The 72,089-nt window shown below is 34.5% G+C and overlaps 3 protein-coding genes, 1 non-coding gene and 1 pseudogene across 9 annotated transcripts; 3 read left to right on the top strand and 2 right to left on the bottom strand.

Annotated features, from left to right (window-relative positions):
* The first annotated feature begins 13,924 nt into the window (after window positions 1-13,924).
* On the top strand, window positions 13,925-14,033 carry LOC127903852 (small nucleolar RNA R71). The gene has a single exon (XR_008056736.1). It is a non-coding gene; the product is annotated as a small nucleolar RNA R71 (small nucleolar RNA).
* A 10,940-nt stretch (window positions 14,034-24,973) lies between these two features.
* LOC107177990 (uncharacterized) lies at window positions 24,974-45,204 on the top strand. Of its 6 annotated transcripts, none has more exons than XM_052440352.1 (9): window positions 24,974-25,188; window positions 25,269-25,369; window positions 41,905-42,163; window positions 42,643-42,723; window positions 43,112-43,198; window positions 43,289-44,090; window positions 44,177-44,314; window positions 44,453-44,904; window positions 44,994-45,204. In XM_052440352.1, exons 6-8 carry the CDS (start codon window positions 43,587-43,589, stop codon window positions 44,753-44,755), a joined length of 945 nt encoding a protein of 314 aa, XP_052296312.1. In that variant the 5' UTR covers window positions 24,974-25,188; window positions 25,269-25,369; window positions 41,905-42,163; window positions 42,643-42,723; window positions 43,112-43,198; window positions 43,289-43,586; the 3' UTR covers window positions 44,756-44,904; window positions 44,994-45,204. The 6 variants fall into 6 exon arrangements, 4 of the variants coding, with proteins under 4 accessions (XP_052296312.1, XP_052296300.1, XP_052296301.1 ...); XM_052440340.1 differs by having other exon boundaries at window positions 44,423-44,904; XM_052440341.1 differs by lacking the exon at window positions 41,905-42,163 and having other exon boundaries at window positions 44,423-44,904.
* A 1,714-nt stretch (window positions 45,205-46,918) lies between these two features.
* On the bottom strand, window positions 46,919-48,095 carry LOC107177947 (protein FAR1-RELATED SEQUENCE 5-like). Its single transcript, XM_052443905.1, has 2 exons — window positions 47,152-48,095; window positions 46,919-47,066 (listed from the first exon to the last, which is right to left on the bottom strand). Exons 1-2 carry the CDS (start codon window positions 48,093-48,095, stop codon window positions 46,919-46,921), a joined length of 1,092 nt encoding a protein of 363 aa, XP_052299865.1.
* Window positions 48,096-48,098: 3 nt separating this feature from the next.
* LOC127903632 (protein FAR1-RELATED SEQUENCE 5-like) lies at window positions 48,099-49,172 on the bottom strand. Its single transcript, XM_052443904.1, has one exon. It carries the CDS (start codon window positions 49,170-49,172, stop codon window positions 48,099-48,101), a length of 1,074 nt encoding a protein of 357 aa, XP_052299864.1.
* Window positions 49,173-59,753: 10,581 nt separating this feature from the next.
* Window positions 59,754-64,003, top strand: LOC102612800 (elongator complex protein 4-like; annotated as a pseudogene).
* The last annotated feature ends 8,086 nt before the right edge of the window (window positions 64,004-72,089 follow it).

Below are 72,089 nucleotides of genomic sequence, written 5' to 3'. Positions count from 1 at the left end.
TATCTTAGAGAGCAGCAGACATATCTGATAGTAATTTTTTTCCCAACTCACGCATGATCAAGAAGGTAAGTTTCTATCTATACTAAAAATGTATAAAACTGCATTTGGTTGGTCCTTAAAAGACATAAAAGGGATTAATCCTTTAATCTACACACACCGAATACACTTAAAGGAAAATGTCAAAACAAACCGTCAATCACAAAGAAGACTAAACCCTCGTATGAAAGAAGTGGTAAAGAATGAGGTCCTTAAACTACTAAATATAGGAATTATCTATCCTATCTCTAATAGTAAATGGGTAAGTCCAACACAAGTAGTACCAAAGAAGTCGAGAATAACCGTTGTAAAAAATGTGAACAAATCCTAACACGAATTTCATCTAGTTGGCACATGTGCATTGATTACAGAAAATTAAATGATGCCACTAAAAAATATCATTTTCCCTTCCATTTCTAGACCAAAATCTCGAAAAAGTAACTGGACATCCCTACTACTTCTTTCTTGATGGCTACTCTGGCTATTATCAAATCCCTATAGCCTTAGTATACCCGGAAAAGACCACATTCACATATCCATTTGGAACATTTGTATTTAGGAGAATGCCTTTTGGACTTTGTAATGCTCCTGCAACATTTTAAAGGTGCATGTTAAGTATTTTTAGTGACATGGTCGAAAATTATCTAGAGATTTTTATGGATGATTTAACTGTATTTGGTAATTCTTTTGATATATGTCTTGATAATTTAAAGAGAGTTTTGGAAAGGTGTAAAGAAAAAGGACTAGTTTTAAATTGGGAAAAATGCCATTTCATGACCACTTCTAGAATTGTCTTGGGCCATGTCGTGTCGTAAAAAGGAATCGAAGTTGACAAAGCCAAAGTTGAAGTCATCTCAAAATTACCCCCACCAAAGACAATCAGAGAAGTCCGTTCTTTTTTTGGACATGCTGGGTTTTATAGGAGGTTTGTAAAAGACTTTAGTGTCTTATCTAGACCACTTTATAACCTCATAATAAAAGACACACAATTTGAATGGACTAAAAATTGTCAACAAGCTTTTAAAAAGATAATTAGTCTTTTGACATCAGTCCCAATAATGCAACCTACTGATTAGTCTTTGCCTTTTGAGCTAATGTGTGACGCTAGTGATAATGTTGTTGTTACGGGCCAAAGAAAGAAAGGTAAGCCCTTTGTCATCTATTATGCAAGTAGAACTTTACATAATGCTCAAATGAATTATACTACAACTGAAAAAAACTACTTACTGTAATATTTGCGTTGGATAAATTTCGTTCATATTTAATTAGTTCATCTACTATTGTTTATTCTGATCATGCTGCTGTAAGATATTTAATGTCGAAACAGGATGCCAAACCAAGGTTGATACGATGGATTTTGCTACTTCAAGAATTTAACTTGACAATCAAGGACAAAAAGGGCGCCGAAAATGTTGTTGCAGATCATCTTTCAAGACTTATAAATGAGTCTTCAATTGAAACAACACCTATTAATGATTTTTTCCTTGATGAATTTTTGTTTTCTATAAACAAAATGCCTTGGTATGGTAATGTTGTTAATTATCTTGCAAAAAGTGAAATGCCATGTGACTGAAGTTCCCAAGACAAGAGGAAATTCTTAATAGAAGTAAAAAGCTTTTACTGGGATAATCCATACTTGTTCAAGTACTGTTCTGATCAAATTTTTTAAAGATGTATACCAGACGACGATGGAGGTTAAAGTCAAAGTGGAATGATCCATTTGTTGTAAAAAATGTGTATCTATATGGAGCTGTAGAAATTAAGAATCCAAAGGATGGTGTCACATTTAAAGTTAATGGTTAAAGATTGAAACAATATCTGGAATACCAACCACATGAAGCAGACACCGAAATCAATTTGAGTGACCTACCAAATCTTGATTAAGCATTTTCTTTTAACTTTTTGTGAATTTATTTTACTGTTACTTCATCGTTTGAATTGTTTGATTTTTTTTCTTTTTCCTATGTCTTGAATGAAGTGCATTACATTATTTCTTGTTTAAGTGTGTTTTTTTGACAATTGTGCTTTGGCTCACCATTTTTTATACAAGTCATGGTACCTCCATGAAAAAAATCATTTTCAAGCATTTTATAGGACTTTTACATGTAAAATTTCAATTAAGGAACTTGCTCCGATTTTGTAAATCACATCCTATTTTGGATCTACAATCACCAGAGTTGGTATCCCACGTTAAAGATCTAGAAATACAACTCAAAGAAATAGAGGATGATATTTATGAACTGCAATTGGAACTTGAGGTAAATTCAATAAAAGGACGAAGGTGAGTTATATTCATTGTGTGTTTTTATTTTGTTCTTTTTCTTCACTTTTGATTTGATTTTGCAGATTTGATTCGTTTCTTTGATTTGTTTTGATTCACTCCCCCATATAAATGGCGGATAACAGTACTCCATGACTTTTTAAGTCGATATTTTTCAATTTCCCACAATAACTGAACCCAAAAATCAAGCATGGAAGAAATACAACATAAACTGCATAAGCATTTTCCTTCTCTCCCTCAAAATCTCTCAAGAAGATTTACAAAACTCATTGTGAACGACTGCGTTTGTTAATGATCAATGGGATTCCTACTGACATTCGTTGGTTAATGAAGTAAAGGTCCGACTGGTAGGTGAGTTTTCTGATCCATTTGTTTCCTGCATACCTAGTTTTGGTAAAAGTACATTTACTAAAAAAAGAAGAGCTAAGCGGCTTGGCTCTAAATGTCCTAACTGTGTAAGACTTGCTTGCAAAAAACCACGTTATAACTTTAGGAATGGTTTCTATAAATCGCAAACATAAAATCAAATTCGTTGAATATGACACGAGTAAAGAATCGTTGGATGATATCTTACAAACTCTTGAGACGCATCCGAGCGGATTTGTTCAACGTGAAATTTATAATTTATGGAAGTTATTCCAAAAGGAAAGTGAACAGTTTAGTCTTAGGAGTTTGACTCTAAAAGACCCTTTTTGCCAGTTTATAAGAAAACTGGATGAGAAACCTATCATCGACCCATATAGGGCATTCAAACCGTTACTGGATGTAAAACCAGAGGAAAATGTGAGGCATAATCATAACCACCAGTACCTTCATGTGTTTTTTTTTTTTTATGTCTAATCACTGTTTGCTTTTTTTTTTTAGTTTACTTTTAAATTATTGAGCTAAAAGCTTCAAGCGTCATTTGACAAACACACCACCACATTTACAAATGTGTATCAGTGTGTCCATCACCAAGATCCTTAAATATGAGCTCTTTTTCAAGCACTTACAAATTGTTTCTTTTTAGAATTGTTTTAATGGCAGCAACTTCAACAGACAACTTAAGAACATTTGTGTGCTTTCTGGATTTCGCTATAGAAAGTATAAGGAGTTCATTCAAGCAGCCATAGATCTTGGTCGTGCTGTAGCAGAGAGATAACCACATCTTGTATCTAGAGGAAGTGACTAACGGTTATCAAAGCTTGAAGTTGCTTTCGTTTGTGGAAGCCAAGTGTTAGGCATTATTCCAAAAGCCGTAAAACCTTTAGGATGTCTACTAAACCCACCAACTGGAGAAAAGTTAGTTGTCTCAGGGATGCAAGAAAGAATATCTGAAATGTTAAATCATGATGACACTTTCATTTTCTTTCCATGAGATCTTGCAACTTTAGAGGCGTTAATTACATTTGTTTCTTGAGCTCATTTGAATATCCATAAAAAACTCATCGGTTTGTTAAATGTTAATAACTTTGATGATGGCTTAATAAAATTTCTTAATTATTTAATTAAAAATTATTTCATTCCATCCTCAGCCAAAAAAACTCTTTATTTATGCTCCTATTGTTAACGAGTTACTTGATCTTTTGCAAGCTTACAAACTAGAGCCATATCTCATGACTTTGGCATTAGATTGGACAACTGATGACGATGGCACTAACTCTCGTAAAAAGTGTAAAATAGATTCAACTCTCTGTTTGTAAATATTTTCCAGCAGTGGCCAGGTGATGTTTTCTAAACTCTACTAATTTCTTTTAAGACATTGAGGACAATGTCTCCCTCAGGTCGGGGGGAGAGAATAATTGACAATTGTGGAATGTCTCAGTCCTGATGATGTTTTTACTAATTTTTGTTGTAAAGACTAATTTTGGATAAAATTTGAGTCGAAAATGGCAGAATATAGAATGTAGTGTCTCTAGAAACGCATCTTCTTAATTTTAGAGTTTTGTTTCTTCAAAAAAGAAAAATTGTTTTCCAACTTTTTTTTCTCTTTTTCTGTTAATTATCTCCCTTAAGTTTTTGCAATCAGTCCCAATTTTTTTTTTTGTGTTTTCTTTAACTTAAAAAACAAGATTTTTTGTTTGTGTGATCTTTTAACATTAGATAACATGATGATTTTAAAATTTTGGTATTTGTATTATCTTTTGCCTTGAGTTATGTTACACTATATTTTCCCCTTTGCATATTGAAACATAAATTGAGAAATTTGATGAGTGAAATTGATTAAGCCATTTGGAGGAATGTACATGTTATGAAAAGTTCAAGCGAGTTTTCGAGCCTATTATCCTTGGAGAATAACCATGCTCACCTATACAATTGATGTTCACTCATTATCCAGAATATCATCAAACATTCTTTTGTGCTCAAGTAATTAACACAATACTTATGGGGCTTTATTAAAAGAAAAACAACATTTTCGTTCTAAAATTCATTAGAAATTCTATCTCTAGGCAGTAGATTATTCATACATATTTTGAAAATATTACATTTTTAACCCATGTAGCGAGCTTTAGGTCAGTGACTCCCAGACCAGTTGGCCTTAGGGCACTAGGTGTTGAAGCACCCCTACGAACTTAATTACTCGAGTTTCTAATAAATAAGCAAATAATATATCTATAACCCATATAGTGAGCTTTAGGCCAGTGACTCCCAGACCAGTTGACCTTAGGGCACTAGGTGTTGAAACACCCCTACGGACTTAATTACTCGAGTTCTAGATATAACATTTATTTTTTTCTTCTTTTTTTTTCATTTTTTTTTTGTTTTTTTTTTCACTTTCTACTACCTTAGATACTATTCCTAATAAATCAAAAGAACTAAATGCTACAAAATTTTAACTTACAACCCACTAGTATGTGTCATAATGTGTGTGTGAAGAATGATTCAATAATACCTGTTAAATGAGTAAACAATTAAATGACTTAATAACCAAATGGAGAGTTTACAAATTCGAGTAATTCAAAGAAAAGTGAACAAAAACAATTTACTATGAATTTTAAAATCAAAATATAATACAACAAGTTTATTAGGATGCGTCTCAAAAGTCGTGACGCTTAACACAGCCATCCTAGACAAAAACAAATTTTTTTTAAACAAAGAAAAGAAAAGAGAAAAGAGAAAAACAAACACACATATTTAAAAAAAATATACGTCAACTATCCCCACCCCCCAACCTAATTTAAACATTATCTTATCATTTTATAATTTTACAAATATGCAAAAAATAATAATAATAAAAGAAGATGATGATGAGATCTTACCTGAACTTGATGCAGAAGCTTAAAAGCGGATAACAAAGAACAAGAAAAAGTCAATTTTTTTTTTAAATAACACTCTTAAGATTAAGAAAATGCATTTCTAGAGGTACTACATTCTCTATATCCTGCCATTTTCAACTCAAATTTATCCTAAGTTAGTCAACCCTAATTTAAGAAGATGCGTTTCTGGAGGTACTGCACTCTCTATATCCAGCCATCTTTGACTCAAATTTAGTCCAAAGTTAGTCTTTACAGAAATTTTTTTTAAAACATCACCAAGACTAAGACATTCCACAATTATCAACTATTCCCTCCCCCCAACCTGAAAAAGACATTGTCCTCAATGTTTTAAAATGAAAGAGAAAGAGTTTAGAAGACAGCACATGAACACTGCAACAGAAAATATTTACAGACGGAGAGTTAAATCTAATTCGCACTTCTTATTACTGCTACTGTTACCATCATTAGTCGACTAATTCAGCGCAAAAGTCTTGGGATCTGGCTCTGGTATATGAGCTTGTAAAAGATCAAGTAATTCATTAGCAGTAGAAGCAGAGATAAAGAGTTTTTTTATAGAGTATGAAACAAAATGATTCTTTATTGCATGATTAATAAAAGTTAGCAAGCCATCATAAAAATTATTAACATTTAACAAATTGATGGGTTTTTTATGAATGTTCAAGTGGCCCAAGATGCAAATGTAATCAGTGCCTCAAAAGTTGCAAGATCTCTTGGCAAGAAAATGAAAGCATCAGGATGATTTAACATTTAAGATATTCTCTTTTGCATACTTGATACCACTAATTCTTCTCCAATTGGTAGGCCAGACATGCATACTAGCGGTTTCATGGCTTTTGGGATAATGCCTAGTACTTGGCTTCCTCTAGTAAAACCAGCTTCTGAGACAAGTCTTGATAACCCTCGTTTACCTCCTCCATATACAAGATGTAGTTTCCTCTCTACTATGACACGACCATGATCTACAGCTGCCTGAACAAACTCTTTGTACTTTCTATAGTGAAACCCCAAAAGCAAACAAATGTTTTTGAATTGTTTACTCGAAGATGCTGCCATTGAACTAATCTTTCAAAAACAAGTTGTGAGTGTTTGAAAAACGAGCTCCTATTTGAAGATCTTGGTGACAGAAATAATAAGAAACAACTGTAAATGGGTTGGCATATTTGTCAAATGACGAGTAAAGCTCGTGGCTCAATAATTCAAAAGTAAACAGTAAAAAAAAGAAAATAGTGATTAGAAAAAGCAAACAGTAAAAGAAAATAAATATTTATTAAATACAAAAGCACACCACTAAATGCAATAATGAAAATAATAAAATAACAGAAAAATAAAGGGATATTTACTGGTAGTTGTGATTGTGGTTCACATCTTCCTCTGGTTTTACGTCCAGTAATGGCTTGAACGCCCTCTATGGGTCGAGGATAGGCATCCCATCCAGTTTTCTTATAAACTGGCAAATAGGGTCTTTTTGAGTCAGATTCCCAAGACTAAATTGTGCACTTTGTGTTTGGAATAGTCTCCATAACTTGTATATCTCATATTGCACATGTCCGCTTCGATGCGTCTCAAGTGATCGTAAGATATCATCCAACGATTCTTTATTCAGGCCATCTTTAACCAATTTAATTTTATCTTCACGAGTATCAGACACCAGTCCTAAAGATTTACAAACTTTTCGTTTGCAACCAAGTCTTACACAGTTATGACATTTTGAGCCAAGTCGTTTAGCTCTCATTTTCTTAGCAAATGTACATTTTCCAAAACCAGGCAGAATTGGACCTTTGCTTCAATTAACCAACGAATGTCAGAAGAAATGCCATTGATCATTAACAAACGCAGTTGTTCACAACGAGATTTGTAAATTTTCCTGAGGGCATTCTGAGGGAGATAGGAAAAATGCTTATGCAGTTTATGTTGTATTTCTTCCATGTTTGATTTTGGGGTTTCAATTATTGTGAGAAACTGGAGATACAGACTTAAGAAGTCACGGAGTACCGTTATTCGCCATTTATACAGGAAAATAAACCAAAATATGCCAAAATCAAATCTGCAAAATCAAATCAAACGTGAAGGCGAACAACAAAAAGAAACACACAATGTAAAAAGGAAAATGAACTTACATTCGTCCTCTTATTGAGTTAACCTCAAGCTTCAATTGAAATTCATATACACCGCGCTCTATTGCTCCGAGTTGTCTTTCTAGATCCTCAACATAGGACATGAATTCTGGTGGTTGCAGATCCCAAAGTGGATGTGATTTACAGCTTTGTATCAATCTTCTCAGATTAAATCTCACTCGTAAAAGTCTTTTATAAGATGTGTGAACAAGATCTTTCTTATTGAAGTACCCATGACGTATAATGAAAATTGATGAGAGAAAGTACAACTATCAAACAAACACGGTTAAACAAGAAAACTAATGTTAAAAAAAATATGTACAGTGCATCAATCAAGAGAGGAAAAAAAATCAAACAATGAAACGGCAAAATAACAGTAAAAAAAAAATCAATCATTAAAGACTTAATCAAGAACTGGTGGGTCACCTAAATTAATTTCGGTGTCCTCGTCACGTGGGTGATCTTCCAGATATGGTTTTAATCTTTTATCATTAACTTTAAATGTAACACCGTTAGTTGAAATCTCAATTTCTATGACGCCATATGAATATACATTTTTTTACAACAAATGGGCCACTCCATTTTGATTTTAACTTCCCTGGAAATAAATGAAGACGAGAATTATAAAGCAACACTTTTTGACCAATCTCAAATGTTTTTCGAAAAATTCTTTTATCATCAAAGAATTCCTTTATCTCTATCACCTCATCAACAGGATTGTTTTAGATCATCCAGTGCTGAAATTCCTTAGGAACACAAATATCCTCATCGCATACCACATAGACTCGCTTTACGGATCCATATCATTCATTACTGAACTTATTTGCCTTGGATAATTCATCAACAAATACCAGTCCAGGCCTCAATAACATCTTTCCTAGCTCCACATCCTTTTAATCAAAATAAACAAATATAATATTACCTTATACAATGTTTGATCGACATTTAATAATTTAACTATGATGCAGTAATTAGCCTGATGAGGGATTTAGATTGAGCTCCATATGGGGCTCAATTCAATGATTCAATCCCTATTTAAAAAAAAAAAGGGCGGATTCGGTGTAAATCCCTCCCTAAATATTAGTGGGAATAAATTTCTAGACTAATATTCATTAAATGTCTTATCTATATTACAATTTATGTATCGAAAATCACAATAAAGAATAATAATATGAATAAGAAGAAGAAGGCTTATACCTCAGGAGGACTAAGCTGATACAGCTTGAGAGTCAATAAGCTGTGACCGAAAAATATTGTCTTGTGAGAAGGATTTGATGAGTCAATCACTGAAAATTGAGTGTCCAACTATTCTCCACTTGGAATCCTTTCAAAACACTTTTCAGTACAAACAAAAAGTTACAAATAAATTAAAATTGTAAGCTCTCTAACTTAGGAAACGAGTTATAAATTAATTCGATAGTAATGAATAAAGGGCAAAATTATCAATTGATCATCTATTTTTCCTCCTATTGATAAAAAATTCAAAAATTCTTAATTTGCTTAATGAACCCATTATCTGCAAAGTGTATCACTTCACGACTTTAACATTGAGAGACTTTAACTTATGATGATATCATAAGGATAATTTAAACAATTAACATATTAACGTCTGTAAAAAGAATCAATTTTCTATCCTTTTGTTAAACTATACTTTAAGAATAAAATAAGTCAGTTTGCTAAGATTCTTTAACAATTTTAACAGAAGGTGGGGAAAGTGATACAACTTTAAAGGTTTTGGTATTTTCTTTTTAGAATTAGAGGAAATAATGGGTGAATAATTCTTGAATTTTCAGATGCATCATTCCTTAATTCCTCAAGTTCATTTAATTGTAATTTTCGCACATTACCAGCATCACCCAAATTTGAATTAAAAACTTTAATAGCCCAAAGGGATTTATGTTCAAGTTCAACAGGTAAATGACAAGGTTTACCATAAACTAACCGATAGGGTGACATTCCTAATGACGTTTTAAATGCAGTACGGTAGGCCCAAAGTGCATCATTAAGTCTAAGAGACCAATCTTTTCGGTTTGGGTTAACCGTTTTTTCCAAAATTTGTTTTATCTCCCTATTTACTAATTCAACTTGACCATTTGTTTGAGGATGATAAGGGGTAACAACTTTATGTGTAATTCCGTATTTCTTCATTAAAGACTCAAATGACTTCTTACAAAAATGCTTACCTCCATCACTGATAATGGCTCGAGGGATTCCAAATCGACTTAAAATGTTTTCTCTTAAAAATTTAACCACCGTTTTTCTATCATTATTTCAACAAGAAATTACTTCAATCCATTTTGAGACATAATCAACTGCAACTAATATATATACAAATCCAAAAGATGATGGAAACGAACCCATGAAATCAATTCCCCAACAATCAAATATTTCAATTTCAAGTATTGGATTTAAGGGCATCATGTTTCTTTTAGTAATTGATCCAAATTTTGACATTTTTCACAAGTTTTACAAAATTCATATGTGTCTTTGAATATGGTAAGCCAATAAAATCCACATTGTAAAATTTTAGCAGTAGTTTTTCTTGAAGAAAAGTTTTCACCACATGCTTCAGAATGACAAAAATTAATAACACTACTTAAGTCCTTATCAAGAATGCATCACCGAAAAATTTGATATGGGCAATATTTGAACAAGTAAGGGTCATCCCAAGAAAATTTCTTTACTTCAACAAAAAAATTCTTCTTCTCTTGAGCATTCCATTGCAAAGGCATTTTACCTGTAACAAGGAAATTAACAATGTTAGAATACCATGGCATTGAAGTAATAGAAAATAAAAATTCATCAGGGAAAAAATCATTGATGGGTGTTATATCAGTGCAGAATTTGGATGTGAGTCTTGATAGATGATCAGTAATGACATTTTCAGCACACTTTTTATCTTTGATGGTAAGGTCAAATCTTGAAGTAACAAAATCCAACGAATTAGTCTCGGTTTGGCATCATGTTTACTCATCAAATATCTCACAACAGCGTGGTTAGTAAACACAACAGATTTAGAGCCAAGCAAATATGAACAAAATTTGTTTAATGCAAATACCACAACAAGTAATTCTTTTTCAGTTGTAGAATAATTCACTTGAGCACTATCCAAAGTCTTACTCGCATAATAAATCACAAAAGGCTGACCATCCATTCTTTGTCCTAAAACAGCACCAACAACAAAATCACTTGCATCGCACATTAATTCAAAGGGCAAAAACCAATCAGGAGATTGCATAATAGGTGCAGATGTTAAAAGATAAATTATTTTCTCAAAAGATTTTTGGCAATCATCATTCCATTCAAACGGTGTATCTTTTAATAAGAGGTTACAAAGTAGTTTAGATATGGTACTAAAGTTTTTTATAAACCTCTTATAAAATCATGCATGTCCTAAAAAGAATCGCACAGCTCTAACTATTTTTTGTTGTGGCAATTTAGATATGACTTCGATTTTTGCTTTGTCAACTTCAATTTCTTTAACAGAAACAACATGACCTAAAACAATTCCAGAAGTAACCATGTAGTGACATTTTTCCCAATTCAACACGAGTTCTTTTTCAACACATCTTTTTAAAACTTTCTCCAAATTATCAAGGCAATCATCAAAAGAATTCCCAAACACAGTCAAATCATCCATAAAGACCTCTAAACAATGTTCAACCATATCACAAAAATTGCTTAGCATACATCTTTGAAATGTTGCAGGAGCATTACAAAGCCCAAATGGCATTCTTTTAAATGCAAATGTCCCAAAATGACATGTAAATGTGGTCTTTTCTTGCTCCTCAAGTGCTATAAGAATTTGATAATAACCTGAATATCCATATAAAAAGCAGTAGTAGGGATGTCCAACTACTCTTTCTAAGATTTGGTCAAGGAATGGTAATGGAAAATGATATTTTCTAGTGGCTTCATTTAACTTTCTATAATCAATGCACATGCGCCAACTAGATGTAATTCGTGTTGGAATTAATTCACCTTTTTCATTTTTAACAACAGTGATTCCAAATTTTTTAGACACTACTTGTATAGAACTTACCCACTTACTATCAGAAACATGGTAGATAATTCTTATATCAAGTAATTTAAGGACTTCTGTTTTGACTACCTCTTTCATGTGTGGGTTTAATCTTCTTTGAGGTTGTTGACATGTTTTAGCATTTTCTTCCAAATTAATTCTATATGTGCATATTAAGGGATTAATGCCTTTAATATCATTTAAAGTCCATCCAATTGCATTTTAATATTTTTTAAGAACAGTTAGTAACTTACATTCTTGGTCGCTTGTTAAAGTAGAAGAAATCATAACAGGATAAGTTTGTTCTTCTCCAAGAAAAGCATACTTCAATCCTTCAGGCAAAGGTTTCAATTCCAATTTAGGTGCTTCTTGTTGTTCTGTCTTTTCAATACTTCCAAACTCCTCAAATTTTGGCTCGTCATCATAATTTTGTGAAGTCTGCACAGAATCAAGTAACGAATTTATATTAGAAATATCAAGTTCAAGTTGCTTATTTGACTCAATTGAATTAACTAAACAAACATCAGAGAGTTCAGAAAAATCCCTTTTTTGAATATTTTCCTCAATTCAAGATTCAAGCAATTCTTTTTGTTCATCAGTATCATCTTCATTCTCATTTGCTTCATTAGGTTGCTTGCACATGTTGAAAACATTCAATTCCAAAGTTATATTTCCAAAGGATAAATTCATTAAACCATTCATATAATTAATCAAAGCATTAGCAGTTGCTAAAAATGGTCGACCTAAAATTACATTAATTGGTTTGTAATTATTCACAATAGGTTCAGTTTCCAAGACAATAAAATCCACAGGGTATATGAATTTATCAACTTATACTAAAACATCTTCCACTACTCTTTTTGGTACTTTAACTGATCTATCGGCAAGTAAAAGTGTAGTTGAAGTTGATTTTAACTCACCAAGATTAAGTTGAAGATAAACTGAATATGGAAGCAAATTAACACTAGCACCAAGATCTAGTAAAGCATGCTCAATTCTGTGATCACCAATAATACAAGAAATGGTAGGACAACCAGGATCTTTATATTTCAACTTATTATTAGTAGACAAAATTGTACTTACCTGCTTGGCCATGAAAGCACTCTTTCTTACCTTCAATTTCCTCTTAACAGTGCATAAGTCCTTTAAAAATTTGGCATATGAAGGTACTTGTTTGATTGCATCTAATAGAGGAATGTTAACTTTCACTTGCTTGAAGATTTCATAAATTTCAGAAGAGTGGTTTGATTTCCTTAGTTTATTCAATGCATGCAAAAATGGTGGTTCAGGTGGAACACTAGTTATTTCTTTACTTGGTGTAAGTTCATTTAGTCCTTCATTACCCTTTAAATTTTCATCATTTTCACAAGGTTCAGGCATAGGTCTATCAACAACCTTACCACTACGAAGAGTTATAACTGACTTGACTTAGTCTGTGGGTGGATTTTGTTGAATCTGAGGATTTGGTTGTGGTTGGGCTGAAAATTTTCCTTTTTCTTGAATTGTGAGTGCAGAAGCAATTTTAGCAAGAGTATATTTCAAATCAAAAAAAGTTTGTGCATTTTGATTGTTAATAACATCTTGCTTTCTGATGAATGAATGAATTGTGTCTTCCAGATTTTTCGATGGTGGTGGAACATATGGTGCATAAGGCTGAGCATTTTGGAAATTTTGTGGAGGTGGTGCTTGTGAAGATTGTGCATTATTATTATTGCTCCAACTGAAATTTGGATGATTTCTCCAATCAGGATTATAAGTCTGTGAATATGGGTTTGGTTTATTGAAAGTGTTAATGGCATTAGCTTGATCATTAAGACATTCTTTAAGTACAGGCAGAGTGGGACAATCCTGAGTGAAATGATCATTCGAACTACATTTGTTACATGCAATTTCTTGAACAGATTTTACTTGATCACTTTTTTTATTCTCCAAAGCTTCAACTTTCCTAACTAGGGATGCAAATTTTGCTTGTAAATCATGATCTTCCCTAAGGTTATGGATTCCTCCACTAGATGGAGATCGTTGTTGCTTATTTGTCCATTCAAAAGTTTCAACAGTATCCCAATGTTGTGCATTTTCAGCTAATTGGTCAAGGTAATCTATTGCATTCTCAGGATTTTTATCCCTAAATTCACCATTACACATCATTTCAACAACCTGTCTACTTTGGGGTATTAAGCCCTCGTAGAAGTAAGTGACCAATCGCCAAGTTTCAAAACCATGATGTGGACATATGCTAAGCAATTCTTTAAACCTATCACAACTTTGGTAGAATGTTTCTCCATTTTTTTGAGTGAAAGAAGTGATTTGCCTTTTAAAAGAATTTGTTCTATGAGGTGGAAGTAATTTTTTCAAAAACTGTTCTTGCATGTTATTCAAAGTTCTTACTGATCCAGATATAAGGTTTTGTAGCCAAGTTTTAGCTTTATCTTTTAATGAAAAAGGAAAAAGCTTTAATCTAATTATGTTCATGCTACAATTTTGGTTTGTGTATGTATTACAAACTTCCTCAAAATCTCTTAGATGCAAGTACGGATTCTCAGATTTTAAAACATGAAATGTTGGTAAAAGTTGGATAATACCTGGTTTGAAGTTGAATTGAGATGCTTCTGGAGGAAATACTATATGCGACGGTGCTCCGGTTCTGGTTGGATTTATGTAGTCTCTCATAGTTCTTGGTTGATTCTAATCGCGTCCATGTTGAGAATGGTCCTCTCCCTGATCAATTTAAGGATTAGGTTCATTCAAAAAGTTGTCATCTTAGTTCTCATCCATGATTGGTGGTGGAGATTGAGATTTACGAATTAACCTACCACTTGAAGTTCAAGGTCAACGTCTCATGCAATCGTTATGACACAAAAATAATATTCAAACAAATTAGTAATACAAAAACTAAATGAAAATTGCACAAAAAAAAGAAAATTAAATATGCAAATAATATAAATGTACAAAAATTAAAAATTAAAATTAAATTACAATTTTGGTGGTTGAACCCACCAATTAACAATAAAATAAAGTAAAAAAAATAAAATAAATGCAAAATAATAAAATAACTAAAATTAAAAAAACTGGTGGTTGAACCCACCAATAAAAAAATAAAGCAAAAATAAATAAATAAATAAATGCGAAATAAAATAAATGTATAAAATTAAATAACTGAAATAAAAAAAATAAATAAAAGTTAGGAGTTAGCAGTTAGTAAGTTAAGAGTTAGTAGTTAGAGTTAGTTTGTTCCAAATTAAGTCCAAATAAGTCCAAGATAAGTCCAAGTCTTGATTATTGTGAGAAACTTCATCTAGGGATCTTATTGTAAATTATTTTTAATTTTATAGCTATACTGTAATTTTTAGAAGTTTAGAATTATCCATGTGGGATGAAAGTGAGAACTTTTGAAAGATGTTGGGGTCAAAAGAGAATTTCAGAAAGGCAAAGGGGTGTAAATGAAACTTTACATAAAGAGAAAAATAAAAAACGGAAAAACAAAGCAAAATAAAAACTTTTCCCCCGCTACGATGCCAAAAGCTTGACACAACTTAAAAGTAATTTTTAACTTCCAAGTATAAGAGTATCTTATTGTATTATAAATCGGTGAGTCCGAGGTCGATTCACAGAGAAAAGATTTAATTTGTTTATTTTATTTTATCTAAAAATTAAAAAAAAACTTAAATATAAACAACTTAATTGAAATAAAACTATGAAATTAAATTAGTTAGGGTTGTGGATCCACTCTTAGAAGTAAATAAAACTTAATAAATTCATTTTGCCATTTTTTTAGATTTATTGCCCAAAAGATTAATTATATAAATTATTATCATTTTCTCTCTAATTTTATGATGGATTAAGTATTTATTGTGCCAAAATTTAATTTGTCTACAATAAGTCAAAATACCATTTTACCATATGTTATATTAAGATATTAAGAATTTATTGTGCCAAACTCCCTTGTTTGTTTACAATAAATCAAAATTTCAAAATATAAAATATGTATAAAATTAAATAGAAAATAATTTAATTTATAAAATAAAAAATAGAATTTGATTAAATCATATTTATTTCTTAAGAGTGTCACCTTACCCTAAATATTATTATTTAGTTAAGCATAATTGAAAAAGAATTATTAAAATTAAATTAAACATAATTAAAAGTAATAAAAACAACTTAAATTGAAAATAAAACTAAATTTATTAGTAAAGTAATTATACAAAATATTAAAAACACACTTGAAAATCAAGATTACAGGGAGACGGAGAGAATTTGAAAAGAAGAGAGATGATTAAAAACATAAAAATGAGGCTCTATTTATAGAAAAATAAGTTCGTAATCCAATGTTTTGCGGTCCATCATAAGCTTCATGCATGTGCTCCTCACAACCTTTAGATCAAGATCCAATGGTTGGTCAAACTTCAAAAGTCAACATCACATGTGGCATCATTTGACTCATCCGATTTGGCCAAAGAACGGTTGAGATTTGGCGGGTTAATGGGTGGATCGGGTCGACCCGAATACAAGGATTCGGATCCTACAACTTGCTTCACCAACCATTGCCACGTGGCATAGTTATGGCCATTGAATCATGAACGGTTGAGATTTAGTCAAAATTGCCAGTTATCCCATGCACTCATATTTATTGTAAGCTCATTTCATCATCTAATCAGTGCTCGGTCAACAGGAAAAGTCAATTCTTTTGACACAAGCCCAATTTTAAGCCGATCTTGACTGATCTTAAGGTTTTCGAACCTCCGGAATCTAAATTTGACATTCGTTTATCTGTTTGGTGCCTCAAATTACGTGAAATTAATATTTTACCTAATAAACACATAAAAATATACAAAATTAAATATATTTAAAACATAATTAATAATTCCTAATATATTACATAAGCACAAATATAATTATAACACAAGCACAAAATAATATTATTATCGCTTGAGAATTAAATAATTTTTAATACTAATCAACAACTTCACAATTTATTATACAATATCTCTATTTTTTTTAAGTAAAAAAAAAGAGATTTGAAGCCACATCTGAAAGTTCATTGAACTAGTGAATATGAAAGATTATTTAGAGTCCTAAACGATGACATAAGGCTAATTTTGATCCGTTTGAGCCTTTCTAGCTAGCCCTATTATAAAGTATCCATAGTTAACCCCTTTGAGCCTATATATATAAAACAAAAACACTTTTTTTTTGGTAATTTATCATCTTGTCCCATTCCAATGTGGAATACCACCTTATGTTTTATGTTTTTCACCACCCAATTATGTTTGAAAATAGGGATGATTATGTATTTCTGATCATGGTGCTATATAAAAAAAAAGATATGTATATATATAAAATGAAAAAAAATAAAAAATAAAAAAAGGAAAGAAAAAAAATTTCCAAGCAAAACAAAAGCACCTTGCATCTCCAAAAAAAAAATCCTCTATTTTTCAAATATATATTTTTATTTTTCCTATTACTCTTTTTTGTTAGCCATGACCCTAGTTTACGTTACGTCATAATAAAAATCCTCAATTTTAGAGAACTATAGTCGGAAGTAAAAACTGGTAATATGGACCAAAAGATGTGGTGATGTATAAAAATAAAAATAAAAATAAATTTGGCTAGTAATTCCTTTGACTTGAGATCATTCAATTTCTAAGTTGTCGGCATTATTCTTAGTGAGAGTGTGTGATATTGTTTTAGTATTCTCTAAATCTACCGCTTTTTAGAGTGACTGTCATTCTGTGGTTTATTTTCTTACAAGAGAGTCACTCTTAATCGTGAGGTTTTGGAGTTTGACGTATCATTTTTAAAAATGACTTGATTAATATAGCACTGATAATTTATCATTTTACATTATTTTACTTAATTGATTTATGTGGGTGTGATTTTCTTTAGGCTGAAGATAATACTTTTACTTTTATTTGATTGTTGTCATTAATTTGAAGAAAGAAGTAAACACAATTTTTCAACAGAAAAATTCAATTTGGGTTTGAACTTTCGCTAAATTTTTATCGCTTAAATTGCTAAGGTCTAGCAATAAGTTGCTTGGGGTGCGTGATTAATACTAAAAAGTGTACATGTAATAAGGATAAAATTATTAATTTTTCACTTGAAATGTTGATTAATGCGCTTATAACTTATAAATTATATGAATACTCCCATAATAAATTTTTATGTTAAATTAATTCGCTATATATTCATTTTTATCTTATAAATATTTTTCGGGAATAAAGATGGAATTGGATTTGAAAGCGGGAACAAAGAAGAACTACTGGAGCAATTTAGAATGCATCACTGAGGAGATGTCATTAATTAATTAATAAATAAATAAAAAGAATAAGTGGGCAATCATATGGCCTCCTGACCATCACACATCTCAATATACATATATATTATAAAATAAAATAAATAAAGAATAATGCATTCCTTTTATAGGCAAGGAGATGCAGGGAGCGGAGAGAAAATCCAGTAGAGTAGAGCGAAGCCGAGAGAGAACGAGAGGGCAAAGCTGAAGAATTATTTCTTTTTCTTCTTTTTCTTCTTTTGTCGTGTAATCAATTTCCTTATAACATATATCAAAAGTTTATCAAATAAAAAGAGTATTTTGTTTTCATTCAATATGAGTGGCTAATTTTACTAAGCTGAGATGAAGGATGAAGCTCAAGGTTTCAAGCTATTAAATTTATTACTTTCTCAAGTGACTTTTTAAGTTTATTTTATTCTTTTTTGGTTATTTTTATGTCATGTTAATTTATAAATTCTCTTGGATCTATTTGGTATTTTGACATAATATCGACACGTTAATACAGTTATGACACATTAGGTACTTTATTCCATATTTATCCACACACATAGTTAGTTAAGAATTAAATGATATAATAATTAACTGGTAAAAGTGAGACAAAATATAAAAATGAGATAGTATTAAAATTATAGTTTGAGTAACTGAGAGTGGATCCCATAACCTTAGCATATTTTTAAATTGATTTCTAGTGATTTCTTTTTTCGTAATTAATTTTCTTTATTTAACAAATTGACAACTAGATTTTAAATTTCTTGTGGTTCGACCCCGGACTCACCGGGTTATATTATAACTAGACGCTCTTATACTTGGGAGTAATACACTTTTGAGTCATGTCAGTGCTGGTGGATTATGCTTTGCTAATTTGTTCTTTGCCATGTATCTGCAAAACAATCCAAATTCTATTCATTATTGACATTTAAAAAGTTATAATAATAATATAAAAATAAAAATATGACAAAATAACTAAATATACAATCTTTATTTCGGTGCAACAAGTCCAAAATATGATTTATAGATGAAGTTACAGTGGCGGACCTAGACAATTAAATTAGGGGCGCTTAGTTCAAAACTTTTATTTAATTTGGGGTGCCTTTTTTTTTAATGTTTACTTGACTACATTTTAAGTCTCATAAACTCAAATTCCATTACTTTCTTTTAAATTCTAAATAATAATAATAATAATAAATTATTTATTTTAAATGCATGGAAGTATTGTTTTTCTAAGTAGTTTCCACAAAATATTTAAAAAACAAAATAATGTGGCTATTGGGATTTAAACCAAGAGTTTAAAACCATCAAATAACGCTCTTACCATTGAACTATAAGTTTTTTGTTATATTAAAAATATGTCAAAATTTTTCTATTTAACTCTTTTCTGAGGGGCTTGAGGTACATTTAAAAGAAAAATTAAAAGCCCAGGAGGGGCTTCATAGCTGGATCCGCCCATGGATGAAAAATTACCTACCTTAGGTTTTTCAAGTGGAGTTCAAATTGATATGGGTTAGATCTCACGGTGCTGTTGGTTTATTACTTTCCTTCTTGTCGCTGACAATTGAAATTTACTGGCTTGGCTGCCAATGATTGGAAGCACATCAAGGAGTAATATCCACAATTTAGGTTTCTATAATTTCAAATGACAAGTATAATTTCGTCCAAATGAATGGTGTTTGGCTATATTTGAAAGAATAAGGTATATGGAGTTATTTTTGTAATTTAATAATTTATTATGATTGGTTTCATAAATTTCCTAAGTTTTAATGTAATGCATTGCTTTTTTTTTTTTTTTTTTTGTGTATGTGATTATCTCATGATATGATTTTTTTTTTTTTTACGTGTAAGTACAATTTTCTATTAGATGAATATAGAGAATACTAAAATAGTTTGAATTAAAAAAGTTCGTAGCCACATAACAGGATTTTCAAACTCTAAAGCTAATTTAGCCAAACAATGGGCAATAGTGTTACAACCTCTTAGAACATGTTGAATTGAAGACTAATTTAGACTCTTCAAACTTGCTTGAATTTCTGATATCGTCCAAAAGCTCTTGATATGATTGATAGAATAATAGGATTATCTTATAGTAACCGTGGAAGAGACATGTGCTCAATTTATAACTAAACTTAAAGAAATGTCTCGCTCTCTAAATTATCTTCGATGGCTGTCTTAACCTTAGTGATCATAGAAGATTTTGTTCGTTTTTTCGTGGTCAACCTATGGGGTATTAGCAATCGTTTCCAATTATTGTTTCCTTCCCAAAGGTAGGTTCTTAGAAATTACTCACTACCATTTTATTTTATTATTTTGAGAATAATAGATCCTATTGTGTGGATCACTAAACACTTATATACAGTGCCTTGAAATTTTTTTTTTTTGAGTTTAGATTTTTATGTTAAACCATTGGTGCATTTATTAAAAAAATGCTACTTAAATTTATTACTTCAATTTTGTAAAGATCTTTCATGATAAATAAAATTTCATCATTGTTAGTTAATAAACGAGGATATAATGTAAAATTAAATTTTGGCCATACATAAATAAAATAATATACGAATTAATAAATCTTTCAAATCTCAGATGTCCTATATGTTTTTATGAGTATACTTTTAAGAAAAAAAATGCTATATAATACAATTGGATACATGTAGAAATTATTTATTGAAAGGGAAATTATCATCCAACTATTTAACCTTTCGATGAGTTCAACCAAAATCTAAAAAAATTTAAAATAACTGTATCTTAATTATTTAAAAAAAGCACGATAATTCATGAATTAAATAATTCTTAATTTTTTTTGTTTTTAACTTTTTATTGAACCTCACCAAGAATTTACCGTGGGAATACCCTGAAACTTGGGTATTAATCTAGTTCTACCTCATACTAAAAAATTATCATAATATGCCTTTTGAGATGAGTAATGTCTAAAAACTGAAACTTGATCTCTAATTACACAAGTGGTTGTCGACCACTCAACGAGTCTTGTTCGTTTTCTTCTAGATTTCTTCTTCCTCCTTTGTCGTTGTATTTTTTCTCTTTTGGCCATAATAGCTTTAGCAAAATTAACCTTAACTATCGTAATAATTTATCTCTTGTTGGTGGTGGCATTCTCAAAGGCAAGGTTCTCGGTGGCAGTGAAAATCATCCTTGACTAATGGCCAAGATTTCATTAAGCAGCTTCAAAATCAGACCTAGGAGGCGGCATTCTCAATGGTTCATTTAATCTCTTCACTTTAAATTTTGGATTGGTACTTTTAAAACACACAAGTTAAACTCAAAAAATCCCATTAGATAATAGAGGTGGTGCCATTAAAGTTATTGGATCATGTAATTAATGGTTTGGTTGGTATTAACTAGTTTTCAATGATAATTTGCTTTATATAACCCATCAAATTGACATGGTAAAATAATCTCACTCAGTGATAATTTAATTGATGGTCTTGATCATGATATTTTTAATGATGATGACATTTGAAGAGACTAATTTTAATGGTGATGGATGTTCTTTTGATTATGAAGTTAAGGTTTATTAGTTTGAAAATTGATTCTTCTTGTTTGTGTTGATGAGATTGGTGGTCAAATATATAAATAGATGTGGTGGCTTTTGGATATATGTTTATTTGTTGTTTCTTTTGGATATATGTTTATGTGTTTTTTGAAACTACAAATTAGTTCATGCTAATACATGAATGCTACAAGAATACGGGGTTAAAGAATGTAAGACGAAATTGTTTTGAATTCAGCAGCATAGATCAATAGGCCATTCACCACTTTGAAATCTTTAGCTTATTCAAAGGATGGTGACAAAACTAAACTAACTTAACAAGTTTTGATTGAACTATTAGTCTTTATGTAATATCTTCTTATTTTGGCTTTGACATGCTTTTTTCAAATGTGCAGCAAACTATTAAAGTGCTCTCATGTTCTTCTTGGAGGTATTTGTACTTATGACAATTGTCATCTTCTTTCACTTTGTATGTAAGTAAGTTAGGTCATATTTCGTTTGGTTTACATCTTCCATTCATTACTGCATTTGATAAGACTCATGATAGGTCCAATTCCTTGTTTTTTTTTTTTTAAATTAACTTTTCAGGTTTTGATGCTGTGCAATCAAAATGAGAAGATATCATATCACAAAAGACATCTATATTGTGCTAATGTCTCATCAACTATCCCTTGCCCCATCTTGCGAGCACGAAACATTTGTTAACAAGAATTAGGATATAATTGAGTACATTATATATCATTTTTTTCCCTAAATATTGATTTTATCATTAATATATATGGATTTTATTAGTGGGGATTGTGGAGCATTTTTGTTGCGATACTTAGAGGTCCTAACCTATGGACTTGACATCAACATGTATTGCCAACAGGATGATGTTACACAATATAAAAAAGCGTTGGCTATCAAATTATTTGGATATAGATTATGGAAACCAACTACGTAGTGTCAAGTTATGTAGAACTTTATTACTGTGACTTTGCCATTTTTTGGATAAGTTATAATGAGATGTAACATTTACAATGGCGATGTAGTTGACATTTGATGTAATTAAAGATAGCTTTGCATTATGTATAAGTTGTATATATATATATTTAAAAGGTATTATTGAAAGAATAGAATGTAATTTTGGATAAATGACATAATAGGGTGTGTTGAGTATTAGAAAGTATATATTTATAAAGAAAAAAATCGTCATTTTACATTTCAAGTCTTATTAACATCCTTACTTTTATGTATTTAAGTTTCTTGTGATTTAATTATGTGTGTTTTATTTTAATTAAGTATTTTATGTATTTTAGGGGCATCATGGTCATTTCACAATGAACGAGAGATTAGACAGCAAAACGGACATCACTTTTGAACTCAGGACAGTTGAAAACCTTAAGAGGAGCATAAAAGGAAAAATGTCATTGTTCACATATACGGTACTATTCACATGTACGCTATTGTCCATGTTATTGTTCATGACACTGTTCACATATACAAAACGATGACGTGGCATTGACCGATGATGTGGCATTGACTGATGAGGTGTCACGATTTTATTGGACAAAATTCTTTTGCACTGTTGATCAATGACGTGGCAGCATGTTAGTGGACCAAAAATCGTGCGTACGGTACATGCATATACACAGGATTATTTTCAACCAAACCGCGTCACTGTTCAAACCGCATCACTATTCAAACTGCGTGGTCAAACCATGTACTGTTCAAACCGCGTGGTCAAACCACGTACTGTTGACTGATGACGTGACACAATCCTGAGCGTCTGAAATGTTTTTAATCCGATGACCATGATTTACTCAATGTATTTATAAAAAAAGGGGCTCTCCCCCCTAATTTGGCATCTCTTAATTCATTTTTGGGCTTCATTTTCTGTAATTCCTTCTCCATCCTGTATTTTCTATGTATTTTAATAAATTTCCATTTTACCCCTAGTTCAATTATGAGTACTAATTTTCTTTCAAGCTTTGGTTGAAGGTGAAGTCTCAACATGTGCCATGGGCTTTAATTGGTAAATTTACTTTCTCTTCCCCTCTAAGTTTTGTGGATGTTTTGACTTTTCGTCGATAAATAGTAATAATCTTATCTAGATACCGCCATGGTTTCACCGGCTCTCTAGTATAAGGTTATTATTATTTGGCACGATAAGCCCTTAGCACCATATTGATTAGAGTGTAGTTCATGAGGTGTGGAATCCCCCCTCATGATTTAATTGGCATTAATAAGAAATATTTAGCCCATGGTGCATGTTGATACGGATTCAGATACCCAAGTACATCATTCTAATAGATTTTCACTTCCATTTACTTCTGCCATTCCCATTTAAATTCTAGAATAGTTTAAATCACTTCCACCACAAATCCTCATAGAAAATTAATTCTACATACAATTAAAATCCACCTCCTCGTGGGATCGACACTCATCACCATTAATCTATTCTACAATAGATTCGTGCACTTGCAAGTTCAATAAAATTTGCACAACAGGGTGGTTATAATCATTGAAGGAACACTTAGCTCAAGTATATGACTACATCAAGTATCTTCATAAATACACAACTATAGTCGAGTATTTTCAATATTGGTGCATGAAATTTAGAGAAAACGACAATTGCCCCATTTGCAATGGTTAACTGCTTGGAAGGTAGAATTTGTGCCAAATACAAACAATTAGATGTGTGCCAATTCTAAGTAGCTAGCTTTTAAGCGACTAACTACTTGGAAGGCAGAATGGGTGTCATTTTCTGATCTTGGATTATGACTTAATGTTTTTCTTAACTTTTTGGATATTTATAGAAAGTTTGATGTCTAATGTTATGCTCTTATGATTTTTGCATGCCCTTGTCTAGTTTAGTATTTGTCTTTTTGGTTATTGATAAGGGGAGCTACCTTGGCAACTATTTGTGTCTGTTTTCTCTACCCTCAACTCTTTAGACACGACTATAGTTGAGTGTTTTTATAAATACACAACTACAGCAGTGTTTCTTTGTGAATATTTTTATATGTACTATAAATATTTTTTATATATTATTGAAAGAGTAAAAGATTATTTTGCATTATATATATGATATAACAGGATTGTTATAATCATTGAAGGAACGCTCAGCCCAATCACATGACTTTAATTTAATTGAGTATCTTAATTAATACGTGACTCCATCGAGTATCTTTGCAAATACACTACTGTAGTCAAGTAAATGGATAGAACCAACATTTATTAACATAACTAGGTGTGGGCATCTGCTTCGGTTTTTGCCCAAATCAAACCGAACAAAAAAATTTTGGTTCAGTTTGGTTCACTTCAGAGGATAAAAATCGAATAGTTAAAAAATTAGCGAACCAATTGGTTTGTATTCGGTTTAGCTCAAAACTGAACCGAACAGACAAATTGATTCACTCACTTCATTTTAATTTAAAAAATTATTTAATTTAAATATAAAAGCCAAAAATCATTTTCAATTTCCTAAATCTAACAACCCCAAATCAGTAGCAATTCAACATCTCTCTCTCTCTCTCTCGCTCAAGTCTCATGGTTAGTGGCAGCATATCAGCCTCTCTCCCTCATAGCCTCTCACGGTGACGCCGATGGTTTGATGTCGTCATATACTCATCCTTCACACATGTTAACCTCTCACAGAGCCACGATCTCACTCTCGGATTCACTCACGGTCTCACTCTCTATGGTTCGAACTGCTGCTCGTTTGTCGTTATCTTTGTTGCTCGTCTCACTCTTATCACTCACGATTCTACTCTCTTTGGTTAGAATCGCTGCTCAGCACCCATTACTCATCTTCGTCAGCACCCATCACTCATCTTTGCCAGCTGTTGTAGCCTCTCTCCGTTGTTGATGTCGCTCCAGTGGAGGTGAGCAACACTGGTTCAATTCCACTCACTATTAGTTGCAAGTCAGCAATTATTGTCAATTTTAATTTAATTTAATTTTATTCAATTTCACTCCATTTATTTTTTGATTAAGTTTGATTTTTATAAATAAAAAGTGAGTTGAAAACCGATTTAATTTGATTTTTGTTAAATTATGATCTGCTTGGTTTGGTTTGATCACGCATGGGTTGGATTGATTTTTGTTATTTGTAATTGATAATTTAATGTTTGATTGGGAAAAATACTCTTAATAAAATGTATGTGAAATTACTATTTTTATTTTGTTATATTATTTAAGATCATGTTTTTGTTTGGTGAAAGTCATTTTTGACAATGAAATATTGAAATGGATTACTAGTCACATAATTTATTGTTTATACTTCCATTAGTTAGAATTCTACAATTGTAAATAAATATTGCTAGGTAGAAAAAAAAAACAAAAATAAAGTTATAATATGTTGTTATGCTTCAATTGTTCTTGTGAAAATAAATTGAATTTGAATTGATTTTTTCATTTTAAATATTGTAACATTCAAAAATTGTTTAGAATCTAACAAATCGAATCAAATCGAACCAAATCGAACCGAAGTATTTTGGTTCGGTTTGGTTTTGAAGTTCGGTTCAGTTTTGAAGTTCAGTTCAAGGTCGATTTTATTTCTTCTAAACTGTTCAGTCTTGTTCGATTCTGGAACCGTATAATGCTCACCCCTAAAAATAACATTCAGCAGTCGTGTAACTTTATATAAAAATTGTTGTTGTCGGATAAGTTTACACGTACATGACTATAGTCGAGTAAGTGGACGGTGAACAAAACTACCTAAAACACTCATTAGAATGATAGTATAATTGACATAAGATTTAACATATTAAACTTCAATACATCAAACAAATTTTTTTTTTAACATCAAACTGAAATACAAGTGTGCAACCCAAGAGGGGGGGTGAATTGAGATTCTAAAAATTATTTGATTCTAAAACAAATTATCAAGCAAATCTAAAATGAATTTAATGGAATAACAATTAAATCAATTACAATATAAAAATATAAGGGAAGAGAGATTCAAACACGAAGATTTGTGCGTGGTTTGGCCAACCTTGCCTACGTCCACTCCTCCAAGCTTTCCAGGCTTGAGGATTTCACTAAGCAAGCCTCCAAGGCTTCAAATGCTTACACTTGACTTCCAAGGTGTCAATGAACCTTTACAACAAGAGATTATCCCCAATCTCTTAACCCAAGTGTATCCCAACACTTACAATCACTCAAAGTAAAAAATTAAAAATTATTTTTCTCTCACACAATATTTAAGATTACAAATCAATGCCCAATGTGTGAATAGATGAAGCAATAATGTGTTTTAAAGCTCTATGAAGATTGTATTCTCGAATATAAGCTCAATGGTCGTGTTGTGATCAAGTCTTGTTTTAATTTGAATGAGCTTATTTATAGTTGGAGTTGAAAAACTAGCCGTTATAGACTGTCTGCTCGAAAACAGTTCGCCGTTAGCCATTAACGGTTAACCGTTTAGTCTGGTCAAAAGTTATCATTGGGCCAAATTTCAAATAAACGATTTGCCGTTTAACCTTACCCATTAGCCGTTAAATTCCAGAGACCTGCAAGATAAACTTCAATTATTAGTTCATACTACACGATTAAAGATTTATACGAAATAACCTTTCTGGAATTTATCGGTTAGCCGTTTATAATTAACGGTTCGCCGTTTGTTTCCAGTAACCTGCAAAACAAGTTAGCCTTATCTGTTTCAATTAAACTTTTGCCGTTTGTTTCCAGGTACAATCTTTCATTCTGGATTTTATCAGTTAACCGTTTCAATAAACGATTCACGGTTTAATTCCAGTGGCCTTCCCAGCTTTTTGTATTTTCCGTTTTTCTTAACCGGCTAAAGCTTAAGCAGTTTGATACTCTCTGGTTTTAATCGGTTAACCGTTTAAAAGGAAAACGGTTCACCGTTTAAAAAGAAAACGGTTCACCGTTTATTTCCAGAATCACAGTTTAAGCCAGATTTCGCAGAGAATCATTTTCCAATTTGAAATTTAACAGTGATCCATCTTTTATGAATATAATTGGAATGATTATAAGGCTTTTGTTTATTAAGGAATAGCTCCAACATTTTAATCAAAACCATTTAAAGTTTATTATCATCAAAATCAATATTATTAACATATTCATGTTAACAATCTCCCCATTTTTTATGATGACAAACTTCATTCAATATTTTACTCCCCCTTAAGATATGCTCCCCCTAATGTATGGCCAAATTAAAAAAATGTCCAATAAACTGATTTTTGCTCAAGGAAACATTTTAAAAAAAAAATTCATTTCAAATCTCCCCATAATTATCTCCTCCTTTATCATCAAAAAGAAAAGAGAGAGAAAAAAAATCCGAAAGCATAGAGGTGAGAAAGAAGTTACCCAGTTTTGGCGAGCGAAAAATTTGGCAGAGTTTCCCTTTAAAATGGAACAAATCCACTAATACAAAATGAGATTAAAAACACTTTCAAAATGTATTAACAACAATTCCATCATCCAACAAACCAACAACTCCAACCAATATCAAATCAGCCAATACCAAGTCACAAAAACATTTCATCAAAATCTATCAAAATCGTATAGAGGTAAGAAGGTATGCAAAAATATAAATAGCAACACACAAATGAACAAAATATGAAATGTATGTGCGAAAATGAACTCAGAAACTATGGAGGTGGAGAAGATGTGCTCCCCGGATCATAACGGAAAAAGCGAAGAAGAGTGGGCTGTCCAGTGATAAGCTCAAGCTGCTGATCAATGCTCTGTTGCTGGAAGGTCTGAAAGTCAGAACATAGCTGCTGGTGGTCACGGGAGAAAGTGTCCAACCGATCGATAATCAGCTGCTGCTGCTCCGAAATCCTGCAAACATCAGCAACCAACTGCTGCAAAACATCCGAAGCAGGGGGCTGAACCGAAGCAGGAGGCTGCACTGGAGCTGGAGGTGGCTCAGAAATGGAGGGCTGCTCGGAACAGCAGATGGCTCGGGAGCGGAAGGCTGTGCTGGAGCTGAAGGTGGCATCGAAGTGAATGGAATATCAGCATCCATCTCATGCTCCTCAGAGTCAGAGTCAACTGGAGACTGGGGGACAGAACGGCAACGCGGAGGAGGTGGATGAGCTCCTAATCGAAAATCTGGAAGCTAATAGGGAGGATAAACAGCATTGAGCATCCGATCATCCTCTGGAGCAATCAATGTATCCCGGTTTTTAGAGTTTTTAGTCTTAATCCACTGACCATTCTTTCTAGAAAAAATGATACTAGTCATGGCCTCTGGACCAATCTGTTTAGTCTCCATATAACCGGCATCGAGAAGAGGCACCTCAAAGCGACGCATTATCTTAGTAATGATACTGCCATATGGAAGCAAGCAATGGTTAACCGCGGGAGTACTCAACATGTGCCTCACAATAACATAGCCGAGGTTAATGGGACGTCCTGAAATGAGACTATCTAATAGACCAACGTCTAACCTCGTATCCTCATCCGAGTGACCCTTCCTAGGTGTCACTATATACTGTAAAATAGTATGAAGTATGCGGACTTGGAGAGGTAAGAGCTGAGACCGAAAAGGTAGATTAGAGATCTCATTAGTCAAGTCTCGACAACGACAAATATTTCGGACTCCATCAACATGACAAAAGTCGTCAAAGGAAAGGGCTTTCCTAGAGGTATAAATTTCATGTCCCTCACTAGAAATACCTAGAAAGCCATTGAGGTCCTCATCATCAAATTCTATAGGCACCCCGCCGACTTGAGTAATTATCCTATCTAGGCAAGTTGCGGAGATTTCCATGTTCGAATAAAAGACTCGCACTAAATTGGGATAAACTCGGTCATCAAAGTCAATGGCAGACTCCCAAGGTTGAAGCATATCCCTAATGCTTCTACCACATACAACTAAGGTACTGAAAACATCTAATTCAACATAGAAATAGTCAAGTACCTTTCTACCATTAAAGCGGTCCTCGAAACGCTTCTCCAAGGAAGGCATGGGGAAATGAATTCTTTCGAATTCAAAGACTCTCCGTGGTGGTATAGGATTCCTTTGAGGTGCAGACTTCCTCCTGAGATTTCTCCGTGGGGGCTCAGCCATGGTGAAGAATGAGGAAGTTTGAAAAATTTGAGAGAGATGTGAGGAGAAGAAGATGAACCAATTATTTGTTTAGGAATGAGTAAAGAATGTGATTTTGAGGCTCAATTTGGTTGAAGAAGGACAAGAATCAGGTGAAAAATGAAGAAACCCGAACGACTGCACTTAGGGTTTGGATTTGAGATTTTTCGATTTTGGGCTTGATTTGAAGATTTAAATCGGTGAAAGTGTTCTAAAAGTGATAAGAAATGATGTTATAGGTTTGATTTGGCAAGAAAAGCAAGAACAATGAAGGTTTGAGGGCAGAGAATGCTTCGGCTGTGCAACAATGGCTGAAACGGTGAGAGGGCAACTGAAGAATGAGAAGAAAAACCTTTGAACAGTTTTATATGCACGAAAACGGTTACCCGTTTATTTAAACGGTTAAGGGGTAACTTCTAGAGGCTAAGGAATGGGAAACGGTGAAAGGTTAATCACTTAACGGCTAAGGAGTAACTTCTAGTGAGCTCTCTGTTTTTAAACAGTTTACCGATTACATCAAACGGTGAAAGGGTAAAAAGACAAACATCATAATCTAGTTTCTGGAATAAAACGGTTCACCGTTTATTGGAAACGGTTATCCGTTTATTTTATATATAATTTCGCACATTTGATTTAATTTTCGGCCAACAAATAATACATTCCAAGATCATTTAATTGATCTAAAAATGTTTTATTCGCCATTTTAATGCATGATTCATGAACATATATTCAAGCAATTAATTCATATAATCATTCAAGAATTAACAAAGCAAACACATCACTTGAATATCAAGCTTAAGCATTTCATAAATTTTAAATCATCAAATCACCAATAAGTCAATTAATTCAATACACTCAATAACATGAATAGAGACGTTAATGTGAAAATTTCATCATCCCAAGTTTATGCCGAATTTTTAAAAATTGTTCTTCGCCAAGAGGTTTGGTAAAAATATCGGCGAGTTATTTTTCTGTAGAAATAAACTCTAATGTAATATCCCCCTTTTGAACATGATCTCTCAAGAAATGACGTCTTATTTCTATATGCTTCGTTCGAGAGTGTTGAATGAGATTCTTTGAAAGATTTATAGCACTAGTATTATCACACTTAATAGGAATTTGTCCTAGGTTAATACCATAGTCTCTAAGTGTTTGTTTCATCTAAAGAGCTTGTGCACAACAACTTCCTGCAGCTATATATTCAGCCTCGGTAGTTGAGAGTGCACCAGAATTTTGTTTCTTGCTAAACCATGAAACAAGTGAGTGACCTAGGATATGGCAAGTTCCACTGTGCTTTTCCTATCAACTTTATAACCGGCAAAGTCCGCATCCAAATAGCATGTTAAATCTATATGAGTTCCCCTAGGATACTAAAGGCCAATATCTATGGTTCCACTCAAATAACGGAAAATTCTTTTAGTAGCAAGCAAATGAGATTCCTTGGGACATGATTGAAATCTTACGAACAAACATACACTAAACATGATATCGGGTCTACTTGCAGTTAAATAAAGTAAAGATCCGATCATACCTCGATACATTTTGATATCCACTTCTTTGCCTTTTTCATCTTTGTCAAGTTTGGTTGTTGTGCTCATTAGAGTGTTTTTGGTCTTTGATTCATCAATGCCGAGCCTCTTGAGTAGATCTTTCACATACTTTACTTGATTTATAAAAATTCCTTCCTCATTTGGTTTTATTTGCAGCCCAATGAAGTACTTCAACTCTCCCATCATACTCATTTCAAATTCATTACTCATACAAGATGAAAATTCTTTACACAACAATTCATTAGTAGAACAAAAAATAATATCATCAACATAGATTTGAACAACAAGTATGTCTTTGTTCTTACGCTTAACAAAAAGAGTAGTATCCGCTTTACCCATGGCAAAATCATTTTCTAATAAGAAATTCTTAAGCCTATCATACCATGCTCTAGGTACTTGTTTTAATCCATACAAAGCTTTAAACAACTTCTAAACATGATTTGGAAATTTTTCATTTTCAAAACCAGGAGGTTGTTTTACATACACTTCTTCCATAATATAACCATTTAAGAAAGCACTTTTCACATCCATTTGAAATAAAATGAAATCTTTATGGCATGCAAATGCCAGCAACATTCTAATTAATTCTAGTCTAGCTACGGGTGCAAAAGTTTCATCAAAATCAATTCTTTCTTCTTGGTTGTAACATTGAGCCACTAATCTAGCTTTATTCCTTACAACCACACTGGATTCATCCATCTTATTTCTAAATACCCATTTAGTACCTATGACGGATTGATATTCCGGTTTAGGAACTAATTCCCACACATTGTTTCTTTCAAATTGATTTAACTCCTCTTTCATTGCCATAATCCAAGATTCATCATTTTCCGCATCCGCAAAGGATTTGGGTTCAATTTGAGAAATAAATGCATTATGCTCACAAATATTCCTAAGTGATGATCTAGTTGTAACACCTCGTAAGGGATCTCCTAAAATTACATCCTTAGGATGAGAAGAAACATACCTCCACTCTTTGGGGAATGATTGAGAAGTACCTTCATTTTGCTCTACATTCATTTCTTCATGTTGCTCATCTTGATTCCCACGAGACGCATCTTTTTTATTATCTTTTGATGATTCTTTTTGTAAGTCTTCATCTACATCATTATCAACAACAACTTTCTCCGTAGAGGAGGGATTAGATTCATTAAAAGTAACATGCATCGATTCTTCTACAACTAGAGTTCTTTTGTTATAAACTCTATAAGCTTTGCTTGAGTTTGAATATCCAAGAAAAATACCCACATCGGATTTTGAATCAAATTTACCAAGATTATCTTTTGTGTTTAAAATAAAACATTTGCATCCAAAAAATTTGAAATAACCAATATTGGGTTTTCTATTTTTCCAAAGCTCATAAGGAATTTTGTTAAGGTTAGGTCTAATCAACACACGATTTAAAATATAACAAGCGGTGTTGACGGCCTCGGCCCAAAAATACTTAGGCAATGAATTTTCATTCAACATAATCCTAGCCATTTCTTGAATGGATGTATTCTTTCTCTCAACAACTCCATTTTGTTGTGGAGTTCTAGGTGATGAAAATTGATGCTCAATACCAAAATCATTACAAAAACTCTCAAATGCATGATTTTCAAACTCTCCTCCATGATCACTCCTAATGCATGCAATACCATACTCTTTTTCATTTTGAATTTTCTTACAAAGCACTTTAAAGGCATCAATAACATCATCCTTATTAGCTAAGAATAATACCCATAGATATCTAGAATAATCATCCACTATCACAAATGCATAATATTTGCCATTTAGACTAGCATATCTAGAGGGCCCAAATAAATTTATGTGAAGAAGTTGAAGTGGTTTTGAAGTAGAAATATGATTTTTATTTTTGAACAATGTTTTGATTTGTTTTCCAAATTGATAAGCTTCACAAATCTTATCTTTTTTAAAACCAATTTTTGGAAGACCTTTAACTAAATCATCTTTTGAAATTTTCGAAATCAAATTCATACTTGCATGTTCTAACCTTCTATGCCATAACCAATTATCATCATGCAATGTCGAAAAACATTTATCAAGAGTAGATGCACATTCTATGTCAATGATATAAACATTACCACATCTATTCCCAACAAATAAGATCTTGCCATCACATGAATTCTCAATAACACAACCAAATTTATCAAAGATAATTTTATAACCTTTGTCACATAATTGACTAATACTAATTAAGTTGTGTTTCAAGTTCTCAACCAAACATACATTCTCAATTAGAGTTGAGGAAACTTTACCAACATTTTCAATTCCAAGAATTTTTCCTTTTGAGTTGTCTCCAAAAGATACGTCTCCACCATTTTCAATTTTGGTGAAGCTTGAGAACCATGCGTAGTTTCCGATCATGTGCCTTGAACAACCACTGTCCAAGTACCATTTATTTTTCTTCTTCTTCAAGCCCTTCAAAGAAAATCTCAAGTTTTAGGTACCCAAAGCTTTTTGGGTCCTTGAGAGTTAGTAGTGATTCCTTTTGGAACCTAAATGCATTTCATACCATAATATGCATTTCTTTTTACTGGACATCTATTTTTCATATGACCATCTTGATTACAAAAATGACATACAATTTGATTGTGACTAGATGTACTCTTCACAAAGTAGTTTTTATAATATTTTTGTTTCAAGTTTGGCTTATAACCAATACCTCCTTTGTCAAACACACATTTTTGTGAATTAAGCATGTTATCCAACATTTTTTACCCATTTGTAAATTTCAAAACAATCTCATTCAACTCATTGCTCTTTTTCTTAAGCATTTCGTTTTCATTTTTCAAATCATCTATATGTGATTCTAAATGCTCATGTGAGATGCTAGGTTTCTCATTTGATAATGAAATTTCATCATGCAATGTTTTGTTCTCTACTTCTAGGCATGTAATTCTTGCATTTAGAGATCCATTTTCATTTTTAAGCTTTGCCATTTCCTTTTTAAGACATATATTCTTTTTACCAATCTTCATCAACTCATCATGCAATTCTTTAAAAGCATCATACAATTCATCATACGTGGAATCACTTACCTCATTGATATCATCATCCCCTCCTATTGCCATAAGCGTCAGGTTTGATACTTCTTGCGACCCTTCTTCATCACTTGAATCTTCCTCGCTATCATCCCAAGTTGCAACCATGGCTTTCTTCTTGAGTTTGTTGATAAGTGGCCACTCCGATCTTATATGGTCATGCTTCTTGCATTCATAGCATGTGATTACCTCTTTCTTCTCCCTTTGGTTCTTGAAGTTTCTGAAATTTCTTCGCTCTCCAGTTTTCTTGAAGAATTTTCTGAGCCTCCTTGCTAGCATGGCCAGCTCTTCATCATCCAGTTCACTCTCCCCATCACTCTCATATTTTGAAGCTTTGAGAGCAATGCTTTTCTTCTTCTCCTCATGCCATTTTTCTGCTGCCAAATCTTCTTCATATGAAATGAGAGAACCAATTAAATCATCAAGTGGTAATGTATTTAAATCGTTAGCCTCTTCAATAGCGGTTCTTTTAGGTCTCCATTCTTTTGGAAGTGACCTAATAATTTTCTTAACTTTCTGGCTATTTGACAAGGTCTTTCCTAGGGCTCCTAGGATGTTTACTATGTCCGTAAATCTAGTATACATAGAGTACACACTCTCATTTTGTTCCATTTGGAACAACTCATATTGTCGAGTGTACCTACTAATTTTTTACTCTTTCACTTGATTTGTGCCTTCATAGAATACTTCAAGTTTGTGCCAAATTTCATTGGCACTTTCACAACTAGATACTCGATGAAATTTTTTCTTATCAAGTGCACAAAATAAAGTATTCATAGCTTTGGAATTTAGATAAGCTTTTTTCTTTTCCAATTCATTCCATTCCCTTGAAGGTTTTAGAATATCTTCCCCGACTTCATTTTTAGTTAGGGGCAAAAAAAAATCATCACATACAACTTCCCAAATTTCATAATCTAGTGCTTGTAAATAAATTCTCATCCTAGTTTTCCAATATGGGTAGTCATTTCTATCAAAGAATGGTGGTCTAGTTGTGGACTGTCCTTCCCTAAAGGTTTAGTCATTTTGGGTTGCCATGGATCTTTTACTCTAGACGGTTAAGTCCTAACAAGAGAACCAAGCTCTGATACCAAATAAAATACAAGTGTGCAACCCAAGAGGGGGGGTGAATTGGGATTCTAAAAATTATTTGATTCTAAAACAAATTATCAAGCAAATCTAAAATGAATTTAATGGAATAACAATTAAATCAATTACAATATAAAAATATAAGGGAAGAGCGATTCAAACACGAAGATTTTTACGTGGTTCGGCCAACCTCACCTACGTCCACTCCTCCAAGCTTTTCAGGCTTGAGGATTTCAGTAAGGAAGCCTCCAAGGCTTCAAATGCTTACACTTGACTTCCAAGGTGTCAATGAACCTTTACAATAAGAGATTATCCTCAATCTCTTAACTCAAGTGTATCCCAACACTTACAATCACTCAAAGTAAAAGATTAAAAATTATTTTTCTCTCACACAATATTTAAGATTACAAATCAATGCCCAATGTGTGAATAGATGAAGCAATAATGTGCTTTAAAGCTCTATGAAGATTGTATTCTCGAATATAAGCTCAATGGTCATGTTGTGATCAAGTCTTGTTTGAATTTGAATGAGCTTATTTATAGTTGGAGCTGAAAAACTAGCCGTTATAGATTGTCTGCTCAAAAACGGTTCGCTGTTAGCCATTAACAGTTAACCGTTTAGTCTGGTCAAAAGTTACCGTTGGGTCAAATTTCAAATAAACAGTTTGCCGTTTAAGCTTACCCGTTAGCCGTTAAATTTTAGAGACCTGCAAGATAAACTTCAGTTATTAGTTCATACTACACGGTTAAAGATTTATACGAAATAACCTTTCTGGAATTTATCGGTTAGCTGTTTATAATTAATGGTTCACCGTTTGTTTCCAGTAACCTGCAAAACAAGTTAGCCTTATCAGTTTCAATTAAACTTTTGCCGTTTGTTTCCAGGTACAATCTTTCAGAATCACAGTTTAAGCCAGATTTCGCAGAGAATCATTTTCCAATTTGAAATTTAACAGTGATCCATCTTTTATGAATATAATTGAAATGATTATAAGGCTTTCGTTTATTAAGGAATAGCTCTAACATTTTAATTAAAAACCATTTAAAGTTTGTTATCATCAAAATCAATATTATTAACATATTCATGTTAACACAAACAACATAAGTCCAATTCATGCAAGAATCATAAATAAGTTTTAAAAGATCATAAGTTGCTGCTACTTAATCATCAAAGCTAATTTGGTTTGGGTTTAATGCAGAGGATAAAATACCCAAGTAGATATAACTTTTTGCTTCGTCTTGGTTTGAAATACTATTAATTGACTCCAAACATTCGGCTCATCTATTATAAACCCTTGGTCACCTCCCTTTGAGAACAAAATAAGCCAAACAAACCAGCTTATCCAACTGCAAAATAAGAAAGTATCAACCTGTCAACTAATAGTTATAGATATTAAAGAAATTAAGACAATAAAAAGGACAAGTATTTAATGTTGAGTATATCATACATGTTTGCCTGTTTTATTCAGTCCAACCACATGCTCATTGTTAGATAGTGGAATTAGTGCACTGTAAGTTAGTTGATAATGTCCTTTATATCCACACCTACCACACTTACAAGGTAACTTCTCTTCACCTTATGGTGTTATTCTAATTTTTGCAGCCGACTCTTTCTCTATATTTTCAGGGGGCAAAAGGGGGAAGATATTGTTACTCTGCACTTCCTTTGAAACCTCTCATTTTTCATCTACACCAACATGATAGATTATTTCTGCATATGCTGCAACTCATGCTTCACTGGAATGGCAATGAGAGCAGATATCATATACAAATAATGTTTGTCGAAACCTAAATAAAGTTAATGCATGTTCACAAGGTAATTAATCGTGTTGAGATTCCTGACAGCCGCATGTCTCTTAAAAAATGTAGACATGACCATCATGGTAACCATTTTTAACAATAAACTCATGCATATTTAGTCCACCGCTTAATATGTATTGGAATTTTTAAATTTTTGGAGCAATTTCTTTTTAGACTGTTTTGTAAATCAAATGTGATAACTAGTACCTCTTCTTACCTATCACAAAACTATTCTCGTAGTTTATCAATGATCAAATCTAGTAACTTATGACTAAGCAACTTACATGAATTTTGAAGGATGAAGTTCATGGATTCTACTATATTAGTTGTCATGATATTGCAATGTAACTTGTCAAAATGAGAAGGGTAAATTTCATCCTACCCCCTTATTAGATCGATATACTTCAATTTACCCTCTAAAAATATAAAAACAGCAATATACTCTCAAAATACTGTTATTTTTAACAGTTGACTAATGTTAATTTAGAAAAATACGAGAATGTCCCTAACCTTAACTAACTAACAGTTTTGTAGGGTTAATAGGGATAATTTCATTTCGCCCCTTAAGTTTTGATATATTTCAAGTTAAATGATAAAAAAATTATTAATAAAAACCCTATAAAAAGAAAAATAATAAAGACTTTTAAAAAATCAAATTAATTTTTGCTTATATTTTAATTTATAAAACAAATATAATAATCACAAATATTATTAACAATATCAACACAACGAAAATTTAAAAAAATATTTTTAATGCAATAAGAATTAAATAAAGTGACAATCACCCAACGGTGGTACCAACTTGCCATTAAATCCAAAACCCAAAAATAAATAAAAGTGAAATGTTAGAAAAATATAAAAACGACACATGTTCTCAAGCACAATGTAATTCCAATCCAAATACCACAACTCACTGATAATAGAGAACGTTTAATAATAATGCACCATTCGACTCCGTCAGCACTGCTGTCCACTCTACCGTCAATGTCCGTTTCAAGGGACAAAACCAAAGCTACGCTCTTTGTTCTATCAACACTTTATTCTTCTCCCTGCTCCTCCTCATCTCTCTCTACTCCACGTCATCCTTCTCCCGTCGCTCTATCGACGCACAAACCCAACCTGACTTGCCTTGCATTCCCTTCTAAGATCCCCTCCCACTTGGCCCCTCCCTCTCTCGCTTACCTCATCTCCGGCTCGGCGGGCGATGCGACTGAGATCGTCCAGTTGCTGCATGCTAATCACTAGAAGAACCAGTACTTGCTCCACTTGGACCAATCCGCCCCGTAAGCTTAGCGTGATAGTTTGGCCGTCACGATCAAATCGGTGCCTCTTTTTAGGATTATAGAAATCAGATTTGAAAGTGATTTTGGAGTTGTTAGATATGTGAAAGAAGGGTTAAATTAAAAAAAAAAATTAACGAAGATGATGATGAGTAGTGAAGAGAACAAAGAAGATGAAGAAGAAAGAAGAAGAGAGAAAAAAATTCACCTTTTTTTTTTAATTTCTAAGATTTTGTTTTTGTTTTTGTTTTATTCTGTTATTTTGGTTATGGTAATGTTGATTAATGCAGAGAATTATTTGATTTGATGCAGAGAAGAAAAAGGAAAGTAGAACAAAGAATGAGATAAAGATGAAACGAAGGAGAAAAAAAGAGAGTACAAGACAAAGAAATAAGAAGAAAAGGAAAATGAAGACAAACAATTAAAAAAAGAATTTGGAAGATAAAAAAATTGCAATTGTAATTTTAAATTTTAATTAAGGATAAATTGTAGTGGATGGCATGGTTGCTAATTTATTAGATTTCAAAGCCCAAATTAGGAATAAAATTATTTTTTGCCAATAACTTATTTCAAAATTTATTTTAAAAGATTATAGTTTTTCATTTTTAACATTTTAATCACAAATTAAAAAGGGGTTATAGTTCAAGATTCCTAAGAATGATGAATAAAAAATGATAAATATTATTCTAAGAAAATGATAAATTTTGAATATACTTAAATATTTATAAATTATAAATTATTGTACTATTTTACCCTTAGCTTCATGTTTGGGAAGAAAAATATACTAAAATGGATTTTAATAAAACATTACTATAAAAAATTAAGAAGATTAAAATTTATAACAAATGATATTAATAAAAAAAGAAACTGATAAAAATTTGGGATTATGATTAGGGTTAAGGTTTCGGTCTTTGAATTTCTCTAGATTTTAAACATTTTTAATTTTTAATAATTTGTTGAATTATATTAGGGAATGTAAAAAAATTTTATGCATTAATTTGTCTTTCAAATAAGGGTAAAATGGTATTTTGGATGATAAAAGTCAACTAATTGATTAATGATTTATATCCCTAATATATTTAAATTCAAGGGTAAAAATTAGTTTTTTTTTTAATTTTCTTGTGGTGATATTGTAAATAAAATTTGTGATTATTATATTTGTTTTATAAATTAAATATAAGTAAAAATTAATTTAATTTTTAAGGGTCTTTTACTATTTTTTTTCGATAGGGTGTTTTCATTAATAAATTTATTTTTTGTCCTTTAACTTGGAATATGTCAGATCTCAAGAGTCACAATGAAATTATCCTTGTTAACCCTCACAAAACTATTAATTAGCTGGGTTAGGGGTATTCTATTATTTTTATAAGTTAGCATCAATCAACGGTTAAAAATAACAGTAATTTTGAAGGATAAATTGAAGTATGTCAATCTAATAAGGGGCTGGGACGAAATTTAACCAAATGAGAATGAGCCCACTTGTTATACCTTGCATCATAAAGATATTTTGCAACTTTTTCTTTAGTGTATTTTATTCATAAAGTAGTTAAATTTGTTGCAGTCGACAAACCTTGCAAATAGTTCAACAATTGCACCTATCTGAATTTCTTTAAACTTAACATGCAAGTTTTGTTTCAAGTAATGCATACAAATACCATGCATAGCATTTGAGAATGCAATGTTAATATTTTTCTTTATACTTGGGTGTTGGTCAGAAATGAAAACTATATTTGGAACTTCATTTATTGCTTGCTTTATCTTCATTAGAAATCACCCTCATGAGGCATAGTTCTCACTGTCACTAATATCGAATGCAATAAGATAAAATATGTTCTTTTATAACTTAAAGGTTCTAAACTCAAAATTTTTCCTCAACGATACAATAGAAATCACTTTTTGCAATTCCTCTTTCGAATTAAACAATTTTTTTCCCTATTGGTATCATCAACAACTTTCATGAATGACAAGTTATTACTATTTGAATGCGTGTTGACCTTATCTAATGAACTACTGCATGCAAACAAATTGGCCCTAGGCATATATCTATTATTAGAGGATAGAGGGTTGGAAACTCACATTGGTAGGCTCCACATTCCCTATTATTGGATTAGTAACCATCGTTGTTGCAATAAAATCATCATGAATAATAACATTCACATTTTCCAAATTCGGCCCCCTTCCATCATTAAGTTATATTTCAGTAACAATTTTTAGATGTTGATTAATCTTCAACAACAAAATTATTTGGACTTAACCCTTAATCTCCAACATATGGCTCTATAGATTCTTGTAGATAGCCATATGACACAAAGTTAGGGTAAACATCAACAATAAGTGATGTCAAAATTTGTTTTATCTTTAGGTAATACAAAGAAGGATCTTTAAGTTAGCTCTACTAATCATTTGCTCTACAAAATCATCTACATCATCATCTGGCATAATTGGAATAAGTAGCATTGGATCAAATGTTTTAAGCTTGAACATCTTACAATGTCAAAATTTAGAAATATCAATAGAAATAATCGAGATACTCTTTTTATCAATTGTACATACGTTATAGAATGGGGCATTGTGATTCCTCTTGCTTCCGTACCACTAAACCTATAATGGTTGTTTTGTCCATTCTATTCACACAAAACATAACAGGCATACATAATAAAGCCATGTATTATAATAATACAACACAGTTATTACAATAAATACAAAAATGAAATCAATAGGGCATTTAACAACATATGGAATCGTCTGCCCATTTATCTCTTGTCAATGAATAAAGTTTTCATAAGTAAAAACTTTACTTAGTTATTTGGTTGTCAATGAGAGATTTTATTAAAAATTATAAAATTATTTTAATAGAGAAGTTTTTAGAGTTATGTTATAAAAAATGAAAAAAAGATTATCTAATAAGTAAAAAATATTTTAGAGATTTTAACATTTAAAAATATTTTTCAACCTTTACTCCAAAAGGTTTAAAATTTACGCTTTTAGCAGTAGAAATAAAATAACTTATTTAATTTTTAAAATCTCTACTAAAAAAAATAACTAAACGTAACAAAAATTTTAATAATAATTTATGAAATTAAATTTATACTTATAATTATTAGATAAATTATATTAAATATGTACGTAGTAATATTTTAGCCAATATAAAATGCAAAAAAAAAAGTCTACATAATTATCTATTAGTAAATAAGTACCTTGTTTTGGAATATATTTAATGAAAGCTGCCCAAACCCCACATAAAAGGCTGATGCTACATTGCCGGGCACTGAAGGCCCGGCACCATGCCGGAAACGAAAAAAAAACCATTGGATTCAATTAGATTGAATCCAACGGTTGAGATTAAATTTATATTAAAAATAGAAAAAAATGGGTGACCTGGTAAACCAGTTCCCTGAAAAGAAAAGCCCACAATTTCCTCTCACCTCAATCCAATTTCTTTGCTTTCTCAAAAGAAAAATCCCTAAAATTTCATCTCTTTTTCAAATTCCATCTCTTTTTCAAATTCATAGTTTCTCTCATCCCAATTTTTTCACTCAACAAGATCAAATCCACGGTCTCTTTCGTACTAATCAACCAATCGATCCATCTACTCAGGTATTTTGTTTGTACACGAGAGGTAGAGAGAGGCAGAGGCAGAGCCAGTATCGCGCGCTGCTTCTTTTCCAACCTCACACTGTTACCTTCGTTGCAATGTTGTCTACAGCATGAGCTGCCATCGAATGAGCTGCATGAAGCTTTTAAGGTGGCGTATCCTGGGATGGAACCAAAAAAAGAGTTGAGGTTTATGTTTGGAGTCATTCTTGGATAGGAAGAGCAGCGCGGATGAGTTGCAGGAAGAGCAGTGTGGCTCGAGGTAACTCTTCTGTTCTCGTCATGTAAAGGACCTAGTGTTGTGATGCTAACTAGTAAGTCCTAGTTTTTTTTATTATTTTTGATCATTTTGCATTTCCTCACTTGCATTCTCGAGAATTTTATATTTATCATCAAGGAAAGGTAAAATTATTATTTAATGACTAGTATTTTGTATATCACTAGCATTATTCTTTATTTTTTGTGATTTTGCTTTTTAATTTGTTTAATTGGGTGTATCCATTATATTGTGCATGAATTGGTAGTTGATGTGAACTAATCTTATGCATCTTGCAAGGCTATTCAAGAGTATATAAAGGGAAAATCTCTAAGTTCTCTTGAAAATATTAGATTTCCTGATTGCGTAATGTCCTTTTTCTTTTTCTTTTATGCAATGCAGCTTGGTGTGGAAAAACACAATGAGAGCTTATAAACAGAAAGAGAGCTAACAAATATTTTTATTTGTTTCTTTTTCTTTTCCAGCCGTTCAACCTCGATAATCATTACCGAAATCATTACTGTGAAAGCCGAAGTTGTGACGAAGCTCCTCAAAACAACCGAAAGGTTTTATTTTTATTTTTTTGCTCTACAAATTTTCCTGAGATGATTAATGGTTTGGAAGCATGAAATTGGCAAGAAAAACATGAGAAAATGGTGGGTTGTAGGGAGAGAGAGCGTAGGTTATGAGTTTTAGAGAGAGAAGAAGAAACTAAAAAAAGTTATCAAACACACTTCTGTCTGGGAATACACTTCCTACTAGAATATATCAGCTAACCGTTATGAAATAAACGATGAACCGTTATCTTCCAGAGTTAGAATAATATGTTTATGGAAATTGTTGGTTCACCATTAGCTCTTGTTATTGTCTAGAATTGTAAACATCATTATTGTTTTTTCTTTAGGTCTCGTTATAAATTCAATTGATACTACATTTATCTATGGTCTATTTCAGGATTTGAACCATAGCATACAGTTATAAAATGGAGTCCAAAGAAGCTAGAAGGGGAGGACCTGGTCAGAGAGCGTGGATACACTTTTTGTAAGTATAAAATTATTGCTTTGAATAAAGTTCTTATTATAACTATCAATTATGTTGACGTAATTAGCTGAACTAAAATGTTGTGTACAGTAAGCATGAAGCAGAAAAGGTCAGGCAAGAAGGGATAAAAAAAGTTTGTAGGGCGACAATTGTTGAAAAATGGAAGAAATTAACGAATGAGGAGAAGTGCCGATTTGGTACGATGCATGAGGACCCAAGTTCAAATGTTTGTGAAATGAGCATTGAAAAGACAGATGAAGAATAAAAAATTGAGGATAAACATAGCCAATGTAATTTATCTCGTTGTCATGTCAGTGCATTCACTAAGGTCATTTCCACACTGTCGCCTGACCAACAAGCTGCAATTAGAGAAATTGGCTTCGGAAGCATGCTAGAATTACGATGTGGTCGCCTGAGACAAGACTTCTGTGAAACACTTGTCCAACAATATGATACAAAGAGGCATTGTATAGTTTTGCACGGGAGAGAGTTTTGTTTAAACCCTACAACCTTCAACATCGTAATGGGGATCAAAGATGGAGGGGAACCAGTATACATCCGAGAAGAAGCGGGTGATATAATTAAATTGCGTGCCAAGTATAGAACAGGTGGAAGAGGAATTGAAATAGTTGTAGTTAGTGAAAGATTGATAGCTAGTGAGAGTAGTGATGATGAATTTAAGATCATGTTTTGTTTGTTTCTTCTAGGAACTGTATTGTGTCCCACAAGTTCCAGCTACATCAATTCGATGTATCTGCATGCCCTAAAAGATGTGCAGTTAATTAGGAAAAAGAATTGGGTTACATGGTGTTTCAACTTTCTGTGGGAGGGCATAGCGAAGTATAAAGATCATCAAGTGAAGTCAGTTAGTGGTTGTGTTGTGTTTTTAGAGGTATATTTAAGAAATCTTAGATACCATAATTAATTTGCCAAATACGAAAAATAACATGACGTAGTAATTATTTTTTGAATGAACAGTTGTTTTACTTTAGTGCTGTTTTGTATGATCGGTGTTCCATGGACAGAACAGTTTGCCTTGTTAGTGTATGGACCAAGGAAGAGATTCGGCGTTTATTGAATTGGCGGAAAACATTTGGCGACATGACAAGTACTGAGGTTTGTTTTATTTTTTGTCTTGTTCACACATGTATTTAATTTTGTTTACAGTTAATTGAATATATTTTGATTGTCATTATGTATGATTGTTGTGCATATTTATTTTAGGTTCCAATGCGTGAATCAAATTTTTTGCAGCTCAAAAGGAATTTCCCTCATTTTGAACAAACCGAAGATGCTGGGCCGAGCACTGTTAATATGGAGGAAGCTTTTAGGGTACTAACACACTGTGTCCACAGAATTGAACACAAAATGGATTCGTTCAATGTGAGAATGGAAATGGTTGAGAAATCTTTGGAGGAATTGAGATCCAAGTCTCCTGTTGGTGCACCATCAAAACAACCATCTGATCCATGCCCGCAATCTCCGAGCTTGAAAATAGTAGAACCAACATGTCCAGTCAGAAAAACCGAGCCAACCACTGATGGAAAAAAATGGTAATGGATAGCGACGAGGACTCTGTGGATCGCAGATTGAACCTGAGCCTCGATAAAATAATGGGCTGGATGGGGACAAGAGAAGGAATCGGTGAATTTCACAAAGATCCTACCCACTTTGTCCCTATTCCACCACCTAATCTCCGAGATGAGGTACAGTTTTATAACGTCGTTTTCTTAAAATTATTTCGATGATAACTCACTTATGAAGTAACTTACATATAAATTTATTTTTTATAAAGGATATAGATGAACCAGTTCAACTTAAGCAAGAACCTCAAACATCTACTAGTGTCAGTGTCCTGCCAACGCGACCAAATAGGAATCGTAGGCCAGGCCGATATCAACTTTCACCGTACGTCAAGTGTCCAAAGGAGTAAATCCCAAGTATAAAACTGGTCCGTTTCAAGTCAATGATCCAATTACATTGGAAGAATTGAAGCTTATTCAATATGCTTTTAACAAAGAGGGTGACGGAAGGTAAAATTCAGAAGTCTGAAATTAGTTTTCTGTATATAGTTGTTATGCTATACGACTAAAAAATTATCGTGTTTTGTCTTTAGTGAAATCATTGTTTCTAGTTATGGCGAAATTCTTAATCGACATTCTTTATTGACTCTTTTGCTGGGGGCTTATCTATGTGGCGAGGTATTAGGTTTCAACATTTGGTGATGTCACAATATATGTTTGTCGTTTATTATATGTTATTATATATCTCAATAAATATGATCACTTTTAGGTGATTTCTATGAAAACACATCACCTCACCCTCATTCAGCAGGTGGTGGAGAAAGATGTGCCAATGAACTGGTATTTACCAACAAGATATTCTGTGAGTCTCGCCGGTACTTGTTGCATTGTGCTTTGGTTTCTTTATTGACAACTTCCTTGTGCAACGTTGTTTTTATTATGTGTAGCAAGCAGTTCTAATGGTCGGAGATGAGGTGGATTGTTTTGCAAGGACAGCTAGATGTGGAAAGAATTTTATGCAACAGGTGCATAGGTGTCAAAAGGTTAGTTTGTTAACCTTTAACTTATTTCAGTTTCTACTAGTGTGCTTGGTGTATGACATTGACAATTGAAATGTCAGATTTATGTGCCAATAAACCATGAATCATCTCATTAGTACCTACTGATCGTGAACGTCAGAAATACAAGTGCAGAAATATGGGATCCTCTTCCAGATCCCCGCAGTAATAAAAGACAGCACGATCAAGCCATGCGCATTGTATCTTAATCATGTTCTTTTTTTTTTGTTATCTATTTAACATTATCAGTTATGTATATTGTGTTATATTCATATCCATAATATTGTCTGGTTTTCGACATTGCCGACAGCTACATTCCTTGGATTGGATTCTGCAGCCTGAATTGCCAAGCAATATGCAACACGTTAAGTTTCAAGACTTTCCAATCAACCGGGGCATTGGAGTTCCCAAGCAAAGGAATGGATATGACTGTGGGGTTTATGTGATAAACTATATGGACAGCCTAGAATTTATTCCGAAGAAATCGTCAACTTTGGTACGACTATGCCAAACTTGTTTAATTGTTGAACTCAAAATTTTGTTAACTTCATAATTATATAAAAGCTACTAATTATATGAAAGTAATATTAGTTTCCTTTCAAATTGACCAGTACACATCTGAGGATACACGGGGTAGGCTAGCCATTCAACTAATTAATTCTGCATTGAATCAAAATCGAGATAAATTGCTGGAACTAAGCAGTGCACAGTTTGCGATTCATGCTGTAATGGTGAACCATGTATCCTCTCAAGTGCAAAAGCCATTTCACCAACAAAGCAGCAACATTCGTAAGAAGAAGAAAGTTAACACGAGAACGCGCGCTTAGATATCGAACCATACTAGGGAATGATTATACAAGTGATTGCATACTATTTTTTGTTGTAAGTTGTTTGAAACGTGTTGGGAGGTAATACCGTGACTTTTCTTGTCTTCTTGCTTACGATGGTTGTAAAATCAATTTTAATAGAGAATTATCTTTAAATTAATGACATGGTTATGTATTCTTGACCGAGACATTATTTAACTATAATGAACATATGCATGTTAACAGTGTTCACATCTCATCATTTGATATTAAACTGGTTGTCATGTTGGTACATGATAGTGGAATTCAAATGGTAATACATATTGAGTCATTTTAATGGCACTGTTTAATGGGCCACCAATAAAAAACATTAGAAAATTGGTTGCTTGCATGACCTAACAATGTTGGATTGACACCAGCAAAGGCTCCAGGATTCTGGGTGCTTAATGAATCGAATGCGGCAAAACAGTTTCCATCGACACTAAAATCAATACCATGAAAGTTATTTGCAATGAAATATCCAATAATGCAATAATTAAACACATGATAAAGAACTTGGGACATACCTTAGTTGGGTGCTATCATTCCTTTGAATAGAACAAGTTCGTGCTGTATGCCCAACTTGACGACATTTTCCACACTTTCTAGAGCTTTCTGCTACACATTTCCCTTTAGACATAGCGCCCTTGGTTTTTTCAACTGCAGGATTACGAAGTTTTGTTCCCATCCGCAATTTTTTATTTGGGAGACCGTCCTGTTCAGCATGTTGTTCATAAGTTAATGTTAGCCGATTGATTTCTACCAACCCATTTTCATAGGCTTCAACGTTTTTTGCTACATTGTAGCACATTTTATTGCAGGCTGCAGACAATGCACTAAATCTAGCCACCTCTGAAACATCGGTGTCAACTTCTGGTTTTGTGGTCCTGCAAGTATTGTGCTCCTTGGCTTTTTTTGTCCATCTACGAAGAACCATATTGTCATGAATCTTTTCAATTTGTTCCACTTTCAAGACATGAAACATATGCCTACAAGGAAGCCCAACAGACTCCATCATTTGACAAGAACACTGTATGTGGTTTTCTTGTAGATTGTGGATGACATTCCAACATGTTGTAGGTGTCCCAAATTCAGTCACTATGTACAATGCAACATCGACAGCTTTGACAGTTTTTACTTCGATGACCGCTCCTTCTCGCAGCATCTCATCTCTAACCTTCAAAAAAACTCTTAATGGGAACAATTGTGCAGCATGTTTCTCCAGGCTCTGTAAGTGCGTTCTTAAGACAGGAGTACTGTATTTGGTTTTGAACTCATTGGATGTTTCTGTGGTACGAATATTACGGAGAGCACGATCGATTTGTCGCACAAACTCATACAATTTTAGTTTATGTTGGACAAATCGGCTAAGATATGCATTCATACTTTCACTTCGTTGAGTGCTTTGCATACCAACAAAGAATGTTCCTCTAAGATAAGCTTCCGCCCAATTGCACCGCTTCGAATACATTTTCTATACCCATGCATGATGTTCAAGTGCGAATTCAGCCACTACAGCTAACCATTGGGTTTCAAATTCAGCTACCGTCATAGGTGTCAACATCAAATCACGAAATTTTCTCGTAAAGTCTTCGTTCTTCAAATTAGCCTGCGCATTGTGCTCAAGATGCCAACAACAAAGACGATGGATGCACCCGGTAAACACTGTCTTTATTGCCTTCAATATTGCCTTGTCACCATCAGTAATTATAGACACGGGCATTCGGTTGCCCATAGTGGATAGAAAAGTTTGTAGCAGCCACGTGTATGAGTCAATTGTCTCATCAGCGAGCAAAACAAAACCGAAGACCATTGTTCTGAAGTGATGGTTTGTTCCGACAAGTGTAACGAGGGGTTTATGATATACATTAGTCTTATACGTTGCATCGAATGCCAACACATCACCAAAACAGTGATAGTCATAATGAGCTACACAATCAACCCAAAACAAATTTCGTAGTCTATTTTCATCATCTAGTATGTACTCAAAGCAAAGCCCAGGGTCATGTTCAGATTTTGCCGCAAAGTATGCTATAGTTGTGTCTGAGTCAGAATCTCCAACCTCAGCACGAGTGGAAGCATCTAGCGTGTTTTGCATGTCTTTGCGTGTGAACCTTAGGCTTTGAGGCCCCTCTACCTGATCAGCCATGTAATCCATGAATTGGCAAGTCTTCACACCAACATGCCTTAATGCCTTTGCTTGTGCAAATTCTGCATCAGTAACCTTTCGATGTGAACGAATGAGATGAACTTCATTAGTAGAAGCCAAATGATGGTTGTGCTCAGGCCTGAATTCTTTGGCGATGTATTTACCAACTGAATCATCGTAATTCACTCGAAATGATGCCCGACACCCGGTTCGTGTTATAGGTCGTGGTTCTCGCACCCTACTGCAGTTTTGATATTGTCTTTCATCTCTTACCCCTTCGAAATGACAAACCCAACGTCGAATTGTGATTCGTCCAGACTTTTTTCCGCGCCGTATATCATCTTTCCTTAACACCAAAACCAAACATTCGGGCATAATTGCTATACCACAGTTCTGCATTCTCTACTGAGTCGAAATGACTGCCAAGTACGTTCGATGCTTGTAAACCAACCTTTAGAGCAATGGATATTCCTAGGTTGCTGGAACTATGTGGGCTACTCATATTTAACCCTTGTTCAACCAAAACCTTGTTAATAACATATTTCACACCCTATATCTTAATAATTTAATATAATAATATTAATGAAACCAACTATGGGAGCACAAATCTACTACTTAAATTACAGCACATACCTTTGTTGGAGAGAAACTTAACTTATGGAAAGTTGAAAACTAGGCACCATAGATGTTGAACGAGATTTTAGAACATAGCATTTGGGACTATGTTTTGGAGTGACTGTGTTTTTTGTGAAGAAGTCTTGGACATGAGCCGTAGGATAATCTCTCATTAATGGAGGGAAGGTGAGTTTTTCTTTCAACATATTTATTGCAAACCTAACCAACCAAACGTGGTAATTTTTCATCAAGAGACATTCTTGCTGTCAACTACCGGATAACCGGTTGTGAAATCCGGTTATCTGGATTTGAGTGACAGCAAGAGACATGCTTGCTGTCAAAATCTGGATAACCGGATTTCACAACCGGTTATCTGAATTTGAGTGACAGCAAGAGACATGCTTGCTGTCAACAACCGGATAACCGGATTTCACAATCTGGTTATTCGGATTCAAGTGACAGCAAGAGACATGCTTGCTGTTTGAATTCGGATAACCGGTTGTGAAATCCGATTATCCGGATTCGAGTGACAGCAAGAGACATGCTTGCTGTCAAAATCTGGATAACCGAATTTCATAACCGGTTATCCGGATTCATGTGACAGCAAGAGACATGCTTGCTGTCAATAACTGGATAACCGGTTGTGAAATCCAGTTATTCGGATTTGAGTGACAGCAAGAGACATGCTTGCTATCAAAATCCAGTTAACCGGATTTCACAACAGGTTATCCGGATTCAAGTCACAGCAAGAGACATGCTTGCTGTCAACAATCGGATAACCGGTTGTGAAATCCGGTTATCCGGTTTCGAGGGACATGATTGTTGTGAAGTATTAACAATGCCATTAAAGTATTAACTTTTCTTTATCTTTCTTTTTTTTTATTTGGACTGTGATTGGTCTCATTTTTTAGAGGGATTATATTATAATAAATCTTTGAAAATTTTGAATAGATAAAAGCCTAGATAGACCTAGAGGGCAAGCAAAGTGAATTTCATCAGGGTCACTTTACACTTCATATTCATTAATTTTCTGCATTTCATCATCAAACTTTGAGACATTTACAAATTTTTTGTATAGAATATACGCACATACAAATACCTAAATGTATATGACACATGCATGTAGAAAAGAGAGCGAGAGCGAGTCAATGTATATGAATTGTATGAAGAGGAGGTTAAATCCAATTGTTTAATTTTAAGCAATGATAACGATGAAGAAAATCCTGAAGGCAAAGAGGAAATCACAATGGAGAGCACTCTAAACAATCACTGACTTTGTGACGACTGATGGGTTATAAATAATAATCAGACAGCAAATGGATTTGATTACGAGGCATTTCACACTTAGTGAGTACCAATTATAGGTGTTGACATTATTAGTTGCATACGATTGTCTTTGTGTTTTTAGCACAATATATAATTCATAAAATTTAAATCCAGTTATTTCTTAGAGTTCTATAAATATTACTAAATAAATATTGAATATTGCTATTAGGAAGACAAAAGATTAAGCCCATTTAATTTGATCAGTCTTGTGCGTAGAAAAAATAAAAATACAAATAAAAAAGTGTCTGACGAACGAGTGAATAGATAAATAATGCACTAAAACCAAACAAGAAGAAGTCACCAATTCTTGAGTCATCGACAACTCCGAAGGCCACACTTTGGATGTCACAAGTGAATAGAATTTAAATAAATAAATAAAAATAATTTGTTTCTGACTCTTTTTGCATTAATTTTCTTGTGGATGAGCAAGGGAGCATGCGCATCAGAAACTACATCAGATGGGCAAACAGCTCTAGCAAGCTGTTGGAGAATGACAAAGCGAAAGGATTATATTGAAGCTACAAAGCAAGGGCAAGAAACTAGCAAAGACCGGTTATGCATTGATGTCCTTGAGAGAGAAATGAGAAGGAACTCCATGTCTGGGAACTTGGCACTGTCATCAGAGGTGATGGCTGACGATTTCCAAATGAAGCTGAACTATCTGGAAAATAGAGGTGATATTTCTTTACTGGTATTAGTTCATCACCTTCTCAGAGTTTGTTCATGGCACACTTGTTTCTACCGCTTGTTTGCCCCTTCATCTTAGCATCTCAAACATTGCTATAAATGGGATGATAGCACAGTCTACGCTTGTGCTATCATCAAAGATTTTTTGATAAACTGTTATTCTTGTTATTTGGAAGTGAATATTTTCAGTAACTAGAACTACGAAGCATCTAGATTGATCCATTTTATCATTCTCAATACCTATAAAGGAATGTTATAGAAAATTGTTTCCAAAGAAAACTGCATGTGTTTTGAATTTGTCTTTGGAAGCCACTAATTGCTTGGAGAACATTGTTAGCCAGTCGTGATTCCATCCACTTTCTTGGATGGATAATTGTGCATCCATATGATCTAGGCATGTTGGTTTGGACTGAACTAGTTTTTAATAATCCATATGTCTGAGGAGAACAAAGTATCACAATAAGACAACGAAATACCAATAGCTATTAACTAATTACCAAGCAAACTGACAAGAACCAAGTTGGTGGATGAAGAGCATTTGAAAAAAAAAAAACATTTTCCTCTGGGATAGTGTTGGCAAGACTAAAATGGTTTCACGTAGCCAAGCAATAATATCAGCCACAAGATGTACTCTAAATACTAGAAGATTAAAGCAATAATATTAGCTCTTTGTAAGTTCCAACTTTCATTTTGTTTAATAATAGATATCTATTTTTATTTTTAGCTTTACTTAAAGTGGTGTCCTTAATCTATTTTTACATGGCAACGTGGAATACTACTTTGATTTTTCAACTCATTCATATTTTATTTTGAAATTTTATTTAATATTAGATATTACTTTAAAGAATCAAAAACGGACTTTCAAGCCAATCAACAAAATCAATACACACTGCTACTGCAATTGCTTTGCTTTAACTCTTTCTGAATGTGAAAACATAAAAGTTCTTCTAAAAAAATCTTAATGCAAATTTGGCAAATAAGAAAAGAGAAATTATTATAGCTAGATTCTGAGTTTTGAAACCCAAGTAAAATGCATTTCACTTATTTAGGCTTGAATTTTCTTATTTACATACCAACCATATTCCATTGTAGCACTTCATCATATCAAGACAAGTTTAAAAGCATGCAGTCCAAACAGCCGGGACAAAATTTAAATTACATAATATCAGTATACCTGAAGGAGATTTGACAACATTTTCTTAAGACAAACTATGACTATGAACTGGCACCCCACACACGGATCCTCTGTTCAATTGGAACCCGGCAACATGGACATGTAGCTTTCCCAGACTCCATAATTGTCACTGCAACTGGCACACAAAACTAGGTGCGCACATGGCAAGAAAACAATTGAAACTTCATCTTTCAAACAAATTATGCATTCCCTATCACAATTGGTTTTTTTTTATCTCAGCCGATGAGGCAGTTTGCTGTTTTTTCTTGGAGACGAAACCGGATAGCCGGTTATTGAAACCAGAAATTCAGATTCGCGTGGGTAGGTCACTGCCCACAACCGGTTAGCCGGTTTGTAATTTCTGGATAGCTGGATTTGCGAGTATATAAACTGTTCATCTCCTCCTTTATCTTTCGGTAAATCGGTTAGCTTTCTCTCTCTAAAATCGATTATTCCTCTCTCGTTTTCTCTCCAAAATCCATCATTTTCACATGTTTTTTATGCAAATGGATCCATGAAACTTGATTCGCATCCGTTCTTGTATCGAAAATCATCCTTCAAACCCTTTTTCAGCCTCAAAATCAATAGATCCAAAATCGATTCTAGGGTTTCAGCTGAAACTTCTCGCTCTAGATTTCTCCCTCTGAAGCCGTTTTTGATCGAAATTGCTTCTCAAAATCTATTTCCATCCTTATTATCTCCCTTCTCATTGATTTATTTCACTTCAAATCAAACAAACCCACCATGTCAAGCTCACGGCCGGTTCGAAGAAAAGGCAAAGAATCGGTTCAACATACCAACCGGTCACGACAAGCAGGGGGCACATCCAATCAATCCAACTTTGAGGCCACACACTTTCCGAACCATAAACATCTAGCCAAACGATTTCACCAACAGTTCATGACTCGTGAGGTACTCTAACCCTTTTTTGTTTTACCGGATTAGTTGAATAATCTTAGTATTAGCAATAGAACTTTATTGCAATTGTTGGAAGATTTTGGTTGGCTTAATGCAATTATTTTTGAGGAAAATGTATATCCCGACTTGGTGAGAGTGTTTTACTCGAATATGGATTGTTCTGCAGAGAAAGAGAATCGAGTAATCACCACAATTAGAGGAGTTTCGATTGAGTTTGATGATTCGGAGTTGAACTCTATCCTAGGAACTTTCGATGATGGCCTAGAAATTTTTTCACCTAGGAAACCTGCTGATATTGATGATTATGTTCATATTGATGCTGTTAAGAATATATGTCGTCGTATTGACCTTTCAGATGACGATTGTACTATCCATTTTCGCACCCAATGTCTTTGTCTTCAAACTCATATATTACTTCGTTTTATTCAGAGTATTGTGCTTCCTAGATCAGGCCTTTTGGATGAGGTTTCTCATATGGATGTTGCCTTGATTGATTGTATTCTTAGACATCGTCCAGTCGACTTAGGATACACCATTGTCCGAAACATGCTTAGTATACCTAAGTTGATTACTCGTTCCCTTCCGTATGGTCATTTCATCACCCGAATCCTCAAATACTTTAGCGTCCATATCCAAGAACCATCATGTAGGCCATCTAAGAGCATTGGGGATGAGGCTGTTAGTTCTTTAGGTTTTGAGTGTCGTAATGGCACTTGGGTAAAAGTCACTGATAATAAGTTCACCTTTCTTGCTCCAAGTGATGATCGACCACTTAATGCTGTGGTTCCAGCCCATCAGCTACCTATTTTTTGACTTTCATTTCAGGGTCAACGTAGACGTCGAGCTCCTTCAGTATCTCCCTCGGCTCCTGCAGCCTCTGCACCTTCTTTACCACATCCCGAGCCTCCTACTTCTGAAGAAGTTACTCTTCAGCAGCTTATGGATGAGGTGAGGACACTCTCTGTGCGGCAGACTGAGTTTTACCAGCAGCAGCAGCAGCTTATTCATGGACAACGCCTCCTCTTTGAGCACTTCGGCATTCCATATTTGTATCCACCTCCATCACCACCATCCTCACCACCTCAGTAGTCTCTTATGCTTGTATTTGGACACACCTACATTTCATTATGATTTTGGATTATGGATTTGTTTTAAATGACATGGATTTGTTTTGATTGTTTGATATTTCATGGATAATATGTTATTTCCGTATGCTTTGGATATTTTTGGACTAATGTGCTGCATTGAGATTTCGATAACAAACCACATGTGTTGATTAAAAATAGATTTATGTATTGTGCTTTTACAATAAGAATATGTTTTTATGGAGTTAAGTTGTTTTTCATAATCTTTGATTTAAATAAATTATTGTTTTGAATTTTAGATTTGGACCTATTTGAAAATATTTAAATATTTTGGGTCATTCTATAATTTCTAATATTTTGGATCATATCTTAATTTCAGAAAGTTTTGAGTTTAATAAAGTAATAATTAGAAATTCTAAAATTGAGAACCAATTTGAAAATTTTTATAACGTTTTGGGTCATAACATAGTTTCATACATTTTTTAGGTCAAACTGTATTTTTAAAACATAATTAATTGTAACACTTTACGTAGAATATACAACTTATCACGTAAAGCTGGCAACATGGACGTCAAACATGAACCGGACAAGAATATTCCGAAATATTCTTTATTTTAACTTTATCCAAAACATGCAACATCTAACGTCAAACATGCAATCGGGACGTCAGATATGCAACAACTGACGTTAAACATGGAACTTGCAACACTTCACGCCAAATATGTAACTTATCACGTCAAGTTCGCAACTTCGACGTCAAACATGAAACGGACGAGAATATTCTAAAATATTATTTATTTTAGCTTTATCCAAAACATGCAACATCTAACGTCAAACATGCAATCGGGATGTCAGATATGCAACAACTGACGTTAAACATTAAACTTGCAACACTTCACGCCTAATATGTAACTTATCACGTCAAGTTGGCAACTTCGATGTCAAACATGAAACGGACGAGAATATTCTAAAATATTATTTATTTTAGCTTTATCCAAAACATGCAACATCTAACGTCAAATATGCAATCGAGACATCGGATATGCAATAACTGACGTTAAACAAGAAACTTGCAACACTTCACGCCAAATATGTAACTTATCACGTCCAGTTTGCAACTTTGACGTCAAACATGAAACGGACGAGAATATTCTAAAATATTCTTTATTTTGGCTTTATCCAAAACGTGCAACATCTAACGTCAAACATGCAGTCGAGACGTCGAATATGCAACAACTGACGTTAAACATGAAACTTGCAATACTTCGCGCCAAATATGTAACTTATCACGTCAAATTCGCAACTTCGATGTCAAATATTAAACGGACGAGAATATTTCGAAATATTCTTTATTTTGGCTTTATCCAAAACATGCAACATCTAACGTCAAACATGCAATCGGGATGTCAGATATGCAACAACTGACGTTAAACATGAAACTTGTAACACTTCACGCCCAATATGTAACTTATCACGTCAAGTTGGCAACTTCGACGTCAAACATGAAACAGACGAGCATATTCAGAAATATTCTTTATTTTGGCTTTATCGAAAACATGCAACTCTTAATGTCAAACATGCAATCGAGATGTCGGATATGCAACAACTGACGTTAAACATGGAACTTGCAACACTTCACGCCAAATATGTAACTTATCACGTCAAGTTCGCAACTTCGACGTCAAACATGAAACAAACGAGAATATTCTGAAATAATCTTTATTTTGGCTTTATCCAAAACATGCAACATCTAACGTCAAACATGCAATCGTGACGTCGGATATGCAACAATTGACATTAAACATGAAACTTGCAACACTTCACGCCAAATATGTAACTTATCACGTCAAGTTCACAACTTCGACGTCAAACATGAAACGGACGACAATATTCCAAAATATTCTTTATTTTAACTTTATCCAAAACATGCAACATCAAACGTCAAACATGCAATCGAGACGTCGGATATGCAACAAATGACGTTAAACATAAAACTTGCAACACTTCACGCGAAATATGTAATCTATCACGTCAAGTTCGCAACTTCGACGCCAAACATGAAACGGACGAGAATATTCCGGAGTATTCTTTATTTTGGCTTTATCCAAAACATGCAACATCTAACGTCAAACATGCAATCGAGACATCGAATATGCAACAACTGACGTTAAACATGAAACTTGCAATACTTCACGCCAAATATGTAACTTATCACGTCAAATTCGCAACTTCGACGTCAAACATTAAACGGACGAGAATATTTCGAAATATTCTTTATTTTGGCTTTATCCAAAACATGCAACATCTAACGTCAAACATGCAATCGGGATGTCAGATATGCAATAGCTGACGTTAAACATGAAACTTGTAACACTTCACGCCCAATATGTAACTTATCACGTCATGTTGGCAACTTCGATGTCAAACATGAAACGGACGAGCATATTCTGAAATATTCTTTATTTTGGCTTTATCCAAAACATGCAACATCTAATGTCAAACATGCAATCGAGATGTCGGATATGCTATAACTGACATTAAACATGGAACTTGCAACACTTCACGCCAAATATGTAACTTATCACGTCAAGTTCGCAACTTCGACGTCAAACATGAAATAGACGAGAATATTCTGAAATAATCTTTATTTTAGCTTTATCCAAAACATGCAACATCTAACGTCAAACATGCAATCGTGACGTTGGATATGCAACAACTGACGTTAAACATGAAACTTGCAACACTTCACGCCAAATATGTAACTTATCACGTCAAGTTCGCAACTTCGACGTCAAACATGAAACGGACGACAATATTCCAAAATATTCTTTATTTTAACTTTATCCAAAACATGCAACATCAAACGTCAAACATGCAATCGAGACGTCGGATATGCAACAAATGACGTTAAACATAAAACTTGTAACACTTCACGCCAAATATGTAACCTATCACGTCAAGTTCGCAACTTCGACGTCAAACATGAAACGGACGAGAATATTCCGGAGTATTCTTTATTTTGGCTTTATCCAAAACATGCAACATCTAACGTCAAACATGCAATCGAGACGTCGGATATGCAATAACTGACGTTAAACATGAAACTTGCAACACTTCACGCCAAATATGTAACCTATCACGTCAAGTTCGCAAATTCGACGTCAAACATTAAACGGACAAGAATATTTCGAAATATTCTTTATTTTGGCTGTATCCAAAACATGCAACATCTAACGTCAAACATGCAATCGGGACCTCAGATATGCAACAACTGACATTAAACATGAAACTTGCAACACTTCACGCCCAATATGTAACTTATCACGTCAAGTTGGTAACTTCGTCGTCAAACATGAAACATACGAGAATATTCTGAAATATTTTTTATTTTGGCTTTATCCAAAACATGCAACATCTAACGTCAAACATGCAATCGAGACGTCGAATATGCAACAACTGACGTTAAACATGAAACTTGCAGCACTTCACGCCAAATATGTAACTTATCACGTCAAGTTCGCAACTTTGACGTCAAACATGAAACGGACGAGAATATTTTGGAATATTCTTTATTTTGGCTTTATCCAAAACATGCAACATCGTGCGTCAAATATGAAATCCTACCGTCAGAATGCAACAACTGACGTTAAACATGGTACTTACAACACTTGACGCCAAATATGCAACTTATCACGTCAAGTTCGCAACTTCGACGTCAAACATGAAACGGACGAGAATATTCCGAAATATTCTTTATTTTGGCTTCATCCAAAACATGCAACATCGTGCGTCAAATATGAAATCCTACCGTCAGACATGCAACAATTGACGTTAAACATGATACTTACAACACTTGACGCCAAATATGCAACTTATCACGTCAAATTCGCAACTTCAACGTCAAACATGAAACAGACGAGAATATTCTGAAATATTCTTTATTTTAGCTTTATCCAAAACGTGCAACATCGTACGTCAAATATGAAATCCTACAGTCAGATATGCAACAACTGACGTTCAACATGAAACGTGCAATACTTCACGTGAAATATACGACTTATCACGTCAAGTTCGCAACATGGACGTCAAACATAAAACGGACGAGAATATTCTAGAATATTCTTTATTTTGGCTTTATACAACACATGCAACATCTTACGTCAAATATGAAATCCAGCCGTCAGATATGCAATAACTGACGTTAAACATGCAACTTGCAACCCTTCACGCGAAATATGCAACATATCACGTCAAGTTCGCAACTTCGACGTCAAACATGAAACAGACGAGATTATTCTAGAATATTCTTTATTTTGCCGTTATTCAAGACATGCAACCTCTAACGTCAAACATGCAATTGTAACGTCGGATATGCAACAACTGATATTAAACATGCAACTTGCAACACTTCACGCCAAATATGTAACTTATCACGTCAAGTTCGCAACTTCGACGTCAAACATGAAATGGACGAGAATATTCCGAAATATTCTTCATTTTGGCTTTATCCAAAACATGCAACATCTGACGTCAAACATGCAATCGAGACGTCAGATATACAACAACTGACATTAAACATGAAACTTGCAACACTTCACGCCCAATATGTAACTTATCACGTCAAGTTCGCAACTTCGACGTCAAACATGAAACGGACGAGAATATTGTGAAATATTCTTTATTTTGGCTTTATCCAAAACATGCAACATCGTACGTCAAATATGAAATCCTACTGTCAGACATGCAACAACTGACGTTAAACATGATACTTACAACACTTGACGCCAAATATGCAACTTATCACGTCAAGTTCGCAACTTCGACGTCAAACATGAAACAGACGATAATATTCCGAAATATTCGTTATTTTGGCTTTATCCAAAACATGCAATATCTTACGTCAAATATGAAATCTTACCGTCCGACATGCAACAACTGCCGTTAAACCTGAAATACTATTTTTTTATTTTTAATTTCTTTATTTTTTTGCCATTTTATTTAATTATATTATGTTGTATTATAGGGTTTCTATTATATTATTTAATTTCTTTATCTTTTGCTATTAATTATATTATAAAAAAACTTTTTTTGACATTTTATTTTATTTTTTCATTTTTATATTGTATTTTTAATATATATTTTAAAAAAATATGGTGCAACCGGTTTGTTAACCGGCTGCACCAAGTCTTTGGCTGCCATGCGGGGCTCTCTTTTTGAGAGCCTGGCATGGTGCCGGGTACAATGCCAACGGCATTGTAGCCAAACCCCACATAAAAAAGAAGTCCCCTGTGTGTTTGGCCGCCCGCCGCAGCTACCCATCACCAAAATAATCCGGCTCTCCGCCGCACTACTCGCTTGTCACCGGCGCCGCTCGACGCCAACTGCTGCTCTATCACTCCCGCCCCATGTCTGCTCTTTGCCGCCTGAATCATTAAGCTGCAGATTGTCAACCATTTACTCTTGGGTGCGTTTGTTTATTTTTTTTTAATAATGTGATTATCTTTTGTTTCAACAACGAATCAATGCTTTTCATCAGTTCCTGTCCTTTATAAAGTGAAAAATATGAAGTTACATTTTTAGTGTTCTTAGATTGTTTCATTTTTATGCAAGGCTAGTGCTTCTTTTTGGCTAGAATTACTGGTTAGTTTTGGCTTCTGCTTTTTCCTTTTTCTTTTTTTTAAACAGTTTTTCGTTGGGTGCGTTTTTCATTTGCTCCTTCATTTGACCTATCCATTGAATTTTCGTGATGAGGGTTTTCTGTTGTCAAGGCTAATTTTTTGTTTGACATTTTTTATTCTTGGTTAAAAGTAATGGCTTTTTAGTTTTTGACACCAGAATTTAATCTATTAATTATGATTTTAGCATTTTACAGGCAAGACAAAGCTGTGTTCTGTTGATGCTGCCATGGCAACAACTAAGCCTCGGCTAAGCAGCTTCTCTCGCAACCTATCAGCTGTATCCTCGTCTCAAATCCCTGGAGTCAAATGTGGTCCTAATGGAACTATGTTTGTTTCATCTGGGATAGCTGATCTTGACAGTAATATTATACTTGTTTTCCTCTTCATTTATTTGTAATATGTTAGTAAATTTATATGTTTTCTTACTGTTTTTTTTTTTCTATTTGTACGTTCAGGATATTTCGAGATACTTGGTGGTGGGTTCCCTTTAGGAAGTCTTGTGATGGTGATGGAAGATGCAGAAGCACCTCATCACATGCTTTTGTTAAGGAATTTTATGTCACAAGGGCTTGTTCACGGCCAACCTCTTCTTTACGCCAGTCCATCCAAGGACCCCAGAGGTTTTTAGGGTACTTTGCCTAGTCCTGCCTCTCTGAAACATGATAAATCTCGTGATCGGGAATCAGAACAGGTGACCTTCTTCTTCAAGTTTTTTCTCTTGTTACTTTTCTTATCTTTTATTGTTTGAGTTAAAATGTATGGATGTCATCTATGAACATATTGTAGGAAAAGGGATTGAGGATAGCTTGGCAGTACAAGAAGTATATGGGTGAAAATCAACCAAACTTTGATAGCCACAGAGGTATTGTGCAAAGCTATTTTCTTTAAATTTGGTTTGATTTATGGTGCGTGTGTGTGTGTGTACATACACACAAATTCATGTTAAAATGAATCAATCAATAAATAATTGCAGCGTATTTTACCACTGTTTAAATTTAAAGGATACTTAAAATGGCATTATTGCAATTATCACTTCATTTAATTAATTATTGATTTTTTTTCCTTGTCTTCTACATATAGAAATTTTGCCTCGTAAGCAAATGAACTTCTCTTGTGCCTTATGATGTAGAGCATTGTCTAATAGCTGTTTATCTGGCAGTGGTTGCAGTCTTTAGTTTCAATTGTTTATGGTCCCTAGCATTTATAATACAGTGTAAAAGCCATTTCCTACTGCTTGTCCAACTAAATGGAACTTGAAAGGGATGCAGTAAGAACATTTCTCAGATTAGTGACTTCTGGCTGCTAATGTAATAGAAATCTAGTTTTGTGAACCAGAAAAGTGAAATTTTTTATCCATTTCTTTGTTTTACATCATAGAACAGACATCCCTGGTCTAATGTGAGCTAAATGCATAGTGACTCATCATTATAGTGGTGCAGACAATAAGCAAGATTACTGCAATGAGTTTGACTTCAGAAAGCCACTGGAGAGGCACTATTTTACCAGACAACGTGTAAATTGTGTTGGTATCCAACACTCAAAAAATCTTGCTGCTCTTCAGGAGCATTGTGCCTCATTTTTAGCTCAACATCAAAGGTATTCTTTAATGCTTTTATGATAAGATGTCATATACGGATATTAACTTCTTTGGTCACACACATGCGCGCATGCCTACATGTAGCCATGCATTCAGTTGCACCTCTAATCTTAGGTAGTTAAGCTAGCTTCTTCATCCTGATTCTAAAAGAATGAGGTGAGGTGCGGAGCATTTGTAAAGCATAGATTTGGAAGATCATGCCCAAATTCTTATTACTAGAAATGTGGCAATTGAATTTTTGAATCACAAAGAATTTGAATTTTTTATTTGGGGAATGTGCTATGTTTCATGTAATATTATGAAAAATTGCATAGATTGATGGATGATATACAAGCAGACAATAGTATCATATAGATAATGTTGTTGGCACGGTGATAGTTCAGTGGATATTAGATATATATCGAGGGAATAAACTATTACCCAAGAAATGTTAAAGATACTGTTGTTTTCCTCAAATTTTTCAAGCAATGCTTTTTTGAATGAGTCCTGATCGCATTTCAGTATCACAATGTCTTCTGTTATTTTATAAAACACCATGCTGGAGATAATTTTTTAGATTTTGAGTTTTAATATGGACTTACTTTAGTATCTTGATTATAATTATAGCTCCTAAAATGTTTTAACTACATTTACGCTTGCTCTAAATTTGTCTCTTTTCATCATTCTTATAGCTCTTTCTAGAATGTAAAACTTCAAACCTATGTTGGTGTTTTAATTAAGTCTATATTAAGGTATTATGTGACTGATTTATGTAATGCTGGTGTTTTGGATAGTCTTATTTATTTTTGTCTCTCATTTTTTGCTTTCCTGTTCAAATTCTTTCTTATGTTATTGATGTTTTTTTGGTTGCATCTCCAGAAATGACGGCAGCAGTGCATTGGCTGGTCGTATAGCTATTCAGTCATTATGTGCTCCACAATGTGAACATTCCAACATGGTCAGTGGCAATTACACTTTGCTCTGAAGGTCGTAATCACCTTAAACGTATGGTTACAGCCATGTTTTTCGTTTACTTTCTATTTCTGCTGGAACTCAATAAATTTCTTGTAATATTTTCGTCTCTAGAAATGGTTGTTTGAAGAAGTGGCTTCTGTCTTTTACACCTTTTTCTGTCATTTTTCAAGGCATTACTATACTGAATTGATGATTTTTTCTTTTTATGACTCTCAACTTATTACTTTACAGGATTGGGAAATGCTTTCTTTTATTAAATCTCTGAAAGGTATGGTGCGGTCTTCAAATGCAGTGGTTGTTATAACCTTTCCGCCCTCCCTTCTCTCATTTTCGTCCACTAAACGATGGCAGCACATGGCAGACACTCTGCTTTCTGTTGCAGCTATCCCAGGTTTGATTTCATCTTTTTATTGGTATTACTGCATCAAAGACCTTGTATTTTTAAACTTCTAAACAAATTCTTCTTTCAGATGAGGACAAGGAATTGGCAAAACTCCTTTCCGGTTATCAGGACATGGTTGGCCTTCTTAATGTACACAAAGTAGCTCGTTTGAATACACAGGTAGTGTGGAGTGTGCTTTGTTCTAATCTTATATTTACCACTATAGTGCTACTTGTACTGAAATAAGCACACCTGCTAATCCTAGGTAACATGTTTATCATATTTTTCATCTGTTAATCTTATTCATTGTAAAAAAAAAAAAAAAATTCTTCAGGTGCCTTTGATACTCGAGGCAACAACATTTTCAATAAAGTTGCAGAAGTGTAGGTTCTTGGTTTTAGAATGTCTCAATCAAGCTCCTGTTGATGGCTCAAGTGGGAGTTCATATGGCACATCAGGTAGTTGCTCTGGATCATCCAAGGCTGGGACCGTTGATTTTTAGTTGCAGTGCAGATTTTTTCTCAATGATAGGTAGCTCAGATTGAAACCCAGATCTCACCATGAGTTCGATAGTGTCTGTCCATGCTGCTGGACTATTTAATTGGTCTTCGCTGCAGGAGTATTTCTTCAGCTGTCCTTAACTCAGAAATGCTATATAGAACAGCTACGAATGGTATCAAAAGAAATGGACCGGTGATTGTGGAGGCGTTTGGTAGACTTAAATACAGAAGTATAGTCCTATTATCTTTTGTAGCTTCGATTCCGGAGCGATTTTAATCTATTTAGTGGAAACGATTTAGAGCTATTTTTTACATATTGAGTTGTGCGTGTCAAATAATAATTGAATTTCTCAAATTAAGTGAACAGAAAATACTCGTATTCACTAGAGAATTAACCTGAGCTTAGAAATATAATTATGAGATAATTAAAAATAGGAAGCAACCGCACTCAAGTTGAAATGAAGCAGAAAAAAAAACACGTATTATTTACACGATAAATTAAACAACTAGAGCAAACTTTTATTTAAGATATGTGGCGAATAATACCATTCAATGCAAGGGAAAAAGACAACTTACAATTTGGCGAAGTTGTCATGAAAACTCCCTTAATTTCAAAAGTGACTGTATAGATCTCTTTTAAAACAACTATGTTGAAAAAATAATTCGCAATCAGGAACATAGGTTTCTAAAATTATCTTCAAAAAATTCTTTAGAAATATCTAAAGAAAACTCTAGGAAGTTAGTTGTAATATATAGTAAATATGTTAGTCAGGTAACTTTTTTAGTCAGCCGTAGTTAAAATGTGTGGTAAAATCAAAGTTGATAAATCGTGTAGGCAAAATAGGTTAGTAAAGTAGGTGATCCTAGTGTGTATTTTAAAAAGTTGTATGGCCCACAAATACATGGCCATCTCTCCAATTTTAGCAAAGAAGCTGAAAGCTTAATAAAAAAGCCCAAATTTAAGTCAGTGCTGTCTCTTGTAAAATCCCTATCATTTACCTTCACCTTTAGCCAAATATTCTTAACCACAAATACTTACCCTCAACCATTCTACCCACTAGCTACCCTTGTTCCAAAAAATTATTCCCTTTGATACCATAGTGTTTTCAACAGATTTTGGGGGTAGAAAAATCTAAAATCTATCTTAAACAATGAATTTATATTTTTGGAGGAGATAGGGTACCTCACTAGTTTATTGTGTGGTGCAGTGTATCTGAAGTTCAGGGGAGGCAAAAAAAAGGGTAGAAGGAGTGGTAACAATGGAGAGAGTTCAGAACTAAGAGAGGTGTCTGTTTTCAACTGATTTTGAGGTAGGAAAATCCAAAATCTATCTTAAACAATGAATTTATATTTTTGGGAGAGATGGGGTACCTCACTGGTTTGTTGTGTGCAGTGCAGTGTATATGAAATTCGGGGGAGGTAAGAAGGGGAGAGAGAGTGGTAACAATGGTAAAAGGTCAGAAACAAGAGAGGTGTCCTTCCAAATGAGCTTCACGCCTATTTTTTGGAGTGTGAGTGTTAATGGTGAGTGAGAACCTGATGGAGAATGAAACCTAGGCGCCTTTATATATGAAGTACCTCAGCTGCCATGTGGCGTACCCTTTTTGGTTAACGTCCTTTTACCTCTTTATAATTTTTGGGCCGTTATCTGCATGTTTGCGGCATATCTCATCTTTTGGAAACGTGGCGCGTGCTGGAGAGTGGTCCAGGGTACCTCTGCAGTAGCTGTCGGGTAGGCGGCTGAGGACCACTGTCCTTGGGACAATGTCCTTCACTTTTGGCAGAGGTAGCAGGCGGCTGTCCCCCCCTTTTGGTACGACGTTCTTGATTCATAATTCTGACAAAATCGAATAATATCTTTTAAGAGATGGAGACGTTTCTCACGGCAGATATTTTCAGAGGGTTCTCTTGCATTTGATCTACCGGGTACCTCGAGTTATGTGGGGTACCTCAATTTATGTGGGGTACCCCTAATTATGCGATGTACTTCTATTTGTGTCTTCTATTTGTGTGGGGTACCTCTAATTGTGCGGGGTACCTTAAATCACGCCGAGTACCTCAGATTGTGCAGGGTATCTCTTATAATGTCGGGTACCTCTATTTGTCCGGGATACCTTAAATTATGCTTGGTACCTCGGATTGTGTGAGGTACCTCAGATTGTGCTGGGTACCTCTAATCAAGCCAGGTACCTCTAATTACGTCGGGTACCTCTAATCACGCCGGGTACCTCTAATCACGCGGCGTACCTCTAATTAAGGCGGGTACCTCTAATTGCGCGGCGTAACCTCTAATCAAGCCGGGTACTTCTAATTACGCTGGGTACCTCTAATCATTCGGGGTACCTCTAATCAAGCCGGGTACCTCTAATCACGCCGGGTACCTCTAATCATGCTGGGTACCTCGAGTTATTCCGAGTATTTTGAATTATGTTGGAGTTATTCTGGGTACCTTGAATTATGCTGGAAATATTCCGGATACCTCGAATTATACGGGGTACCTCAGTTTATGCGGGGTACCTTGAGTTATTCTGGAGTTATGTGGGGTACCCCTGACCGTGCCGGGTACCTCTAATCATGCCAGGTACCTCAAATCATGGCAGGTACCTCTAATCATGTCGGGTGCCTCGGATTGCACTGAAGTTATTTCATTCGTCGACACATGGCGTTCTGCTATCTTTCTTATTTTTCCCCCAAACAACATCCCCCTAGTTTCTTTTGGCGAAAAGTGTTGGAGGCAAAAGAAACTTACATAAAAAGTAAGAGCGACACATGGCGATATGAAGTTTAGCTCGATGGGCAGCTGAATAGAAGATGCCTCTAGGGGTACCCTCATGAAGGGAAGATCTCTGGAGTGAACAAGACTTTGAGGGGACACTTTGATGAAGTTTCAGAGGAGAAGGCCCATATGGTGGAAGACCCTGAGGAGCTTTAAGTGAAGCTTGAAGACTTGGTACCTCGACAAAAGAACATAGTTGACAATGCTTTTGAGCGCATCATAACCGAGTAATGGAGTGCTAATATGGGGCTGGTGGTGCCAAGAGTAGAGAACTAGGTAGATAAGCCGGCTATCTTGAAGGCAATTGAGAATAGCAAGGCTCCCCACACATCTTGGTCTGAAAGCCCATGGAGATAAACTGGGGTACCTCAGATGAAGTCGCCATAAGGTACCCCTGATACCGACGCTTGTGTTTATGCTATTTCTAGCATTTTTGTTGATCCCCTTATCCTAAATGATGAAGGTGAAGATAACCATCCTACTATGTAACCTTGTTCGGCATTACCGACAAGGCGTATGGGGTACCTCAGGTACCCTTAAGCTTGGATATCCCTTGAGCTATCTGTTACTTTATGGCGGGATAACCCAATTTTATCAAACATATGGCGATTCCTTCAAATATGCTTGCTGCTTATCTCAGGCTTTCTTAGAGTTCCTCTTGGTGTACACGAGGAATGATTTTCTGTCATAGGGTACCCTGAGTACTATGGGTACCCTTAATCTTGTTTCATCAGTGTATCGCGGTTTACTTAGACATGCTTGTTGCGGTTAATTCATGGTGGAACAACCCAATTTCATCAAACATATGGTGATTCCTCCGGATATACTTGTTGCTTATCTCAAGCTCTCTTAGTGTATTTGAGGAGTGACTTTCTGGCGTGGGATACCTCGGAGGTACCCTTAATTAGTGTATGGTGACTTTTAGAAAAATGCTTGCCGCAAATCTTCACAAAACTTATGGCAATTCCTTTTGAGAGATGATAAAAAACCTCGTGATCCACCATTCACTCTACATCAAATATGCAAGACAAATAGTAATAAAGGTGGGCTGATCGCCTACCCTTATGCAAGATGGTAAAAAATCTCATGATCCGCCTTTCGCGTAGAATCAAATAGACAACATAGATTGAGATAAAGGTGGCTGCTCGCCTACCCTTATGCGAGATGGTCGAAAACCTCATGATCCACCATTCGCATGGAATCAAATAGACAATATAGATTGAGATAAAGGTGGCTGCTCGCCTACCCTTATGCGATATGGTTGAAAACCTCATGATCTACCATTCCCTGGAATCAAATAGACAATATAGATTGAGATAAAGGTGGCTGCTCACTTACCCTTATGCGATATGGTCGAAAACCTCATGATCCACCATTCGCATGGAATCAAATAGACAACATAGATTGAGATAATAGTGGCTGCTCGCCTACCCTTATGCGAGATGGTTGAAACCTCATGATCCACCATTCGCATGGAATAAAATAGACAACATAAATAAAGATGAAGGTGGCTGCTCGCCTACCCTTATGCGAAATGATTAAAACCTCATGATCGACCATTCGCTCAAAATCAAATATAGCGAACAAATAATGATAAAGGCGGCTATGATGTTGAGTAGATTATCATAATTGGAGATAGGTCAGGTACCTCGGGTACCCTGGAGTAAGGTGATCTCTGGATACCCTCTTGCATCATAATAAACAATACTTTTACTAGTAGTATGATTTTTCTTTGTTGGATTGGTGGCCCAAATCGAGACTGAAACCGAGTCTTCAACCGGGGTACCCCATTTTTCATCTTTGGGTATTCGAGGATCCAAAGGTGCCTCCAATTCACATTTGGGCTTAATTTGTTCCCCGTGGGGTACCCCCGCATAACTCTAGAGTAACTAGTTATGGGGTACCCTACCACCGAGGCCTCGGTGGTGGCTCTTGGTGCTCTGGTGGTGGCGATCTTAGAGGTTGGGGTACCCGTGAGATACCCTGAGTGTTAAACACTCGTCCCCGCGGGGCAACCCGTGGAGGGCTCGGCATTTAGAGTACCCTTGGTATTGGGGCTTCCGTCGTCTTCGGCTTCTTCTTATTTTTTGTGACCTCGACCTTATCTTCTTGGCGCTTCAAATGACATTTCTCATCCATCTGCACTTGCTGCAACGCCCGGGAACAGGCTTAATCTGGTCCCCGTGGGGTACCCCGCATAACTCTAGAGTAACTAGTTATGGGGTACCCTACCACTGAAGCCTCGGTGGTGACTCTTGCTGCTCTGGTGGTGGCGATCTTGGAGGTTGGGGTACCCGTGAGATACCCTGAGTGTTAAACACTCGTCCCCGCGGGGCAACCCGTGGCGGGCTCCGCATTCGGAGTACCCTTGGTATTGGGTCTTCCGTCCTCTTCGGCTTCTCCTTGCTTGATAAGGGCAAGTTTGGAGGCTACCCTATCTTGAGTGGAAGCGTAAGAAAACTCTTTAGAAAATTCGGATAACAATTGGTGTAGAGAAGATATGCTACCCGCTTTCAAAGAGCGAAACTAGGACTTTGCGGGGCCCGTGAGTGTGTGTGTAAATATCCTACACATGGCACTCTCATCTACACCCTTGATAAGCATTTGGTCATGGTATAGCTCAGCATGCTCCAAGGGATCAGTGGTACCCGAGTATTGGGGTATCTGAGGCATGGTGAATGCTTCGGGAAGAGCTGCCGTTCGAATCTCCATAGTGAATGGTGATTGGTAGGTCATCGGCGTTGGAGCAGCTGTGATGTTTTGCTTCTCGGAGAGGAGCTTCACTTGGGCTTCCAGGTTTTCCATCTTTTCCACAAGTTCGAGGGGTACCCTCGGTGTACCCGATGATGTCGCCGCCATTTGAGAAGCCCTTTTGGCGTTTAACTTCTCACGGAGATCTTTGTGGGTACGCTTTGCACGCCTCGTACCCTGGCTGCTGCGGGAATTGCAAGAGGCGGTGAAACGCTTGTCGCGGGAGCCCACGGTTTGAAAATTAGAACGGCTACCCGATGGCCTATGCTTTGGTTTGCTGGCCTCGGGTACCTCTTTTTTTACCATAGCTTGGTCGCTCGTTTGAGGTGGTGGAGCATCTAGCGTCACTGGTGGAAGTGAACTTTAGGGTGCCCGAGATCCAACCGCCCTAAGTATTCTGTGGGCAAGATCCTCGAAACGCTTGTGAGAAATAGGTTCCTCCTCTTGGCGAACACCCGTCGATTGCTTGATACCCTTTCCCTTGTTGATGCGGGCTACCCTTCTTGTAAGATCACTACCTTCATTGCTGCCATCATCTCTCATCCTTGTAGGATCCCCCATTAAACCTTCGGGAGGTACGTCGGGTGCCATGTATTGGAGTACACACAACAACTAGTTTGGTAACCGCGGAGAAGGCTTTTTGTGCGACTCCCCACAAACGGTGCCAATTGTTTGCGGCTGATTTTGGGTCAATGAATAAAAAACCACAAAACCAACCCAAGAGCAATAAATTTATATTTTTGTCGAGGAGCGGGGTACCTCGCTTGTTCGGCACGTGCGAGCTGTTCAGGCTTTTTGTGGAGTGAAGGAGGATTGAGATGACGGTAGATATGGAGGGGGTCTAACTTCAGGTGTGGAGGGCTGGTGAAACTCGCCTTAAACCTGCGAAACAACCAAAAACGAGGTCAGAGGTGGAGCCGGGGGTGGCCGGCGACCACACTCTGACGCTCAAGTCAGAGTCGGGTTATCTCAGGTTAGAGAGCTTGCAAGCTCTTGGTAATGGAGGTTTTGAGGTTGAAGAAACCCTCGTTTTCTTTTCGTGGTGAGTGTGTTCACTCCTTTGATAAAAATCAAACCTGAGTATTTATATGGTGTACCCCGGTCGCCATGCCACATGGCGCTATTTTAGTGGTGTTCCCTGCTGTCATGTCAGAAATATTCTTATTTTCATGCGTATGGCGGCTTTGGCATTTCAAAAATATGCGTGGAGAGCAAGTTTGTGGCGTATTCACGTGCTGGGCGTAGTGGAGTGGTCCCGCGTACCTCTGCAATTCCGTTGTAATTTCGCAGGCGTAGCAGGAAAAGCTGGTGGTCCCAACTGTCACAATATCACACTTTTGGCGGATTCGCTGGCGTGACGGGCGGCTGTCTCCTCTTTTGTAGCACGAGATTTCCTCACCGATTCCTTACTTTTTGACACGTGTTCAGCCGATCATTTTGAGATTTGGAGCCCATCTATCTCTTTATATTTTACGAACATTTTTCCTTACCTTTTTGTCCTTGCTCGGTGTACCCCAGGTACTGAGTTTTGTGGGGTAGGTCAGGTACCCCGGGTGCCGACTAATGGTGTAGGTCGGGTACCTCGGATACCGTGTTTATAGTGTAAGTCGAGTATCTCAGGTGCTGAGTTTATTGTGTAGGCTGAGTATCTTAGGTACCGAGCTAATAGTGTCGGTCGAGTACCTCGGGTACCGAGTTTATAGTTTAGGCCGGGTATCTCGAGCACTGAGTTTATAGTATAGGTCGGTTACCTCGGGTATCGAGTTTATAGTGTAAGTCGGGTATCTCGAGTACCCCGGGTACCGAATTTTATGGGATAGGTTGGGTACCCCGGAGGATAACTAATAATTACATAACCTTTGCATCGACACGTAGCGCTTCATTTTCAATACTCTATTTATCCCTAAACAATACGAATTAATGTACAAGAATAATTAAACTGAAATTAAAATGTTAGGCAGTAGAACCGATCATATAAATAAAAATAAATTAATTAACAAAATTTAAATCACAATTTACAAAGTAAAGTATGTTTACAAAGTAATGTCAAAACAATTATACAACGGGCTTTTTCTTTGGATACAGTGATGAGTATAGAGATACAGTTAACAAATATACAGTTACAAAGATATGGTATAGAGATATAGTTGAGTAGAGAACTTTGGGACTCATTTGAGAACACACAAAGCTTTCGGCCATGTACTTGGACTCTTTTTGCCCTTTAAGGGCTATTTTACCCATTTTGTGCGATGAGTTATGATGAGATATATGAGATGGCATGAAATTGGTCTACCCATTGTAGTTTTGGGCATGACAATACATAATTTATATGCCATTAAACCACTCGTATGAGGTTCGAATATGGTGAGATTGCTCCCTTGGGTAATTGTATAGTGACAATTTGAGATATATATATGTTCTTATGATATGATTTTCATTATCATTATGTACAATATCATGTATTGCTTTTTAATGCTAATTACTTGATTTAACGTTTAAACATTTTATTTCTGTTTTTACATATAGTTTGATGAAATTGTATATCATAATAATATAATTATTTTAAAGAAAATTTATTTTTAAAACCTATTAGCCACTTACTGAGTTTTATACTCACCTGATATACTATATTTTTCCCATCCACAGAAGGTTGCAAGTATAGTAGTTGATGTCGACATTGTGATGTATTTATTTGAAGTTTCGGCCATTTAATGGTGCTAGGAGGCATGGATCATATTATTAGGGTATTTTGATCATCTCATTTTGGATTGTGTAATTATGTTATAATTATTAATTGACACTAAAAAGTCTACATTTAATAAGGATAAAATTATCAAAATTTCACTTATCGTGTTCATAAATGCGCTCATTAT

This window comes from Citrus sinensis, chromosome 1 (assembly GCF_022201045.2).
Source record: "Citrus sinensis cultivar Valencia sweet orange chromosome 1, DVS_A1.0, whole genome shotgun sequence".
NCBI classification, from domain to species: domain Eukaryota; kingdom Viridiplantae; phylum Streptophyta; class Magnoliopsida; order Sapindales; family Rutaceae; genus Citrus; species Citrus sinensis.
Note: the sequence above shows the minus strand (reverse complement) of the source record. Positions and strands in the feature narration are given on the sequence as shown.

Coding starts and splice junctions, on each gene's coding strand:
- LOC107177990 (XM_052440341.1), top strand. CDS start 43,587: ATGCTAGAATTACGATGTGGTCGCCTGAGACAAGACTTCTGTGAAACA. Junction 44,091..44,176: donor GTTGTGTTGTGTTTTTAGAG/GTATATTTAAGA, acceptor TTGAATGAACAG/TTGTTTTACTTTAGTGCTGT. Junction 44,315..44,422: donor GCGACATGACAAGTACTGAG/GTTTGTTTTATT, acceptor TATTTATTTTAG/GTTCCAATGCGTGAATCAAA.
- LOC107177947 (XM_052443905.1), bottom strand. CDS start 48,095: ATGTATTCGAAGCGGTGCAATTGGGCGGAAGCTTATCTTAGAGGAACA. Junction 47,067..47,151: donor AATGATAGCACCCAACTAAG/GTATGTCCCAAG, acceptor TATTGATTTTAG/TGTCGATGGAAACTGTTTTG.
- LOC127903632 (XM_052443904.1), bottom strand. CDS start 49,172: ATGCAGAACTGTGGTATAGCAATTATGCCCGAATGTTTGGTTTTGGTG.